The sequence below is a fragment of the Solanum stenotomum genome, chromosome 2 (genome assembly GCF_019186545.1).
Source record: "Solanum stenotomum isolate F172 chromosome 2, ASM1918654v1, whole genome shotgun sequence".
Taxonomy (NCBI): domain Eukaryota; kingdom Viridiplantae; phylum Streptophyta; class Magnoliopsida; order Solanales; family Solanaceae; genus Solanum; species Solanum stenotomum.
Window position 1 is genome coordinate 71,642,774 of NC_064283.1, and position 71,784 is coordinate 71,714,557.

Below are 71,784 nucleotides of genomic sequence, written 5' to 3' on the forward strand. Positions count from 1 at the left end.
AAACTTGAAAAAAAAGCCTAAGAGGTCTATTTTTGAATTTGTATAATGTAAACATATCACTATTATTTATTTTTCAACATTATTATACGTTTAGTGCTCCACTTCATTATATGAAATTTGACCCTAGGCCATATAGCCACCTACTCCTACTACATTTTTCACCATCTTTTCTACATCATTATTGCGACCATTGTGCATCATAAAAGTTTATGATCCTAAAATTACACCTCAATTTCAAATAAGTTAAAAAGTCGATTATATAAATAATTTTCTTGTAACATATTTTTTTTTTATCTAAGGTATTTTATGAATATGAATGAGAATTTACTTTTACTAACAAATATACTCGTTTGGTTGGCGAACAAGTTGTCTCGGAATTAATTATTCTTGGATTAGTTATTTTAGAATTATTATTCACCCTCAATGTAGAATAAAAATAGCACTCCAATCTTGATAAGATATTTAATTCTGAAATAAGTTATTCAACAATTTAATCTTAAGATTAGTTGTTCCTTATCTCTCGTGATCCCAAGCAAGCTCGGAGTTTTTATTTATTTATAAAAAAAAAAAGTCATTTTCTGGCTATAGAGAAATTTATTGTAATGGAAAAAGATGTTGAGAAAAGCTTTCAACTATAATAAAGTGAGTGAATAATAATAGAGCAATGATAACATAATAGGAAATGCTAGAATTAGTAGTCATTAAAAGTTGCCAACAGAAAGAAGACAAAACTAGACTATTGTATTGGCGTTTCAACATTATGGCAAAAAGTTTAATTTATGGGTAAAGTTAACATATCAAAAATGATTTTTTCAATAATAGAAAAGTGAAAATGTTGAATATTCAAAATTCAAATGAATGCATTTTAATTGGCAAAATTTTTAGTGAAAGAGGGAGATATTACACAAAGAGTTCCTCAAATTTTTATACAATTAAAGATGATCAATTTCATAAAAAGATAAAATTAGTAAAAATAATAATCCGTTAAAATTTTATCTTTACGAGATCGTCAATATTATAACAAGGCCATCTTTAGAGTAGTCTATTCTTGTCCTATGCAGGGACGGAGTTATGGTGGTGTCAAGAGGTCCAGTTGGACATCCTTCATCAAAAAATTAAAATCTACATAAGTTAAATCTTACTTTTATTAATGCATATATTGTTTTGAACACCCTTAGAACTAATGGAGATCCTTAGCACAGTGATAATAGTTTGCACGAAACTTACATGGAACCCCAAATATGAATCTGTGCATATGCATTTTATTGTATGGCCTGTTTTAAAATCTATAATATATTAATAAATAAAAACACATAACTTTGATGTGAAGTGAGCAGCAGCTCGATCAATGACAATTAGGTGTGGTCTACTTAAAATTTGTAAAATATTTTAAAAAAATATAATTTGGATGTGAAGTGAGCAGTAGCTCGATGACAATTGAGTGACTATAAATATACAACAGAACATGTCAGGTCGAATTTCTGGCTGTGCCACTAATCTCATGTGCTATATTTTGTGAAAACTATAAAATGAGTCACCTCACATTTCTAATTTTTCTTCTAGTAATTGTTTATAAAGAAAAATATATATCAATGATTAGATAATCAAGAGCCAAATCTTAGAAAAAAAAATACAAAAATCATATCCAAATTAAAGAATGAAAAAAAGAAAAAAAAGTGCAAAATCCAAAATTTAACCAAAGTGTCTAGAGATAAGTAGACACATAGCGGCGCATGAGGCCTCGAGGCCCTCCATTTCTATAAATTCCGCCGTTTCAAGCACCTGTCCACTCCTATAATTCCCACAAAATCTTTGAACTCCGTAACATGGTCTGATCTAGTCTAACTCGTAATTTATTAAAATTATGCTAAGTTTTAAAAGATTTTGTTAGAACAAAAAGCAATTTGATCCGAATAAGTTCATTGATCCATGAGACTTGAGCAAGGCTGAATTGAAACGGCTTGTGGCCAAATAATAAGAAAAGTTCAAACTCAAAGTCGACTATTTTATTGTGAGATTGAAATAAAGTTAGGCCTATATTTCCGGTTAGCTAGTTGTATTGTATTAATTGATTAGTGCTTTTTGTTAATATATTTATCTGATCTAAATGATATCGATTATTAATTATATGTTAATGATGTCAAAAGTCATTATATTTTGTAGAACTTTATGTCTAACAAAAATATTTTCTTCTAGGTTGTACACAAGATATTTTTTATAGAACGATAGAGATTCAGATTGAAACTATCAATCAAATTTCTACTTGAAGTAAAACTTGAATTAAAAAACATCAAATTTGTATTAAGAAGACATCATATACAACTTAAATTGTATTAAAACCACCAAACATTTCATATGTAATGGGCATCACTAGTGATCTAAAAGTTTTGGAGAATTAGTACTTAAGTAATATTAGGATTATTTTATTTGTGAATTTGAGACTTGATTAGCAAGTAGCAACACTATGTAATATTATTTTGTAAATATTTTTATATTAGATTTTAAATTTTAAAAACAAGAAAAAAATATTATTTTTCAAAAAGTGGATTGACCCAACCCGCAACCCATGTTGAGTTGGATTGGGCTGCCTATTTTAGGCCCATCATATAAGTTTTGCTTTACTAGGTTCATCTGAACTCAATACTTTCGATGCAAAACACAAATTTATATGTAAAGTTCGGTTAAATAGCTATAAATAGTAGACATGAACCCATAACTTTAAAGTATAATGAGTTCAACGCTAAGAACAATAGAGATTGAACTCATAAAGAGTTTAAATCATAGATATGCCTCTAATTTCAGTTTGGCTCATTAATCTACTGAGAGAATAGGTTATAGAAAGGAACAGACATTTTTGGTACAACTCTTCCTTTTGTCTCCATTGTGTTGTTTCTTATAAAGGTATGCATTGTGCTCCCGGTCCACGCTCCGGTTAACTCTGGGTTTGACAAGGGTGTTATTAGTAGGTTAGAGTCCCACATTGGTTGGGGAATGGACTGTCGGTCTGCTTATAATTTGAGCATAAGAGAAATAATGGCAAATGACATAAAAATGTCTTGAAGAGAATGATAACAACAGTCCACAAACATAAAAAAAAAGCCAGGATGAAACCTATCATCCCATTTTCTGTGAGAATACAAAATTAGGCATTACACAATGTAAAGAAGAAAGAATTAACAGGAGAGACATACACAAGATGTTCGTAACGATATTCTTGAGTTACTGAGTGATGCTTAATGGTATGTACACAAGTCTCACACATTCAACCATCGCGACTTTTAAAAGCTTCGTGACATATTAAGTTCATCTGATTCATAACAATGTGCCTTCAGGACCTGCCCTCTTATCGGCTGCTTTTTTAAGTTAGTCCTAGCTCTTCGAGGTGTATTCCGAGCTTGTTTCTCATACCTGAATACAGAACTAAAACACGCGATAACAGAGCTCTCAAACAACAAATGGACAATGACTAAATCATTTGTGGACTAATATAACACCAAGAAAGAGACTTGTACTTACAGCCTAGCCTTCTTTTTTTCTTTCTGCATTGCTAATAGATTCTCTTTACTGTCCATCTGTGAGTTACATGAAACCTCCTGATCGTTGGCAGCAGGTGAATCCACGTACTCGTTACCACTGCTTTCACTGCTCAGCCTTGATGCTGAGAAGGACAAGGAGGAAAAGTTTGTTCTTATAGGCGGAGGACAGTCCTTGATCGTGGGAATGTGCTCACCGTAGCCTTGGCCAAAGTGAGTTGAATGTCCTGCACGGACCGATGAAGCTGTTGATATGTCCTGTCATCAGTAAAAGAAACTTCTAATAACATGACTAAGTAAAACATATGTTGTAAGTAAGGCAAAACTATGAAGACCTCAACCTTCTTAACATAGCTGTAATCTGATCTATCGATCGATGAATCATTCTCCATAGATGAGCATGTCATATCCTCCTCGAGAAGAGTGACGTTCAGATCCTGTTCCTCACCGAAGAGTTCTTCAAAGTTTTGGAAGGTCAAATCAACATCAGGCATATTGGAATTATCGAAACATTCTAGTTCAGCATAAGCTCCTAGATCTTGCAGATTTTGAGGCCAAAGCTGCAGAATTCATATAATGATCAAGCTCATACTTCATAAATCAACGCGGAAAATGCCAGTACAACAGTATTCCTTACATCTATTCGGTCAAATTGCCAACATTATCTAAACAGACGGAAAAATATAAAGAAGCGCGAGAGGATTAACTACAGACAGGGAGATCATGCAGCAAAAACTTTGCTGGCAACTATATACCAGGTAGGACTTTAACAATCAAGGAAACAACAGAAATGATATCTTCAGCTTGATAACGAAAGAAGATGAATTATAGTCTAGTTACATGATCAGAAGGGTGAAAACACGTTACGTATGTGGGAATCAACTATACCTTACTTTCAGATTTGCATGTGCATTTCATGTTCCTGTCAACTTTGACAACCTAAGGCTACAATCTTCCCGTAGACAAAATACTATCTTTTGTATAGGTTCAATCCTAGGGAAGCATGGGATCTGGGGAGGTGTACGCCGGCCTTACCTCTACCTCGTAGAGATAGAGAGGTTGTTTCTGATAGACCCTCCTCGGCTTAAATAAAGCATTCCAAACAGTTTGAAAAAGGGGAAACAGATATAGGAGCAATAACAACAACGAAATAATGTGAAATGGAGAGCATAACAGAATAGACAGAAGAAAGAACAGTAACAACAACCACGAAATTATGCAATAACCGGGACACAAAAAACACAGGTGATTGCCGAAATTGAAGAACAAGTTATATGGCAATGCTTTCTTGGGAAGAAACTTTTAAATATTCGTGTTACTGCTCCAATTTGAGCCATGAATGTTTCATGGAGTATGCAAATGAAACGTTAAACGTGTGAAGTAGGATAACAGAGAGAATGACAGAGAGTAGCAGCAGACCTGACTACTCTGAACCGGACTTTTACATTCCCAGAACGAATCACCATCTGGCAACGGTAATGGAAACGATTCAGCAACTGGACTTTCATGAGTACTGCCCCAATCCTGAAGTTCAGTGCCAAGATCAAGTGAACTCTGCAAGCAATCAAATTTGTTATGCATATTCCATGATGTACAATTTTTCAATGAAGAAACATTATTTCGACTTTCTCCACTTGTTAAATTGTTACTGCCCTCAGTAAGCTGAAGTCTTTCCAAGTCAAGAATCTGCTGTAGAATAAGAGAAGTATTCTCCCTCCGTTTACGCAAGCTTAACACCTAAACCAATGAAGCAAGTAACCGTAGAGGTAAGTATATCATACATGACTTGGAAAGAACATAATAAAGAACCTGAGACAGTAAGTTATACGGTAAGTTCACTTGTTGTTACAATCTACAGTATATACAAGGATTTATCCCTCAGGAGAGCCTACATCGCGTAGCCATTACTAATAAGATTAATTAACTGCGTTAAAATCATCCGTTCTATCATCAAACTACGGTAACATAGACGTCCTTATTAATCAAACTCAAATCCATCTCAACAGTATCTGCATGACTGATACAAGATATACTAGTATTCAGAATCATTCCGGGAAGCACTTCATCCGAAATCATCAACTTTTTATGAGATATTACAGAAAAAAAGATCAAGAACGATGAATTCTGCAACATGTCAAGTCAGGATCTCAGGAAAAAGCTATATAACAATAGGCATTTGGTTACTACTATCAAACCTTAGTGTAGTAACTAGTTGATCCCACTTCTGATTCTGGAGAAACAACAAGACCTGTGAAGTCAAGTTCAGAAGCTAAGGAAGACCCCCCCGGTGACGAGTGAGACCGTTTAAATTTTTTTGGAGTGACCTTAGCTCCATTCGCTTTACCATTCGATGTTGAGATGAACTGATCTGGTGGAGTGACATTTTCCAAATCTTTCAAGCCAAATCCCCATAATGCTGCCAAATCCTTAGCAGAAGGAGACCCCATGTAACTAGTGATCACTTTTCTCTGGTGCTGAGAAGAGAGATCATGATGGCATCGGTCACAGTCACGACACATGAACGATTGATGATCAGAACATCGAATATAAGCAGGGTTGTGTCCACAGCACTCACAGACAAGAGTACGAGGATGCCGATTAGAGAGGGCATTAGCTGAATGAACCTTAGCATCACAAGATAAACAAAGGTGTGCTGCATCAGCTTCACAATACACCACTGGCTTCAATAACATGCAAAATTCACATGCTTTCTCCATTTCCATCTTTACAAATTCGAACAACCCTCGAAACAGTTCTGCACATCTAAGCCATAATGTAGTTATAGGAAGTAAAATGAATAAATTTCAGTTCATAGTAAGGCTAAATCGGCTACAAGTTCATTTGAACTCATAACTTTTGACACGGTGTACAGATAACAACAACAGCAACAACAAACCCAGTCTAATCACACAAGTGGAGTCTGGGGAGGATAGGATGTACGCAAACCTTACCTCCACCTTCTAGAGTGTAGAGAGGTTGTTTCCGAAAGACCCTTGACTGAACAAACAGTGAAAAAGAGGCAATAACACCAAACAAACACCACAACAAGATAATCAAATATAACAAGAAGTAGTGATAGAAATCTAAAAACAAGGGAAAGAAACTAATAATACTAAACTCTAAGAAAAGGGAAAACCTACAAAAATATCAAGAAATATAAGATTTGACCCATAATTTAAATCCTGGATCCACCTCTGTACTAGATCTTTATCACAAAATTTCTCAGAATCACTAAACTCAAACAACAATTGAAATAGTTTTCTATTCTTACCAACTAAAATTTTCAGTGATAAATGTAAATCCCTAATAGCTACTTGTACCAAACTTCTAGGGATTTGTGCCTAATTCACTTGACCATAATCTAGTAGTGGAACACACATTATACCTAAATTAAGCAATTCACTTTTTCACAAAGCATAATCAAACTATTCACTCTCTAGTTATGTTGGTCTGACTCTCCAAATATGTTGTTTCACCCGTTAATCGAGGAGCCGATATTCAAACAAGGGGATTCAACAATTTAAATATATATACAAAAAAAAAAAAGAATTACTCTATTTCCATAGTATAATATTTCAACTAAGATGGTTCAATTGGACCCCTTTGCACCCCCTCTGCCTCCCCCGTATCGAATTCTCTAAAAATGCACTACTTTTAGAGGATCCAACAATATTTCAAAGAGTCCGAGCAAGATTAGCTCTCCAATAGTAAAACTATCCTACTACACATTTCAAAAAATTCAAAAACTCCTCAAATGAAATAACAAGAAACAAAATTCCATTATATGTTAACAAAACCAATACTTAGTAGCTATATTACTCAGACCCCGTGTCAGATCCTCCAAAAATAAATTACTTTTAAAGGATCCAACACGCACTCAGTCATATTTTTGAACAGTCCGAACAACATATAGCTTAGTAGTAACATCAATTTACTTGACAACAATTGTTGTCTAGACATCTAAAATTCTACTATAATCACATAACTAGTAAAAACAAAAGTACAGAAATTAATTTAAATTAAAGTAATGAACCTGTGATTAATGTCTTCCAAGAAGTCAACTTTCTTGAATCAACAAAAAAAAAATTAGAAAATTTCTTGAGAAAAAAAAAAGTGATTTTTTGAGAGTCACAAGAATATATATCCTATCATATTATAAACACTTCTCTTGATGTACTTTTCATGAAGTTCTTCTTGTTATCTACTTTTCTAAAAAGACAAAAAATAATAAAATAGAAAGTGGCTAATGGCAATGAACTTTTTGGTATGACGTGGCATTTTATGTATGGGTTTAGCTGACGTGGAGGTGACACGTCAGCTAAAAGTGGGACCCAAAAGCGTTATCTAACTAGTTTGCATGTGAAGTGGAGTGATCCAATTGCTGGCAGATTAGAGCCAATACAAATTCGCCACGTTAGGTGTAACAGATTAGATATGACTGATATATTTTGGAATACGAGACGGATCCAGAATTTTAATCTGTACGAGTTCAATTTTTATTATTGAACTCGTCGTATTCTTTTGAGTTATAAGTTTCAAATTGATAATTTATTATAGTTTTAATGAGTTTACTATGCATAAATTTATTAGTTTAAAAATATTGAATTCAGATAAATTTAGCATCGCCTTTATCAAGATTCCAGAATCATCCAATTAGGAAGGAAGTGACAAAAGAAAGTTCCTGGAAAAAGAGGATTTTTTAAAATACTAAATAGATATTCGAAATTTCTTCATTTTAGGATCTTTTAATGTATGTAAATTATTTTCAAAATTCCTTTGAACAATCTTTATGAATTTTGTTATTTAGATTATTTGTACTATGATAATTGAATTTCGATAAAGCTTGAATACTTTTATAGGAATCTAATTTTATTCGAAAGGGTTGTATCATTGATCGAATGTATACAAGTTTTATTTTAATAATGATCTTATTAAAATCGTAATGTTATTGAATGACACGATTCATATTTCATACAATATTATATAGTGATAATGTAGGTATAAAGGTTTGTTTGAATTGTTATATATCACTATCGTCTATTAATAATAATAAAAAAAAAATGTCCAGAAAAATAAAAAAGATGAGTCATAGTTGATGAAGACAAGTTGCAATTTAATAAATAAAAGTGCTCTAATCCCCTATTTTATACTCTCTTTATCCCAGTTCCTATGAATTATTTTTTTTAGTTGGTTAAAAAAAGAATGACACATTTCTAAATTAAGTAACAACTCAACATTAAAAATGTTCATTTTATTCTTGATAAAGTGATTTATAGTTACACAAATATCTATTATTTATTTTAAATTACAAATTTCAAAAAAAAAAAATTCTTAAATTTCGTGTCAAATCAAAGTAACTCCTATAAAATGAGACGTCAATAGTAGTAAATAAAGTAATTTACATAAGTATAAACAAGTACGTAGTCAAGAGAGAGCTGTCTTAGATGGAATGGACCAAATCTTCAATAGAAAGCCCATATCTGCTACCAATAGTTGGCCCATCGAAAATTTCTGGTTAATTTTTATTTTTGTAAAAATTACACAAATCTCATAGTCAATTAGTGTTAAGAACTAATTACATTTTATTCCTACTCTTTTTCAAATTACAAAAATCCCCTAAAATTTAAGGTTTTTTTTTTTTGATGACAAGGGAAACCCGCAACCGCTACCCTTTGGGTGCGCAGAGGATAAAACCCCCGCTCCTATGCAATAGCTCGCAAACCACATAGGAGAGGTAATCCGCACTAGGCAAGCCCGGTGCGATGAGCTCGACCCAGAAGGCAAACCCCTTGCTTTCACTGGCAAGGGGTTTCGAACTTGAGACCTCCAACATCGAAGTCCCAAGCCCAAACCACTGGGCCACCCCGAAGGGTCCCTTAAAATTTAAGGGTTTTGGATCCATCACTCAACGTTCCAATACATCGCGTCCCGATACATTATCTTTGTTGATACAAGGCACACATAGCCCGATACATCGTTCAGTGTTCCGATAATCAAATAGAAAGGCGATTCAAAGTCTATCGATAGCGTTTTTCAATACTTATCTCAACTTTAAAATGCAAATTAAAGTTTTCATCTGTTCTTGAACATCCAAAAGGCAAAAACCAATCCACCTAAGAATACCTGTGCCAATTAAAGAGTTCTAATATTTAACTATCAAATGAAATTAGTTCAACTCCTCCAAGTAATAATATTTATTATTTTATACATGACCAAAAAGTTATTCCAACGATTATTCTATTATTATCTAACATAATGTTGAGTGGTTGCAGTTAAACACCAGTAACTCAAAGTTATACATGTATTAATAGTGCATATATTAATTATAACGAAATTTTATATATTATTTTATGAAGAGTTTAGATTCATATATTAGTTATTTCAACTTCTATCATACATAATTAATATCAGTATAACTCTAGTCAACTATCGAATGACCCTTTAGCAAGGTAGATAACTGGTTGGAGTTATGCAGGTATTAATAATGCATGAATTAGTTATGAGAAAATCTATATATTGATTACACAGAATTTAATTGTTCCACATTTTGTTTGGCATAAAATAATACATATATTTCCTCATAATTTATTATACATGTAATAATTATGTGGTTTTTCTAAATTGCAAATCATATTCCATATTAATTTTATACAAGTATATAATGTACCTCCTAATCAACAACAAATATGATAGTACTTACACATAATTTATCATTAATAAGGAAAAGGCATATAATTCATCTCAAACTTGTTTCGAAAAATTGAATACACATTTAAACTATTTTAGCGACTTATTATACACCTAACCTTGTTCAAAGTGATTTTAATATCTTCTTCCCAAGACAATCCTCTTTTTCACAAAACTCACTTCCAAATTAAATTAGCAACCAAACTACCCCTAATTATGAAATGTTAAAACACAAGTTGACTCTTTTATTCAATCTTGATAACTTATAAACACATGTTATGCATCTATTATCATATTATTGATATAATTGTGAATAAAAAATTATCTAAAATGTCCCCCCCCCCCCCCCCCCCCCCAAATCATATAAACACATATTATGCATCTATTACTATAATATTGATTTCAACGTCAATAAATCATGCTAATAAATATTATTCCAAACGTCTCCCCCAAATAAAAAAAAAGTAAATAAATGGTGTATATGCTGGATAGCAACTGGAAATTGGACAGACTAGAAACACAGAATCTGAATCTGGCCATTGGAAGTCCCATTTAGTTTACAATCTAACATACATTTCCATTTCAGACTAATATACTATATGTTCAAAATTAGTGGATCTCCACTCTCCCTTGAGATGGTCGGTGAAACGAATAAGATTTTTTTATTCTTATTCAAATGTTTCGAATTAGCAGAAAATATTTTTCTTTTAAATGAATATTATGCCCACGAATTTAGATTAATTGTGATCAGTAGCAAAGTCAGGAATTTCACACATGGTGTCCAAAAATAGCACAACAAAAACTTTTTTCAAAAAGTAGAACTACTGAGATTTGAACGCAAGCACTACCTCATTCCAAGCATCTGAAACCACTGGACTATAATAACTTGTTGTGTTAAGAATATCCAAAATATGTTATTTAATAATTTTATGTATCATTTTATTTATATATATTTTTTTTCCGATAAAGGGTGTTCAATTAGATATCCTGACAACTATGTAGCTACACCACTGATTGTGACCTTAAAACAAGTACCAAATATCGAATGAAGGAAAAAAATAAATCTTGGAATAAGAAAGCAAATAATTTTCCTTAAAAGGCTGATATTACATGATAAAATGTTTCCTAAAAGAGAGTTGAGTCCCCCTAGAAATGGTGAATTTATGTTCCCTAAAGTATAGAGTAAAATAATACTTTGTACATTCCATTTATGGACTATATTATCTTCCTCGTATTAACAAAAATCTTACTTTGTTACTTGGTATCCGGACAAGATGACTTATTTTACTGAAAAATGTTTTTTTTTAATTGAAGAGTAAAATAATTCTTGAACAAATACTTACAAAAAATTGCTAATAACATTATTAAGTAGGAAAGTATCATCTTGAAATAATGTGTTAAGCGTTGGTTAACACACACACATAAACACACAAAGGAGAATGGACGGGCGTAGGTTTAATAGTGAATGCAGATAGCAGAATAAGTTTATGGGCATAAACCGACTATAATCAAAGTTGGGGTTACCGCAATTGCAAAAAGGACGACCCCCTATTCAAATTAAAAGAAATACCTCATCTCACTTACGAAGAAGTTGTTGGAGCTTGGACTCCATAGAAAATTAAAGAAAAGGGACAAGAAGGGTTTGAACAAAAATTATATTATATACACAAGATTAAATTATTATATTTTGTATATATAGTATATATTGAAATTCTTTAACTTCTTTGTGTATTTCTTTTTATTATATTCTTAAACTCTTTAAACAAAAATTCTGAATTCATATCACTAATTAACATTATTTTCAAAAAAATCTTGTTGCTTCTCCCCTCTATTATGAGACCAAAGTAGAACATCCCACTACATGATTTATTTATCCCTACGTGGGATAGTGTTAGTTGGTCAACCACAAACATCATCAAATTTGTAGAAACAAACATGAACATCCTCTTGTTGCTTTCATTTGATAATATTAATATTAGTTGACAAACTTGTATGGGTTCACATGCATGCCCTCCCCCATAGCCAATCACATCTTTCACCAAAAAAAAAAAAAAAACTTTTCTTTATCCTATTATATTTAGACCAAAACATAATTAGGAAATTTGATTAATTAGGTGAGGAGTAAGTCCAAATTGTGCTTCAAAATAAATAATTATATTAAATTAGGATGATAATACGTTCATGTGTCGTTTACTTAGCCAACGTTTGGCCAATGACCATAAATTTAGTTGAAACTTGAAAAAAAAAAAAAATTGAAGATTGTTGAAATATACTTTTGAAATTTGAAATGTATTTGGACATGCAAAAAAAATTTAAAGACATATCTTTAAAAACTAATCAAATTTCATGAACAAACAATGTTTTATTTTTTCTTTTTAAAAATGTAACCCCAAAATCTATAGTCAAACAAGAGGTTACTAATAGATTCCGACCAATCTTTTTTGTCAAGAATACCATATTTGAAGATATATACATTATCTTTTGTGACCACTTACAATTTTGGATTGCAAAAAAAAAAAAAGATATTATTTTCATCTCTAGTATTATATTCAAATCTCTCATAGGTAAAAATAATGATTTCTAAAACAAATTTGTAAAGAAATACGACCCTGCAGAGTTGAAAAAGAAATAATATAAATCCACCTTATCCTTACGGTCTACAAAAATAATGAAAAAGTGAAACATAAATAATATAATTTGAATAGTTGATTAAGGCCTACCCTTTAATTAGTCACCTATTTCTCCCATAATATTCGAGGAGCCAAACACAAAATTGCAAAAACATACAAAGCAAAATATGTCCATATCTATGTCTACATTCCCTAGTTGTCACAAAGAAAATGATTGTTTTTATCAAATAAAGGAATTTTTTTATGAGTTAATGAATCGATAGTTGAATATTGATTTACGTCTAGCTCATTTTTAGATTTCATTGTCTAAGAAATTCTCCGTATTTTATATGATTTTAAACTTTCTTGGAGAAATGATACTTGTAAGGGTGACTGAGTTGATTGAGCATGTGATTTCTCAAATGAGGATCTCAAGTTTAAAGCACCCTCACATGTTTTCTTGGTCGAGTTCATCATACAAGATTTGCTTAGTATAATTTACCTCTTCTATGTGATTTCTTTAAAAGAATTGTGTGTTGATATTAGTTTGTCCAATATTTTGGTGCCTAATTTTAGTTAATTAATACTCTATTGGATATCAAATAAACTAGTTATTTTTTACGAATTGAATTTGATACTTTTGTAACTATAACAAGTCATTTCTTACTTCTTCTTTTTTGTGTATATACATATATATATTGCTTCAATTAGTTATAACTAGAGTGTTAATAATGTGAGTTATTTTTAAAAAATGATAAATAATAATTTATCAGACAAACACTTTTATAAACAAAAAAAACAAATAATATGGATAGAAAATCAAATCATCAATATAATGAATACACAATAACATGTTTTCACACGATATCTCAACCCTCTCGGATTAATTCGCCTTAATTTTATCTAATGTTTGAAACTAAACCGACTAGCGGCACTTTCAGAATGTTATCTTGAAATATCAAAAAAATATATCTTCAGTTCTTTGAAAAAAAATTCCACTCAAAAATCCCTTTAAGAGAAATTTAGCCTACCCTTCAAGTCCTACAATAAGAATACAAAAGTTAATCATTTTCTTAAAGTAATAAAGCCCTAAAAAAACTTGAAATCGAAATTTAAAAAGAGTATTGATGAGAGTTATAAATCCACATAATTTTTTTTTCGAAATTATTTCCCAATGACTTTTCAAAATATCCAAAAGCCAATGTTCATGTTTATCTCTTTTGGAATAAAATATGAGTGATACATGGTAGTTAGACAAACACATAATTAGAAAATAGGTAATGCTCGTTATTATGGGTCCACTACAAAAATTACACACTCTTCACCAAATTCCTGACTCCGTCACGTTTTTAATTTTGTAAGAAAAGTGTGTATTTTCTTAATTGTGTTAAGTTTATGCAAAATAAAATATACTCATAATAGCTAACATTTAACCCTTGTATGTCATATAATTTCTAGCGAAGAGCGTGTATCGGAGCACCCTCTTCACCGAAGGTGGCTCCGCCCATGGTTTGAGCCTTATTGGATAAGAAATCCATATATAGTGTTAGACTTTCTTATGCAAATTCAAATTTAGTTGAATTTTAATACATATACTGAATACAATATACCTATGAGGAAACCAATATAAAGCTCAAATCTCGATCAACCAATTAATATTTGTGATGGAATGATAAATAATCTTTCGTTCTTAATCAAATTTTTTTATTTTAATTCTGTTGAATATGGAGTCTACACTTTGTTAGAAAATATTTATTCCTAATATGAGACGTTGTTACGTGAATTCAACTTTGATTGAGTTTTAATATGAATGCTCGGACAAATACAAGAAAACCAAAAATAAAAAATCTACTCTCAATTAATACGATGATAATCATGATTATTTTATTCTAATTGGATGAGTTTCAAATTCCTTATCCTCCTTTATATGCATGTTTCACCAGATTACACAAACTTAACTTTTCAACGAAATTAATTATAGATTTCAATTTAAATCAAATACAAAATTTTGTATGCTTCTTTAAATTATTAAGAGTGATGAGTGATGCATCATGTAATTATCGTAAACATAATGACTATTTTGCTTTACAATAAATTGATAATCAAAGTTTATTCGATTTCAACTTATATATATANTATATATATATATATATATAATAATAGAGAATTATGATTTTAAAAACGTCTCAATTATTTCATATTACACATTACATATAGAGAAATATTCAAAAGAAAGTGCAAGCATACAATTCCTTTCGTTAATCAATCAACATAAAAGATAATTCAATCATGATAGGACAGACATGGGCCTTTTATATACATGTAATTATATATTTACTCTGTTTCAATTTGTTTAACCTACTTTTCTTTTTAGTCCGTTTACAAAAGAATTATTCTGTTAGTGTGACATTTTAATATTCTAAAATATATTAAATTTTGCAATATTCTGCATGGTCACACAGACATTGGTTTTCTGGCCGTTGGTTGACTTATCACATTTCATATGTTACAAAATGTTGGATGCATGTAATGACAATCATAATTGCTGCATTACTATCTTATATTACTCCAAATTGGAGTTAGTGCCATATGCACATCAGTTTTGCAAAATGCCGTTGATGGTATTAGCCGTTGATGGCATTGGTGGGCACTTGATTGTCACTCTTAATTCCTCCAATATCCTTGTAACCTATGTAACTCCTAAGGCCATTTATCTTCTTATTCATTGATAGGAAGACTTCTTCTAGTATAAATAGTGGTGGTCTTCATTTGATTTGGAACACACAATACACAAGAAAATATAGAGTGCATAAGGTTTGTCAAAAAGAGAGTTCTTATTAGTTAAAGGGAGGTGTTTCTTTTGTGGAGCTTTGGACTCAACTCTTGTCCAGAGTTGTTGAGTTATACTTTGTGAAGGCTGTTGTATCCTGGAGGGGACAAGTCAAGAGGACTACTGCTGGACCGGTGAAAACATTTGCTGCAGTGGGCTTGAATCTCCTTAAAGAAAGCGAGATATCCGCGCCTCAGCCTGAAGAGATTTATTTCTTCATTTTTATTTTCAATTGTAATCTTATATTTTTGTTATCTTGTAAGTTTTTCTTTAATTTCAAAGTTTCCAAATGACATGTTTAAGACATGATATTACAAAGGATATTTTGGAACATTTGATATATCTTTAAATTTATATTAAAAACTTCTTAAGTCTTATTTACTTTCTTAAACTTATTATCAAATCAAAATAAATCAAATAAATTAAAACAAAAAAAAAACACTTTATTATGACATTCGATATTTCTATATTTTTCTTATAAAATCTCAAAGAATATACCAAGTACTAAATTCTACAATATATACTAAATACAATATCATATACTATAATATCATTCGATATTTACCATATCATACCAACGCTTCAAATCAATATCCCCATGTGAGCAACCCCACTACCCCTATTTTCAGGTGAATTTTTGAAAGGTGATGATAATAAATGAGATCAGTACATTCTACTATCCCCCTATCCAGCTGTCAACACATGTCACCCCACCCCTCCACCTCACCAAAAAAACAACCAAAAGAAAGAAGAAAACCAAATCCAAGTCATATACTATATTTTTTTGGTTCGGTATTATTAGAGTTCGATTAAATTTAGATTTATGTCGAAAAATCTCATATTGAAAGATGAAGCGCTTTCTAACAAAGGTAATTTCATATTCAGATGAACTCAAATTCGAGATATCTGATTAATGATGAAGGAGTATTTAGTACTTACCACTCTACCACAACCTTTATTGGCTACATATTATCATTTTTTGGTTGCACTATTCCATTGACATCTTTTATATGACTTTCTTCCCCTCAATTAGAGATCTCGAATTTGAATTTTGGGTATAGAAAAACTCTTAATAAGGAATGCTATCCTTTGAATGAAGCTTTATTCGATGCAAATTTAAAATAGTCGAACTCCTATGTAGATACAGAACACCAATGGATTTAATTGTTTTTAAAATATTTTAAGTCATACAAATATTTGTGGCTTATTCTAGCTTGTAAATCTCAAAAAAAAAAAATTATTTTAAAATTTTGTATTCAGTCAAATACTATCACATCAGTGAAATGGAAAATGAGAAGAGAGTATCTATTTTGAAATTGAATTATTTATCGAGATATTTGTGGGGAAAAATCATTTTTGAAGGTGAAATACTCATTATTAAAGGAAATTTTATATTTTTATAATTTAAATTTCTTTAATTAAGGATAAAAAATATTTATCATCTTTAATAATGGTAATTTATCAAAAAAGTTTTTTATTAATTGTTCAATACCGGAGGACCAGCACTTGGATTTCCACTAATACCTTTTTTTTAGGACAAATCATGTGTTATAAGTTGAGCTGGACAGAGTACAACTTTGGAATATAATTTATGACTAATAAATTAAAATTCTTAAGTTAAAAATTACAATTTACGATTTTTTAATTTAAAAATAAATATTTTAATATATTTTTATAAATTAATTTAAAAATACATAAAACAAGAAAATTTAATCAGACTTCGTAATTCGACAAATACGTTTGGTTTGCTGTATAATCTAAAGTAGTCATGATATAAAAACTTTCACATTATTGTATGGGTAAATTTGATGGAAGGTCACTAAGTATAATAAAGAAATATTATGTAAAAGTCACTTAATTATATTCATATCAACTTAAAAGTTATCTTTTTTTTTAGGCTTAATTATATATAAAGTTAGCCTTTTAAATTTGTTAGGAGGCTTAATTTAGATGCTCCAATAAATTAATTATGTTTTAATTAAATACCTCAATTTTTAATAAAGTATTCTAATAAGATATTTTTAATTCATTTTTTTTAGGGGTGTGTTTTCATTTGTGTAGTATTAAATAATGAATGGAACTACATAAAATATGTCATCTCATTCAATTATACACATATTTAAGTAGAAAATATCTAAGATTTTACGATTTTATTTAAATGAATATTATAGTTAAGAGAAACAACATATTTTATGTGGTTAACTTAATTGTCTATAAACAAATAAGAACAGATGCAAGTTTTTTTTTTTTACTTCCAAATTTAGAACAAAAGGTTAATTGAAGCATTTTTTAAAAATAAAATAAAATTTGAGATGTTCAATTTAAATATGACTTGATTTAAGAATATGCATAAAATATCCTAAGTTCTCAAAAATAATTATGTATCAAAACTTCTTTTTTCAGTACATAAAAATCACTTAACTAAATTCATATTTATTTAGAAATTAATTTAACATAAAAATGCACAAATCACTTAACATGCAAGTGTGTTATTTGAGGGATCCCCTCAGCATGCATGATTTATACAAATTAACAAAACAATTACTCCCTCTGTCCCATTTTATGTGTTATTTTTCATTTTTTGAGAGCCAAACGGTTTAAGTTTGATCAGAAATTTGCGCATGAAATTTTCAATTTTTTTGAAATGAAATTTACATAGTTGTAAACTACGTAAAAAGTACTATAAGTCACAATAATTGATAATTCAAAATGTTTAAAAAATCTATGAAAAACTTATGGTCAAAAATAGACTTGTTTGAATTTCAAAATCTGAAAAGTGTCACACAAAATGATACGGAAGAAATAATTTTTTAAATATATTATTAATTTCATTAGTATATTTTTTATTTTTAACCGCATGGTTGAACAAGTAAATTCCCTTCCTTTCTAATCGAAATACGATCAATTAATGAAATTTGTTAGAATTTTGCTCTTTCATTGGTATGTGCATTCACTAAAGCAAAATAAATACCAAGGAAAGAACAATAGATTAGAACAATTTATAAAAATAAACAAATCCTCTAGACATTTGAAAATTTGTGGAACTCTATAAAATGTGTTCAATTCGAGTTGAGACTCCACAAGGTGTTGTACAATTGGTACTAAAATTCTCTCGAAAATTCCACCACAAATTCATGAAATATTCATAAAGAGATCAAATTCAAATCATCCTAATTACCCTCTCAAATCATGGATAAAGTAGAATCAAGGAGAAACAGATATTTTCAAGTCACTTAAAAATTTATTGCAAACAATTCCCTTATAATATTAAATACATTATTTTTGGTCAAAATGTATACCAAAATTCTGCCTAGTTGGTAGAATATTTTATTTGATATATTTGATAGACTTATCTTGAGGACAACATATGCTTTTAGCTTCAAGAAAATAATATTTTTGCATAATTGAGATCAAAATTTTGACGCTCTTTTGGATTTTGATTTGATATTACCCCCAACTAGGGTGGGTATAAGTATCGGAAAATCGAAGCGAATTATTAATTTTATTCTTCGATTTTTGATTCATGTTGGTGTTATTTTCTTAAAAGTATGTTTCGGTATTCGGTGTAAGAGTTTCAGAACTTCGATGCATCGAAGCATTGAACTTTTATTAATTTAATTTAAAAAATAATATATATATATATATATATATATATATATATATATATATATATATATATGAGTATTCACTTAACTAAAAATAAAAATTAACTAACAAATAAATCAATAATGAACAAATCAAAGTAACAATAAATGTACAATTCAATAGTTGACTTCAAATATTAATTTCTAAGAGGAACAAAAACATATTTTTATCAATGTACCGTTATGTAAAGGAACCCGTCTTCGTCCTTGTTTGTCTTGAGAAGTAGTTGGAGGCGCAATAATATTTACAAAGATAAATATGATCTTTCAGTTAACATAATAAGTATTCCATTTCCTCATTTTATTTTTCATTCGCACCGAAAAATTGATTTAAAAACACTGAACTAAACCGAACTGAATTAATTTGATTTAATATACAATGCACACTTTTTTAAAATCGAAAATCGAATCAAAATTTGATAAAATCAAACCGAAGAATCGAGCCCCCACATGACCCTAACTTATCTTAATAACAAGTTATGATAATGGTGCGTAATAACCTATTAGAAGCAATCTTTTTTCTTACGAGAACCTTTATTTGCTAATTTATCTATTAAAATTTATTTATCTTATTTTAATTTAACATAAAAAAATTAAAAATTACTTTTGAATCATGCCATCATAAAGTAAAATATTTAAATATATCAAAATATTTTTTAATCTTATAATCTAATATATCATATAAAAAAAACTAAAATAAAAAAACAGCTGGAAAACTATAAGACATTCTTCTCCGGCAAAGCATCCTTCAACTTTTTCAGATTCACATGGAACCTCCACTTCTACCCATTTCCACCACCGTCACCACGGCGGCGTCGGTGGCCGTAACTATGTCACAACCACCACCACCGACGGCGTCACATATCAACTACTCCAACTCAGTTGATTCCTCCCCAAAGTCACGGAAAACCAATTCCTGGGATGACCAGCAACAACAACCCCCAAACGCCGGCGGCGGTGGAGGAAGTAACGGGAAGATTCGTCTTATGTGTAGCTACGGCGGACATATCATCCCTCGACCTCATGATAAATCCCTCTGTTATATCGGTGGGGATACCCGAATCTTCGTTACCGACCGAAATACTTCTCTTTTTGACCTTTCATCACGGCTTTCGAAAACCCTTTTGGCTGGAGGGCCGTTTTGGTTGAAATATCAGCTTCCAAATGAAGACCTCGATTCGCTTATTTCTGTTACCACCGATGAAGACCTTGAGAATATGATCGAGGAATACGATCGTGTTACGAAAACTTCACGGATTCGTGTGTTTCTATTCACTAGTGAATTTGATTCGGTTTCTTCTTCTTCAATTGGGTCAATTTTACAAAGTTCTACCAAATCGGAGGATTGGTTTGTTCATGCTTTGAATGGGGCAACTTCTACTTCTACAACGAAGGTGTTTTCTGAGTCTTCGTCGGTGAATTGTCTTCTGGGTCTTGATGATGATGTTGGGAATTGTAATGTAAAGAGTGTGGATGGACAATTGGAGGGATCATTTGGTGCGAAGAATGTGAAAATTAGTGCTCATGATGTTCAGTCGGTGCCGGATTCTCCGATGGTAGAAACGACGTCGTCGTTTGGGTCGACTTCTTCCACACCGTCATTCACGAGTTTACCGCCGATTAAGGTTAATGTGGAGGAGAATCAAAGGCTTGAGATTGAGGAACAATTTTCACAGTTAGGGGTTGGAGGTAAAGTGGAGCAGAAGCAGGAAGAAGGGGGATTTATGGGTTTGACTTCACCACCTGCCCCAGCTGCTCCGGTGGTCGGAACTGTGTTTTCCGGTGTGCCGGTAGTTGTTGGTGGGGATTATGGTAATCAAATTTTTTCAGATGATGAGAGATCAGAACAAGGGGTTACTGTTGGTTATAGAAAGCCTGTTCAAACACAGCCCCAGCAACAGCAACAGCAGCCTCCACAATTGCAGCCAAAACTTGTTCTTCCTTCTGATTTGCCTTCCCCCAATTCAGTTTCAAGGTAAAAATATATAGCTAAAAAAGTTTTAGCTTTGTCAATTTTCAAATATATGCTCAAATTGGTCATTTTGTTTGATGTAGTGAGAGCAGTGTGATGTCTGGGCAAAGGCATTTCTTTTATCAAGAACCAGCAGGTCAAATTCATTCCGGGAACAATAGGGTTTCCGCTAATTCAGTTGATATGAAGCAGGGTGATCCGAATAATCGGGCTCAGGTACAACAACAGCAAGTCCAGGATGCTGGATATGCAATGCCAGTTCAGTATGATCAGCATCAACAAATGTATCAGCCCCAACAATATGTACATGCTAGTAAATATATCCATCATACGCCTTCCGGGCCTGTGCCAATGACATCTTATTATCCTATATACCCGTCGCAGCAGCAAACACATCCTCCGCACCCTGCTCTTGAGCACCAGTACCCTGTTTACCTTGTTCATTCTAGACAACCTTCGCAAGCTTACAATTTGCCTGTCCAGCAAGCAAATTATAGTGAGTCTGCTCAAACAAATGTTCCTTCTAACCAACCCCAAACACCTCCTGCTCCTAGCATGGCAGCTCCTGCTGCAGTTTATAACCATCCTGGAAATCCTCTTGCCTCCAAACCTGAAATGACTGCTGGTGCATATAGAACAGCAGCTGCGGGAACTCCACAATTGGTTCAGATCACTTCAGGCCAGAATCAGCAGCAATATGTTGGCTACTCTCAAATTCACCATCCCTCTCAGCCAATTGCTCCTACATCACGTGCTACCGCCAATTATGCATATGAATTTTCTGATCCTACACATGCACAAATATACTATTCTCAGGCTCATGCTCCCCAGTTTGCTACTCAATACCAAACCATGACATCATCCCCGACTGTTGGTTTACATAGTACTTCTTCGCAGCTTCCGACAGAAAAAAATCAACCAACAAATTAGAACTTCACCAGCCATGAAAGGTGAGTTGCACATGAAGAAACAATTTTGTGGACATAGGTTTGGTTTATGTTTAAAGTTTATGTTATAAATGCTTGAATTTTGCCATTGTTATTGGTTTGTCAAATGTATTTGTTATAGGTATAAGACAATTGGGTGTTTTTTTTCTTTTCTTGTGCAATCCATAAATTGATAGCGGTCTTGGATCATACTGTAAACGCTCAAACTCATATGATATTGTTCCCTGTTATATATATGAATTACAGAATAAATGTAATATAGTGATTGAGGCTTTTACTTCAGTTGTCTTTATATATTTCCCCCCCTTATTTGTTGTTTTATTGAGCTTTGTGGCAATGTATCTGTGAGAAATATAGGAAAAGAATATTATTGAATTGTGTTATTGTCTACATTATTACATTGAGACCCTATTTATAGACCCTAGATTACAATCCTTTACTAAGTAGGATACTATTTAGTATTCCTATTTCTATTTCTATTCCTATTCCTATTCTAATAGGATTGTATAAACCTATTCCTATTCTTATAGGATTGTATAAACCTATTCCTATTCGAATAGGATTGTATAAACCTATTCATATTCTAACTATCTGTACCACCATGACATATTAATTGAGAACATACATGGAAACAAGCATACGTGATCTTTGACTTGTTGAATAGTGCTCATGCCTTTTGATGCTAGGATAGTTTTAAATTCAGAATATTGTATGGATCAACCCAAAATTTATGTGTTACTTGGTGTATTAAGAAATGGTTTGGTTAAATCAAGTTGCTTCTTAGATTCAGAAAAAACTCCATTCCTAATCTTACGGTTATTTCTGGGACATTTTTAGATGTTTCGTGTCACTAACTAGCAATTTTACCAGTCCTTAATTTAAAGCTAGAGGCAGTCATATATGGGGGATAACGGTTTGGTTAGATCCTGTTGCTTCTTATATCCAGAAAGAACTTCATTCCTAATTTTACAATTATTTCTGGGATTTTTTCTATTTTTTTGCATCTCTAACTAGCAATTTCACTGATCCTTTAAAATAAAGTTAGAGAAAGTCATATATGAGGGGGGATAACTCTTTCCTTTATAAGGAATTAGGGGATAACTTTTAATTTTTTTTAAGGAACGAGGGGACAACCCCGTTGTTCTTTATGGCATATATTTCTTCTTTTTGGCAATTAGCAGACAGTTGTATTAATCACCAGTATGAATACTTACATAGCCAGAGCCAATCAAGCCTGAGTATTCATCTAACAGTAGCCAAAAATTCCTACATGCACTATCAACACTAACTAAGCTTGAAGGTCATAATATGAGTAAACAGGTTCACATTTCTCCTAATTCGTATACATAAGGTTGTCTTCAAATCATGTGTCAATGCTTCCTTACTTCTGTTCTTCATGTTGAAGATTCTGGACTTTCTTTCTCCCATGCCCCCCCATAATCCATGTACCCACAACTGCAAAACTTGCCTTGAGCAAAGCCCCTCACGGTGTTCTTGATCTGCAAGTTTGTTGGATTCAGTGGCATTCCTGTTCCCACATCAATATGGTCCTTTGCCAGTGTAACCAGTGTAGCATGTCTTTCCAAAGTTCATTGGTGTAAACAACAATCGTTTCTGGAGCCAATTCATGGAATAGTTTTATCAGTACAGCCGTAGTCCTTATTAAATGAAAAGAATTTTGTACAAACATTCTTAAGTTACAGAACTATAAACCATGCCTACTAATAATCTGTTTAGCTGGTACAGTTATCATTCTTTTTGAGTTTGAATTTGTGAACCATGCTAAGGATCCTGGCAAAGTGGTAGTACTAAATTCCTTCTCATTTTCTATTAGTGAGTTTTTATCAAACTTCTATTTATAAAGATTTAGTTCATGGATGTTATGTTTTTCTGTGTTAGAATGATAATGAGAACCTGATATTTTCATCTAGTTACACGTTTTCAGGTGTTTGTTGCGGTCAAGTGTCTATCTCTCCGTCCCTCTCTTTCTATGTATATGTTAACAGAATCCTTGCTGGTGATCCACACAATATTCCTCATTAATTGTTGGTTTCTTTATGCACACTTATTTTTCTTTACTTCGGTTGGCAGAAGAGATGATATGCTTTACACTTACTCTATTTGGTACCATGTTAACTTGTTGGCCTAGTTTGTGTTACAAGTACATGTTTGCTTTACTCCACAACTCTAATCAGCGTTCGTACTAAGGTGATGACGAACTATTGGGTGCTATGTTATGAAGTTTGCTGTAACACCTAGTACTATTTTACTTCGGTTGGAATAGAAATCGATCAAAGACAATATATAACTTCTGTTTTGGGGCCAATTAAGGTATAAATAGAAATGTAGACACACCATGTAATAAAGAGCTTCTGTGAAACTGCAGTTACAGTTACAGTAAGTGCATTTTAATTAGAACCTTCATTCTCTCTGGGATTGATGTGTGAAATGGGTCATGCATATGTTTATTTAACCATAATTTGGCTGCATTTCTTGTGTTCCTTTAGACTTTTCTAATTGCTATTATCACATTATGTTAATGCATTTCCAGTAAAGCTTATAAATACGTGCTAGATTCTCATCGGAGGTTTGGAGATAGACTCTAGAGTTTAAAGGTTCAGGTTAGGCAGAACTAAGATAAAATATTTAGAGTGCAGGTTTCAGATGTGGAAGTGAGTATTGAAACACGAGTCATCTATTGAGGATGAGAAAGGTTAATACGTATGTGACATGGCACCATCACGTGATTAGTTAACTGATTATTGTTAAGGCTGTTAGTTAATAGTTTGTTAGAAAGATATTAGCTAGCTTAGTTAGTTACAAGTTAAAACGTGTATATAAGTGTGTAGATGATCAAATTTTCAGTATTGGTTTTAATCAGAGAAAATTTCCCAATTCTGTATTCTCCCAGAATTCTGTCTCTGTTCATTCAAGCTTAATAGCAGTTTCAGATTTCCTCCATTAATGGAAGTCACTGCAATGTTTCTGAATTCTAACATCATCCCCAAGAATCTGGGGTCACTAATCCAAGAAAATGGGGAGATTGACAATGATGGGGCGGAGTGTTGGCCGCCAAAAACTTGATGTCCAGAATATGAGTGTAGGATGTTGAGATGGATATGGGGGCATACGAGCGATAAGATTAGAAACAAAGCTACTTGGGACAAGGTGTGAGTAATCTCTGTGGTGGACAAGATGAGGAAGGAGAGATTGAGATGATTCCAACATGTACAGAGAAGACACACAAATGCCCTAGTAAGAAGGAATGAGAGGTTGACTATAGTGAACGTAAGTAGAGGTATCTGTAGATTGAAAAGTCGTGGGAAAAAGGTGATTAGATAGGATACAATGCGCTTGCAACTTACCAAGGACATGACTCTAAATAAGAAGATATGGAGGTCGAGGAGTAGGGTAAAAGGTTGGTAGGTCAAGCGTCGTCTAGTTTCATTTTTGGTATTGTTATCATTACTTTCTTACTATCTTCAATTTTTAGTATTAAATGTTATTTCATTTGCTTCCGTTAACATACTTTTTTGGCACTGTTTCTAGTCTCCTGTTCATTATTTTCGATATGATTTCTTCGGTATTATATTAGCATACTTGTTTTTAAATGTTTTACTTGATTCAATGGTCTATTGAAAACAACCTCTTTACCTTCATAAAATAGTGGGTCACAAGATAGTGGTAAAGTTGTTGCTTTCTCAGACTATATTTATAAAATTACATTGAGTATGTTGTTATTGTTGTTTGTTCTCGCCCTGCTGTTATTTTTTTTCTTGTTCTTTTCTCATGTTATTATCTTGATTGACACTCAATTTTGACTGTATGTTAAAATTGTAGTTAGCTTATGTAAATTAGTTGAGGTTGGAAACAATTAGGTGAGTTAGATAATTAATTTGCCAAGTCATATTGTCTTCTTGTTACAGCAAGCAGAATATTCTGTTGTTACTTCAAATTATCATACTCTATTAAAAAAAAGTACTAGTTGATTCCTTATTGTTTTAATGTCTTATTAAACTCCTGCAATTATTGTAAATAAATCTGGCTCTTAAAACATAATTAAAATGGCTAATTATGAAGTGTCATATGTTAATCCATCATCATTGTCTTGCAGATGAAGGTGGACTTACCGATCATCATGTATTATGGTCCACGTGAACCTTAGTAGTTTTTGCTCAAACAAGATGTACTCATATATATATATAAACTTAATATTGTATATTAATTAATCGATTTGAAGGTGAAATTTCTCCAAAATTTTGATGTGGACAAGTTTTTGAAGAAAAATTCTCAAAAGTTGATGCAAACTATATGGCTAAGTGCTCCTAAGTTATTTGTATGGAAGAAAGGATCATAGTTGCCCCTTTATTATTGAAAAATGTATGATGTTACCCTTTGTTGTTCTATCAATCTGTATATTAGTTATTTAAGGATTAGTTAATGCGCTGGAATAAAAGAAAGTGAAATAATAAAGACTCAATGTATTGATTTTTGTCATCGATTGAATGAATACCCCTGATGCTAGATTATCGGTCTTAATATATAAGTAAAGTCATGAAAAGGAAAAATATATTAGTACATATTGTTACTTTTAAAAGTCATAAAGTGTTGTGATAATTTACTATATATTGCAAAAATTAAATCTATTATATTATATATCACAAAAATCAAAATTAAATTTACATTATATTCCAAAAATAAAAGTAAAAGCTAAAGAAAAAAAAAAAAAGCATGGCATTACGTGTTCCTTTTATCTCAACATCCCATTTTGCCAAACTGTTCCAACTCAAAATCAAATTATTAAAATAATAAAAAAAAGTTTACGTCTCAAACCTTCAAAAGTCAAAAGAGTAAAAGATTTATCAAACCAATTTTCTTTATCCAAATTGTCACGAATCCCACAAAATATGGTTTATCCAATTCAATCCGATATTCGATCGGCGATTCAAATCGCTGCCGTCTTCCGCCACCACAACCATTACCACCACCTCACAAATCACCGCCGGCGACTTCCTCCCGCCGTCATTTCATACCGGAACTCCCCGAACTGCTGCTTCACGGTGAACTCCGCCTTTAAACTCAGAGCTTTCACCACCAATGATGGCGATACTACAGCCCAGAAGGTTTGTAATAAGCCATCGTTATGCACTGCCGATGAACTCCACTACGTATCTGTTAATAATTCCGATTGGAAACTTGCTCTCTGGCGCTACATTCCTCCTCCTCAGGTTCAATTTTTTAATGTTTTTTAATTTGAACTGTTACTCTTAACTGTATGACAATTTGAAAAAAATAATATATTTGACACTTTCATTTCTATATAAGTTCAAATTTTAAATTTTGTGATCAATTAAATGTGGTCATATAGAATACAACCCGTAATCTCATAGGTGAGGTCCGGGGAGGGTGGAGCAAATGCAACCTTATTCGTACCTTGTGAAGGTAGATAGACTGTTTGTGATAGATACTCGGCTTAAAGTAAATGTGGTCATATAGAATTGGTCCCAATATATAAGACATGAAGGCATTAAGAATATTTGACGCCATTTTATCTAATTCAACTATTGAATATTTTAAATTTTGTGTTCTATCAAATACTGTTATATAAAATGAAACACAGGGAGTGATACTAGGAAAGGTTTAACAGTTCTGTTACATGATTTTTTTGTTCAAGGATTTGAGCTTTGCATTAAGGGTGTGTGATTTTTGATGATGATAGGCTCCAAAGAGAAATCATCCCCTGCTTCTGTTGTCTGGCGTGGGGACTAATGCTATTGGATATGATCTTGCTCCTGGGGTATGATACTCGTCTGCCTTCTCTCCGTTCTTTGTCCATTCTTCTGTTTTGTTGTATGTGCAGTGTTGTGTGAAAGAGTAGTCGGGGACACTCTAATTTGCAAATTCATGCCTGTATAGGTGAACAGAACTAGGGGATCTTCATGGATCGTTCATTGATAGCCACATTTAATAGATCATAATGACAGATGTCAAATGTGTATATTATCAGTGCTTAGTGGATATGTAAGGTTCCATTAAAGTTTCACTCTTTATTTCGTGGAGTGGTTCTTGTTTCTGAATCTGGTAGAATTCTATGGCATGCTCAAATTTTTTAGAGTTAACCCTGGTTTTGATGTTGTACTTACTACTTTTTTTTTTTTGGATCAAAAGGATACTTATATTATATTATATAATTAGGGATCAAGAGCATTAGTAGTTTCCCCACCTGTGTCAACGGGTGGGTCATTGTAAGTAGTTTGGGTCACATCCCGACCCTGGATAATACAAAATGGATTGTTTACGGTCCTAGGGTAATTAGTTCCTAGTGCATCTGCATCTACTTCCTTCTGCACACATGTTGGTGCGGTGATCAAAATGGTGGGTCGGTTAAAAACTTCGTCCTTTTCTCATACTTTATGCATTTCAAGCGTATAAAAGTTTACTTGTGTGATTTTTTTATTACTGGCTTGTTATCTATTTCATCTTCCTTTTTTTTATATGGCTTTATGGCTGCATGCCTGCATCAATCAGGTGTTGATGGTAGTCATGTGGCTAGCACTCTCTGTGATTGTACATTTCTGAAATATGAATTGTGATGATGATTTTTTGCTTAGTTGCTAGTGATGATTTCTATCCTTTTTTTTTTTAGTGAGATAAATCTAAATGTCTGCTGGTTAATGCAATAACTAGTGTCAAATTGATTTCACTTGGATTATTTCTTGTCTATTTTTTGTTTAAAGTTCTGTTGATGCATCTTCTTATCCGTTTAAGTTCATTTTTATCACTTGAGGCAAGTATGTGCACCCTACTCTTCAGTGGAGGTTTAGAATTCTTTATCACTTCAGGCAACCATGTCCATCCTGCTTATCAAAGAAATCTTACATAGTATGGTTGGTTTTTTTAAATTCTTTCTAAAAGTTATTTAATCACGGTTTTTACTTTTAAAATAATTATGCAGTCATCTTTCGCCCGGTACATGTCTGGTGAAGGATTTGACACTTGGGTTCTTGAACTTCGTGGAGCTGGGTTGAGTGTGCAGGAGTCAGATTCCACAAACATTGAGAAGACTGCAATTGCAGTCTCAGAACAGATGGAAGCTGCCGCTGATAATGCTACTGACAAAGTTCTTTCTGCAGCACAGCAGTCAACAGATGCCCAGAGTACCTTAGAAGAGTCTGACACAGCTGTGGTCAAAGAAGAATCCACAGCTATTGCAACAATGTGGGATGAGTCAAGAGTAGTAAACGAGCTTACGGAAACATTTATGCGCTTGTCAGAAAGAGTCTCTGGCTTCCTCAATGAAAGCCAATCAAGGATTATGTCTGCTAAACTATTTGATCAAATATCAAAATTATTAGAGGATTCCTTTCTTTATGAACGCTTTAACGAGACAAGGGGGAAGTTGTTAAGTCTGCTGGAGACAGGGCAAAACTCTGCCGTTGTTGACCAAGTAAAGGATCTTAGCCAAAAGCTAGTTAATATCATTGAAGAAGGCCAACGTTCTGTTTCTCCGTTAGTTGATCTGCATGAACGTCTAACCACTACCATAGAAGATTTCCAGAAACAGCTTGACTTGATTGTCAAGTATGATTGGGACTTTGATCATTACCTGGAAGAGGATGTTCCTGCTGCGGTGAGGTGACAGATTCCCATGTTGTAGAATATAAAGATATTATTGTCCTTGAGATTACACAACCAAATGAAATTCAGAATTTGTTGATTTTTCACTCTTATTTATTATTCTGACTAGTCTAATTATTTTATTTTCATTCTAGATGGAATACATTAAGGCCCAAACTGCACCAAAAGATGGTAAACTTCTTGCCATTGGACATTCTATGGGAGGAATATTACTGTATGCTTGGCTATCACAGTGTGGTAAGATTCATTTGTTGTTTATATGGAATTAACGTTGTTACACTTACGTGATCTGGCAGGTCTACTTATGAGCCACTTAAGATACTAGTAAATTAATCTGCAAGAGTTTTGAAAAAGTAACAAAGAATCCTTTCTGTAGTTGCAGTTGATAAGAATACAGTAATATTTAAACATTTTATTTAAATAAAGAAGGCAGTATAATTCCAGAAATTTATTCCATGAACCTGCTGGAGTATCATACGATTTAGTCTTGGGATTAAATTCCAAAGGCTACCACTTTACTTGGTGCAACTTTGAGTTAACCTGGTCTCCTCTTGACTTAATGTTCTTTTAATTCCTAATATTCATGGAGCAAAATCTTCAGACTCAACTTCAACAAGCTTTTTGCTGAAAAATAAGAAAGATGCTATAGTTCACAACAACTTTGGGAGTATAGTTGTAATAGCCACCAAGTGCAGTATTCCTATTAACTTAAAAATTTCATGATAGGGTGCACCAAGGTAAACAGGATCTGGTTAACAGTGTGACTTACTGCTTACTAGCGTCTTTCATACAGAGCTGAAAATGAGCCATCTTTTGACTTTATTGAGATGATAGGGAGCTAGGCAAGATTTTATACTTTATCCATACGTTTTAACAGTGTGTAAGGGACAGTTTGATTTGGAAGGAATTTGACCTGGTTTTAGATGTAAAAAGGTTTCGCAACTAACAGATAAGTCACTTGGAGCATTGTCTGATTCCTTGTTAATGTGCAGTGGGCACAGTCTCAAAAAAATATTTTCAGACTGACTACATCCGGGAATCATACAGATATGAGATAATTTTAATATGTTTCTGGTTTTATCTTGGAAAGGATTGCAAGGAAGAGAGCCTGGATTAACTGCTATTGTAACTTTGGCTTCATCACTGGATTACACATCTTCGAAGTCTGCACTCAGACTGCTCCTACCCCTTGTAAGCTAAAAATAAATGTCTTTCAACTCTCGTTGTGCAGCAAAAAGCCCTTTCAGCATATTCTTATATTTATTTACCTTGGCTGCAGGCTGATCCTGCCCAAGCTCTCAATGTACCTGTTGTCCCTTTAGGAGCATTACTCGCAGCAGCTTATCCTCTTTCTTCTCGCCCTCCTTATGTGTTGTCTTGGCTTAATGATTTAATATCAGCTGCAGACATGATGCATCCAGAGTTGCTGAAAAAGCTCGTATTAAATAACTTCTGTAAGTGCTTAAATGGGCAATAAGCAGTATTTTCTTAGTATTAATTGATTGTGAACTGTAAAAATTTATGGTCCTCTTGTTTTATAATTTATTTATATGGAGAGCAGGCAGGTTTCAAGTTGTATAGGTATAGATATTTAGTATGAGTTTTAGAGATAACAGTATGAGAAACTTACATGTTCTGAAGAATGATTCAATGACCATCTGGCTATGCCCCACATTCCTGTCTACAGTGTTTTTGCACCAATACATTCTTTTTCCCTCCACTTTCTGTCTGGATGATATGTTGAGTCTGAGTTGAACTAATAATCTACGTTTCAGATACATCCTCATGGGTATCAGTTAGGAAGGCAAATGTTCTTATTAATTATGATTATTAGTATATCTCATCTTTCACAGTAGTCATGCAGCGTTATACAAGGAAGAACAGCCAAAGTTTGAAGTATGTCCTTTGGCAAGCCAAATTGAATTTTGATTTGTACTTGCTTATAACCAACCTATGAAGTATGAACAATGGTCTGTCTCATCTAGTTGGTCTCCTTCTTGGCCTCAAGAGGAGTCGGTACTAAAAACTAAAAAGGCCTTTCCTTATAGGCTTCTTAGCAATAAGGTAATCAGTGGAAACAAACTATGTGAGAGACTGAGAGTTGATTCTTAATTCTTATTTGTTCGCATAAAGAATGAGCGATGAAGAACTATTAACATCCTCAGATAGAAAAAGAAAATTATATCAAGTAAACATCCGCTGTATATTTATTTGCCAGCTAGATATTTTCTCTTCTGACAAAGAGCTGCATATACCAATATATTTATTTGACTCTTTGTTTGATGAACTATTGACTCTTTGCTCCCACAAGTTTCACTCCTGTGTTGTTTTCTTGACACTGTGGAACGGTGTTGATAGATGATCTTCAATGGAAGAGTGTTTCCATCAAAGTAAGGATAGTTTATCATAACTGATTTATAAGGGCTGTAGTCTGACGGTGATCCAGAAAGTTCACTTTCTTTTGTTAAAAAATTCCTTAGGGGATCACGCCCTTTCTATGTTCTCTTGAGATTTCACATGTACCTTTTACTTAGATTTTCTAATAGATCTTCTGGCAGGTACTATTCCTGCTAAACTTATTTTGCAGTTGACTACAGCTTTTCGAGAAGGGGGACTCCGTGACAGAAGTGGTAAAATATTCTACAAGGATAATCTTCACAAAACCAATGTACCCGTGTTGGCTGTTGCTGGAGATAAAGACATAATCTGCCCACCAGAAGCAGTGTGTGGTATGTGTCATAGTACTTTCGCTCATTTTTCTGTCAGAGGATGATAAGTTTTCTAACAATTTTTTTCTTGCAACACATTGGTTCAAGCAGAAACGGCAAAGCTTATCCCCGAGCACTTGGTCACCTACAAAGTATTGGGGGATGATAATGGTCAGCATTATGCTCATTATGACTTGGTGGGAGGACGCATGGTATGTAAACTTTAACAATTTCTAGCTTCTTTTGGAATACATGAAGGAGAACAGAATACAATGGAAACAAAGGAGCTATATGAGTGACATTAACTGATTGGATTTAGACTAGTTATTCATTTGGGAATAAATGTGAATTTTAAAGGAATTTTAATTTGCTTGCTTTGAAAGACATTATTTAGTATTAGAACGAGATTAACCTGAATTGTCCGGACTGGATTTGGAGAATTCATAAAACCAAACCCTACCGATATAGGATTGAGGATTTGAGGTCTAGTTGATTGATTGATTGATTAGCAGAGAGAGTATAGAAAAGGATGATAAAGAATAGAAAGATGCTGGAAGTGGAGAGGTGCCTAGTCACATTGGAATTGCCTTTCAATGTTTTTTTTGTTTCCTAATGTAAACCTGAGAGTTAAATATACCTAGATTAGGAAATATGATACGTTATTTACTTTCACAACTCCGTGAATCCGTGAAATAGGCATCTTTTGCATGTGCATTGTTATTATTTTTCCGTTTCTATTATTGCATAACAACTTATACTCTTCCTGGTGCCTGCAGGCAGCAGAACATGTATATCCTTGCATAATCCAATTTTTAAGCCATTATGATGATACTAGCTAGGGCCTGTACTCTAGTTTTGACCATTCTTTGGGTAGTGAGCTCCATATTCTTGGCGCCAAATACGCTTGTGATGGTCTCATTCATCACTCGTATCCATAGATGCTAGTTAACAAGTGAGACCAAACTTATCTGAAATTGTGTTCTTTGCTCTGTTTTCTACCCTTAATTGTAATCAAGTACCTTGTTTATATTGTAGGGAGTGCGTATACGAGTCCCCTGAACCCGAGGAAGGTTCATGTCAAGGAATGAATTTGGCAGATTCTTTAACCATACCTCATATGTAATGTGTATTTAGTTTCTCATTATGTAACCTATTTTATGGTTTGTTTCTTTCTCTTTTGCCTACTGCCCATATATTGTCCAGTTATTATTTGGTCCTTTGTGTTTCCTGTCTAAATGTAAGAAAAGCAGGAAATTAAAGTACATGTTGCAGTTAGTCACACTGGAAATAGTACAGTATTATTATATCACATGAAGCTGAAGCACTCAATGAGATACCATAATAGTTACAAATTACAATAAACTAAAGATCAATGTAGAGCTTTGATTGAATAGTAAAACTTATAACTTGTCTAGAAACGATTATTTCTTCTTCTGTAATTCCTTTGACCTTGTTGCTTCTTTCTCATTTGCATGATAAATTTGTGTTCCAGTTTTTTGATGATTCTTGCTAGCCATCTTGGATTTCCCGTGGAGATCATGAAATATATTATGGACATTCCGATACATAGTCCACTGCCATAGCCCATCAGAGCAGCTTTCCAAAAGTCATTGAGAAATTCAGAGTTGCTTTCTTGATCTTCTAGAGAAGATACGGTGTAATTTGTTTCAGATACACGATCATTGCCACAACCATCTGAAATTGGGAATCCATGTAATCCAACATTACCTTCATATGAGTTGTTCTGGAATGTAGAGAATTGTGGTCCTTGAGGGATGCATCCTTGGAGATAATTATAGGAGAGATTTAAGAATTCAAGAGACGTAAGAGAAGCAAGTTGTTGCGGTAGCTCTCCTGAAAGATGGTTAAACAAAAGGTCCAATGATTCAAGTACATATAAATTTCCAAAAGTGATGGTGGTATATGACCTTGCAGTTTATTATGAGACAAATTCAACACCCGAAGTGCAATGAGTTCTCCCATAATACTTGGAATATTCCCTACAAATCTGTTACTTGAAAGATCAATGGCGGTGTAAGTTGTCAAAATTCTAACAAGTGCAAGCTCTCGTCCCTTGGTTGCAACTGTCATAGAATCATGGCAATAACTGTACACTCCAAGATATATTGGTGCCTTCATTGTTTGATCAACTCTCATCATGGCTTTTAGTTGTTGAAACATACTCGTAGGTAAGTTTCCCGAGAAGGCATTATAAGATAGATCTATGATTCGAAGCTCGGGAAACATGTTCTCAATCCTTGACGTTCTAATGAGTCCATGAAATTTGTTTGATCTCAAGCTTAAAACTTTCAGCTCTGACAGATTTCCCAACCACACTGGGAATATGTCGTTGAAGTGATTATCTCCTAAATCAACGACTTGCAACCTTTGACAATTGGCCAAAAATCGAGGAATTCTGCCCTCGAGTTCATTGCCATGAAAGTTGATGCTTCTAAGTGAACATCCAATCCCAAAAGTAGTTGGAAGAGCCCCAACAAACTTGTTGTGGTGCATATCCAAAACCTCAAGATGGTCACTCATGTTGCCAAAACATTGAAGAATTTCTCCCTTAAAATTGTTTTCCCCCAAATCTAAAGTTCGTAATGATGTTAAATTGCAAATAGATGAAGGAATATCCCCACTGAGATTATTATATGAAATCATTAATACCTGGAGTTTAGTCATATGATCCAAACATTGTGGAATTGCTCCCCTCAAGTTGTTTCTTGATAAATCTAGATACAACAAGTTTTGCAAGTTTCCAATCTGATAAGGAATGGAACCAGTAAGGTAATTGTTTTGAAGCTGCAAAGCTATCAACTCAGTCCAATTGGTAATGAGATCTGATGAGACCTCACCAGAAAGAAAATTATCGGACAACGCCAACTGAGATAACTTGATCAAAGAGGACAAAGATATAGGCAATGTTCCTTGCAGAGCATTCTCTGCTAGAGCCAAATGAGTGAGGTTTGTACAAAGGCCTAACTCAGAAGGAATGGTTGAGTTCAAACGATTCTTTCGAAGATCAAGTGTTTGAAGATTTCTAAGTTTGCCTATTGAAGATGGAATCTTCCCTTGAAATGAATTGTTGAAAAGTACAACAACTTCAAGACTAGAGGCATTGCCAATATTCGATGGTATCGATCCACTAAAGTTGTTGCCATTGAGAATGAAACTCGTGAGACTCGGAAATGAAGTGAAGTTAAGGTGATCAAGAGAGCCTGAGAGTGTTGCATTAGAAAGATTGATCTCTGAAATTGTTCCATCAGCATTGCAGGCAATGAATGTCCAATTACACAAGTTTTCGAGATTGGAAATGGACCATGAATCCAATAAGGAAGTAGAAGATAAGTTACTACTCTTCCATTTGATAAGGGCTTCAGCTTCAGTTCTTGCTGATGATGTGATTATTCTTAATGGAAGTGAAAAAAGAAGTAGAAGAATGTAAATGAATGTACTATGAGAAGTTGTCATGTCTAATGTAGTATTTGGTTTCAATAACAATACAATTTTTATGAGCTTTTAAATGAAAGAGGGATAAAAAATCATTCATATCTAAGTTGTATATATAAAGAACAAAAAAGGAAGGGTTGTGTTAAGTGGTAAGTACTCCTTCATCCTTAACTAGAGGTTTTGGCTTCGATACGGAATCGCCTTTGTTAGGGAACACTTCACCTCTCAATATAAAGAATTATAAAAAAGGTTGGGGTGGAGTAGTAAGTATTCCTTAATCCTTAACCAAAGTCTAGGCTTCGATACAGAATTACCTTTGTTAGGGAGCGTTTTACCTCACAATATAAAGAATAGAAAAGAAAGGGTTATGGTGAACAAAAAAAGAAAGGGTTGTGGTGGAGTAGTAAGTACTCATTAATCCTTAACCAAAGGTCTCGGCTTCGATACGGAATCACCTTCGTTAGGGAGCGCTTTACCACCCAATATAAAGAGCAGAAAAGAAAGGGTTGTGGTGATCAAAAAAAGAAATGGTTGTGGTGGAGTGGTAAGTATTCCTTTATCCTTAACCAAAGGTCTCGACTTCAATACGAAATCGCCTTTGTTAGGGAACACTTTACTTCCCAATATAAAGAACACAAAAGAAAGGGTTGTGGTGGAGTGGTAAGTAATTCTTCGGGAGCGGAGCTACCCTAGGACAAGGGGTGTCAAGCGACACCCCCTTCGTCGGAAAATTACATTGTATGTATAAGTCAAAATTTGATTTAATGAATATATATACAAGTATTGACACATCTTGACATAAATTGAAGGTTTAGTGTAGTGGTTAAGGGGTTTCAAAAGTTGTTTGAGGTTGTGTGTTCTATTCTTGATAGCCTTAATAAAAATTCTGATTCCGCCACTGTACTCCTTCATCTTTTAACCAAAAGTCTCGATTTCGATACGTGCTAGTTCAACAACAATTTTTGGATTCACGGAATGGAAATTTTGTTGTTTGTATTGACTAGTCTTGCCATAAAATTTCAAAAGAAAGCTACAAAACACATGGTGCTAGTATACCATTTAAGTCTTTTCATGAGGACCACAGAGTGACGATAGAATAAAAGAGGGATTGATTTTTTTAAAATAAAATATAATATTGTACATAATTTATCATTAAAGACCAAAGAGAAATTGAGGAAATAAGATCTATGGACAATTTGAATAGAAGAAAATGACATTTTTTATCTCTTCTATGTAAATCGAAGGTCTCTTATATTAAACAATTTTTTTATTAATAAAACATGTATTCGATAAAAATTAATAAATGAAGATCTCTTATATTAAACATTTTTTTATTAATAAAACATCGATTCGATAAAAAAAATAAAAATTTCTCGTAAAAGTGTCATAATTTTTTTTAAAGGACTAGAAAATTATTTTTCCCGAAAAAACGTCTTTTTTTGTGATTATTATCTCATCCACCGCACACCATCAACCCACCATCGCTGCATCATTGCCATTAATCTTATTACAATCGAAGTAATTTTTAATTTTTTTTAGATCTGAAAATCACCACAACCATCATCATCTCCTCATTTTGTTTCTTTAGATCCGACAATTAAATTTCAGCGCCACAAAATAATTACTTTATTTCTTGTTCACGTATTTGAATTTTCTGCACATACGAGAAATGCAAAAAAAAATAATTCTTCCATTGTTAGTTATAATTGATGCTTTTAGAAGTAAAGAAGAGAAAAAATCGTGCTATTGTAAATTACTATTTCCAATGTAATTAAATTCTTTTGAAAGTGTTTCTTGAAAAGACGATAGAAGTGGAAAAAGGGTTGAGGTTGGGGTGGGGGAGGGGGGGATAAAGAGGACGATCTAGTGGGGCGGAGAAGATGCCTGGGTTGGGTGGGGTGAAGAAGTCGAGGGTGAGTTTCTTGAAAATTAGAAGTGGTGAATTTCTTTTTAAAAAATAATTATTATTTGAGTTTAAAATGCCACATATCATCAAGTCAATGGTCATTTTTCTTTCTACTTAAAAGTCATTAGTTGAGAATTATTTTTTAAAATATATGACATGTGTCTTTGTTTAATTCATCACTTTGACACGTTATCGGCGAGTGTATTATACACACTTTGAATTTTGGGATGATTGTTAAAAAGTGTCAAAATAACACAGTGAAACCCTACATAAGGTGTCTAAAATAAACAAAACTCAGTTAAAATGTCTAAATAAAATTTGATGCCAACTTTAAAGGGTCATCGATGAGTTAGACCTTTTTTTTAAATTATTTTTATTCATGTGTTCCACATCTATATATTTTGTTTTTTGTAAAGGGTTAGAACATCATTTCTCCAAAGAAACATGTTTGCTCAAATTATTAATTGCAAATTCGATTAAACCCTTTCATTCACACCTAAACTATTTCTAATTTGTCTGTTCATATTTTATCAGAGAAAATTGTCATTCTCAAGTTAAATTTAGGTTGTTATGTTTTTTCTTGTTTCTCTTCTTATTTTATCCATGTGTTACACATTTACATTTTCTTTTTTAAGTAAACAAACTATCATAAAATCCTTGAAAAAGAAAATAAACTTAAAATGACATAGATAAATGATACTCTAATAATTCAGGAACGAAATTAATATTTGCGTCAAGATTACTTCTCTCATTATAAAATGACAAACCGCATATCATAGTTGATATGCTGAATTTTTTATACAAAGAAACTAGAAAGTTACCACATATGATATTTACCTACACTAATTTAATGCATGAATAACTCTCTTAACCAGAAGCCAATTAACACCTAATTTTTTTTAAAAAAAATTTTTACAAATTTTATTTGAATGTAATAAATTAAAAGTTGTCAATGGTTGAGAATTTTGGGAGAAGCTCCTTCATAAAATATTCAGAAATTTGGTAATAAGCTGATTCAGTTGGATGAATACTATCAAAGAAAACATATTGTGAAGTATGTGAACACATTTGAGATTTTTTTGTACACAAGGGTCCTGTTTCTAATAATCCACTTCCACAACAACCTCTTTTTGTTTCTTCAAATCCTGTCATAATTATGTAAAAATAAAGATAAATATAAAAATAAAAAGAAATTTAATTTAGATTAATAAGAAGAAAAAAAAGAAGTAATTTTAGGGAGGCTTGTAAAGTACTTTACCATTCATTTTGATAAAAAAAATATTTTCAATTTTACTCGTTTCATTTTTGTTTCACTCTATATATTAACTATTTATCCCAAATTATATTTCAAGGATATTTTGAAATGGTAATAGTCATGAGTATGATTTTGATAAAGAATGTTCAACTAACCACGGTTCATGACTTTGTGTGGCCACTCTACTAATGAGTAAAATTACCTAATATATATATTAATAAAACAATAAATACTCAATGAAACAGATAAACTATGTGTAAATTGATCTGAACATTATTTTCATTGAAATGAGCCTTGGTTGAAATTGTAATATGATAGTTCCCACATTTGTCAAAAAGGATTGTTTGTTTGGCATTTAAGACAAAACTATGTATTTAAAAATAATCATTGTATCATACTTTTTTTTAAAAAAAAAACATTATTAACTAGATTGATAACATAAATCAAAGATAGTATAAACTAGATTGATGATGTACTCACACAAGGATTTTCTAATTAATACAAGAATCAAGTCAAGCATAATATGAAAAATGCACAGAAGTCGCTTTTACTCTCCACAAATAATATTATATTTGTACCAAATTTTCTAAAGAAAATATAATTTATAAGGAAATTGATACATATTCAGTAATATTTTTGAAGAACTCGAACAACATAATTGAAAGCTTACCATATTCATGTGGATTATTGATGAGATGTGATAAAGGAGTGTATATATCAGAATAAAGTATTTTGCTTCCTCTAAGTTGTGCTTGTAAATGTGGCAATAATTCTTCAAGTTTTTTATTATAAGATTGAGAATCTGAATTCTCTTTTTCAATGCAAGTTCTATGCAGTGGAGATTTTGCTGTCATTTGAATTGGAAGACAACCAATTGGAGGTAGCCCACTCACTATAATATTACGACATCCAAGTTCATAAAGTTCCTAATAAAATAAGATACAAAAAATATACAAGTTTCATGTACTAAAAATAAATAAAAATAACACAATTATATCAATTATAAGGTAATTATGGGGACACACACATATATATTTAAACATCAACCATAGAGAGTGATTTTAACACTATTAGATCGTATATAAGATTTGACTATCATAAAAAAAGTAAGATATATAGTCTAGAAAATCAGATAAGTTATCTGCTATAATACATATATAAATGTGATGTAATGGTGTAAATTATTCACAAAAAATGTTTAGAAAGAAGTGATAAGAAGATAGAGATGTCAATGCTATTCAAGTGATTTCTTTTCGTCGGCTAAAAATTTAAGTTTTTCAAAATAAAGTTATTATGACATTTGTATTGGTGGCAAGAAATAAGTATATGATGAAATAATCAAAATATGTACTAGTACAGTAACACCCTAGAAAAATTAAACACGAAAAAGATATTGAATATATAAAGTGTGCAAGCCTTAGACACCAATGACATCTTTTAAAGTCGTGAAATCTTGGTCTGAAGTGAATAATATTACTAACGGTATTACATGCTATAACAATCTAACTCGAATAACATAGTTATAAAATATTGTAGCTTGATGTACAAAACTTTTCACATTTACACAGGATCCGACTAAAAGTCTCACCCTAAGAACATGTAATATATGCAGCCTGTAATGATACAAGTATCGATGATTGATTTCATGACTCGATTTGTTATTAATTTATTATATGGAGATAACTTGACAATTATTTCGAGACTGCCCACCTAAAACATTTTAAAAAGAAATATAGATGTGATAGAGAATTAACCTTGACAAACCATTGCACTTTGTCTAGAAGAAACTCTTGATACTCCTCCATACTAAACTCAAGCCTTCTTGTTGGAACATCATAGAAATTAAAAATAAAATCATTACTCCCTGAACTAACCATAACCAAAGCACCTTTCACAATTCTTTTTTTTTCTTTTTCTCCAAAATAATCTTTCAATTTCTTCAAATACTCTTTAAAATATTCTAATTGTTTTCTCATTGAAATTACCCCTGAAATTAAACTTGTTAAATCATCATATCCTGATCCAGCTGATCCAAAAGAAACTCCACTTCTATAATCATTTTCCAATAAATTTGGATTTAAATATGGTGGCACACCATATTTTTTTAATTTTAATAAATTTGCCAATATGTCTGGTACAATTTTTCCATTTGAAAATCTACCTGTTGATACATGGTTAAAATAGTCTTTTCCATAAGGTATATGATTGCCTTTGAATAAAGTAAATATATAATTGTTATTTCCAGTGTCAACTGTTGAATCACCAAAAACAAGAATTGATGTAAATTTGGGCATGGACTGAGTTTTAATTGTGTTGAACAAAAAAAGGGCAAAAAATAAGAAGAAGAACAAGAGGGGAAAAACTTTAGGTTCCATGGCTTAAAATTAAGAATTGAACCAAAAAAATTGTAGTTTTTATGTTCACTCCAAGAAGAAAAATTAATATTCATGAGCTTTTGATGGTTTAAAGATATGTTGTTATGTACACAATTATTACATATTTATAGGAGATTGTTTTCTTGATGAAATTATAGTAGCAATTTTCTAAGGAAAGGAACAAATTTTGTAATGACTTTATGAAAATGATATATATTTTTGGTAAACTTAATAATATAAAAGGTTCGGTCAAACTTATTTACCAATATGATCAAAATATACACTGACTATTTATATTATCGGTATAGGTATGCATATTATATGTATATTATACTTGAATATATAAAATTTATACAATAGTTGAATACGTATTTTATAAACTAGATCACTCAAAGACATTGGACTGTGATTATTCATTTTTTTATCTTTAATTTTCTTATTCATTTTTTTTAACAAGCCAAACAAGAACACACAATTTTTCTTCTTTACCTTAATCCCTTTACAAGTTATTATTATAAACAATGGGAAGAGTGGAAAAGCATGTTGTATATTTGAATGCTTCTTTGATGGAGAATTTAAAAGTATTGTTTTAATTACCTTCTAACACAAGTATTTTTTTTTCTTTATATGATTATGAAATTGGTTCAGAATTAAGCTGCTTTAGAATATGGAAACATTCATGTGTCAAATTTTCACATAATATAGTAATCTTAAAGGATTTTGGATTACCATTGTGTTTACTTGCTTTTAAAGGCAAACTTTTTAGAAGTGACCCTCTTAATCTATATAACCAAAATGTTTCACATTATACTCCCTCCGTTCACAATTGTTTGGCAGATATACTAAAAATAGATGTCCAAGATTAATTGTCAATTTAAACAATCAAGAAATAATTAATCACTTTTTTCCAATTCTGCCCTTAATGATTGTGTAGTTCAATTGAAAAGTTATGTGGACTTTTGGTATTTTTGATATAATAGGATTATATTAGTCAAATTACACCTTGTATTAAATTTTCCTTAAGGGATGTGCATGACCTTACCCTGACAAACAATTGTGGACGGAGGGAGTACATTATATGATTATTCGATATGATTCTTCGAGTGTGTATCCAAATCCGAGAAACCCCTAAATACTCCCCTGGTTGGAGCAGAGAATCATGGTCTTGTTATTATTAGTTACTTTTTAGACCGTCCTAAAATATCGTAGCCGAAATGTATATGCTATGTATATCAAGTATAAATATACATATAATATACTTATTGCATACATAAATAATCAATGTATATTGATTTGCAGGACCATTTTGATAACAAGAAGATACATGCAAGAAATTTCATTAAGAACGTTCAACATATATACATGAATACGTAATATTTAATCTATATACACAATATGATTTTTCGAAAAAGGATACTTGAATCTATGTAGCTCAAATCGCTGCATGCCTATTTATACTAAGACACTTGATTTGCACATTTCTCTAATACTATTCTAAACCTTATAACTGAAAATGACAAATGAATTTCGAACAACATACTGTAGATTTCCTTTTCAACTAATCGCGTTTTTCTGGTGGAGCAACGGATGCAGAGCCTCGCGTAAATGCTTCCATTATAGGCACGGGATGCAGTAAGTTATTGGCGTCGGAGAGGGGTAAAAATGGAAATTGACCTCCTGTTGACAACATTGGGGAAAAATTGGAGCAACACATATTGCTATAAGTAAAAGATTTTCCAAAACCAAAAAAATAGCCAATTGCTCCAATCCTTGGCATTATAGGCATGTAAGGATTAAAATACAGAGTACTCTGCATTATTTGGTTTCTCTCTGCAGCTACTAGGGTCGATGCACGGATTCTATCCATTGACATCACCTAGCAAGCAAGTAGCAGAGTCAGAAATTTTAACAAGAGGAGGATTTAGAAGATGCAAAAAAAAAACTAAATTATAATAAGAGGCCTTAATTACGGATATTCAACTGAATCTTTTTCTGGACTACTAGTAACGAGGAGGCCGGGAGTTACCTGGACTTGGTGTTGTAAGGCCTGAATGTGTTGTATGGCTTGATCAAGTACTGAGGCTCTATTTGACTGTCAAAAGAGCAAATATTTAGTCCAAATTTCTATTTCAAATCAAATGAAAGTGAGGTTGTCATGAAGGAATTGGAACAAACTAATTAAACGCGTATAATATTATGAAATAAAGTGGTAGCTTCCTGTCATTTCGAGACAAGTGCTGATTCTAGTTCACATATTATTCCGATTTAACTAACAATCTTCGTTCCTTCACCTTAATTATTTCAATAGGTGAAAAACAACAACGTATTTAGGAGCAATTATCGAATGTACTATAGAAAAAACATAATAATTAAGATGAATTAGGGAAAACCTTGTTACAATTAGGGATTAATTCCTCCAGTACCTTCATCTTTTTAGCAATCCTGTATCTACGTCTCTGCACGATGAGGAAATTGAGACGTTCAAAATTAAATAGCTTGTAAATTCTAATCGTTATTTTTTCAAACAGACTAAAATGAAATGTGTGTTATGTAATTTGAAATAGAGGGTGCACCTTGCTTAAATTGGTTATGAGGAACTTTTATAACTCTACAACTTAGATAAAGTGATTAATTAAGAGAACAAATTAAACAAGGTAATTAATTTCTAAGAATACTAACCCTCTCATTCATTTTATGCATTTCTATACAACTTGTTTTTGAATATCGGTGGAAACCATCTTCATTTCTTCTTGATGTAATCCCACTTCCATTATTAGTCTGATAATAAATAAGATTAGTACTATAATCACAAATCAAATCATAATAAAGTTAAAACTAATTAAACCACAAGCACAATGCATTTAGATATGTTTTAAGTTACTTATATCCTGTCTGATCAAGCTTCTAAAATATTAAAAGTAAATATTTTATTTATAAAAAAATGCTTATTTCAGAAAATTGAGGTGTTTGACTAATTAGTGTTTTTGAATTGTAATTCTTCGGAAGCTAAAAAGACTTCAACAGAGTGAGGTAATCAAGCCAGTGTGTGTCTACAAACACTTATTTAAACCTTAAATAACTCAAAAAATCGATGTACACTTAAAGATAGTTTTTTCTCCAAACGCCCTTTTGAAATATTGATCAAGCATATAGAACTATTGTAATATTGACAAAAAAAAAACTTTTATTTTAATTAAATAACCAAACACAAATTGCTATCCACATAATTTTTCAAACAAGAAACAAATTTTAAAAGCTTGATCAAACAGACTATAAAATAACTGACACACCATAAGAGGGAGTTTAAAAACTCACATCAAATTCATACACTAAATCTTCACCATATTTTCTCTTTTTCCCTCTTGACTCTATATGTAGATTTTTTTCAAGAGAGGGATTTGATGAGTAATTAGTCCCAAATTTAGACACATGATTTTCCACCCCAGGGACACCTAAGGTTAGTAGAGTTTGTGGTGATATTGGATGGTCCCAAATCTTTTTTTGATGGACATCATCACTAACTAATTCACATGATGAAGAATCAAAACTTAATTTCCACTTAGACATTTGGTGGTCAATAAACTTTAGAGAGATAAAATAGATGAAAAAAAAAACTTGGTTGGAATAAATGAAACAAGAGATATGGCCAAGTGAAGATAAATATATAGGCAAATGGTGGGGAGGGTGGGGTGGTGATGGTGGGGGGTACCAACCCTCTTAGGAAGTAATTTGACATGTGTAAGGTGTATGATATTACGAAAAAGGTTAAAAATGTCTTTTAACGTATTGAAAGTACTCAAAAATATTCTTTCACCGATTGAATTAAAACTGTCAGTCAATCTACCTATTGTGAACCGACAAACGCTAATATGATATAAATTATTTTTTAATTAAATCATAGTATAATTTTTATTGATTCGTATGTAATTAAATCTGAATTCATTCACAATCATATTCATTAACTTAAATCTAATTCTAAAAGACCTAACACTCCTTCATTTTATTCCTTAAATTGATTTCTTTAAAATTGAAATGGATCATCTTATATCTATTATGTAGTTCTTTTTTTTTTTTTTATGTTTCAAAATTAGTGGATTTCCAGTATTTTCCTTCATACTTTTTCCTTTCAACGATTATTATAAAAATAATAATAAAATAACTAGATTTACAAAGAAATAGTAGAAGAACAAATTTTTAGAAGAAAAAAAATTAAGGCAGGGAGAATAATCGAGAAACTAGGGTAAGATTATTTGAATTTAGGAGTATGCATAAATATGAGGGTTGGATCTTTTTTAAAAATAGATCTGGATTAACATTGTAAATAAATTTGGATTTATTATATGTGGATCAAGAAAAATAATATCATATATTTAATTAAAAAATCATTTGTCATAAGCTTTTGTTAAAAGAAAAGATAATTTTACGCTTAAATTTAACATTCAGGGCATTTTTTATCCAATAAGTGTAAAAGGGCATTTTAGACACTTTCATTATAAATCTCGTTTGATTTGATTTTATGCTTTGAAAATATTAGCTGTTGTTGTATCACATTTAGGGGTGTGCAAAAACTGATTTAACCAATAAATCGAACCGAAAAAAACACTATTGGTTTAATGATATTGGGTTATTGGGCTAACGGTTTTTAAATGGTTTTGCAAAATTTTTTATTGGGTTATTGGTTCGGTTTCCAGTTTTATAATTTTTGTTAATGGTTAAACCGATAACCCAATAAGACTATACTAAATTTACTAGTCTTATTGTTAATGGTTAAACGATTGTTACTTTCACACTTTTTCCTTGAATGTGTCTAGTGTCTAAACTTGCAAGAAAAATGATTGTTACTTTTATGATTATTACTTTCATGCCAAATGCTGGAAAAATCATATGGTTTATTTGAAAATTTTTTTATTGTGTATATAATATATATGAGTATTTTCTTATTGGTTAAATCGAAAACCGAACCGTTAAGTACCATAAACCGATTAACCAAAAACCGATAAGAAATATGTTATTGGTTTGGTTATCGGTTTGACGTATTTATAAACCGAAAACCAATAAACCGAACCAATAACACCTAAAACCGAACCGAACCGACCGATGCGCATCCNTAACATTCAGGACATTTTTGGTTTAAATAGGTGAATTAAAGGGCATTTTTTATCCAATAAATGTAAAAGGGCATTTTAGACACTTTTTCATTATAAATCTCTTTTGATTTAATTTTATGCTTTAAAAATATTAGATGTTGTTGTATCATATTAATTCAATATGATTTGATATTTTTAAGTTTGATCAATAAAGTGTGGTATGAATTATTACTTCCACATTTTAAGAAAGGTCTAATCCATATCATATTAACACCCAACTCATACTCAAATATTCAATAAAAACAAAATAATTCCTTTAATTAATTAATTTTCATAGAGTCACTTCATTAATCTTTGCTTTAATTGCATTTATTTCGAGTATTCTATCCGAAACAATTTGTAAATATGACTATTCTGATAAAATATTTATATTAATTATTATTTCTTAAAAAACGTGTAAAGTCCAAAATAAATAAATAAAAGTGAACACTTAAAAATATTATGGTGAAAAAAACTAAAATCATGGTAAAGTAAAAACTTAAAAAATTCATGGTGAAAAAACCTAAAATCATGGTTACATCAAAACTTAAAAATATTATGGTGGAAAAAAAACCAAAAAAATCATGGCTACACAAAACCTTAAAATATTATGTGAAAAAAAACCCTAAAATCATGGTTACGTAAAAACTTAAAAATATTATGGTGAAAAAACAAAATATCATGACTATGTAAATACATAAAAATACTATGGTGAAAAAACTAGTTAAGAATATTAAAACTTTAAAGCATAATTACTTATTACAAGTCATGCAAAACTATAACGTTTGGTTTGTTTTTTTCATGAAAAAAAGTCTTGCGGCATTTAATTAACGGTCATGAAAAAAACTATTCTAATGAAATTATATAGGTAGAATCTAGTACTACAACATAATAAAACTTTGTAAACATAACAAAAAAATCAATTCCAAGCATAAATATTTCAAAATAATTAAAATTAAACCTCAATTTCCGCAACGTAACATCCTCCAAATCTTGCAAGCAAGTACACTTCTCCTTTCAACATCTACAATACCAAAATCAAGAAAAAATTATCGCAACGTTATGAATTCTGAATAATTGTACTCTAAATTCAATAATATATATATATAAATATATATATGAAAAACATTTTGATATAAATATTCTATTTAACTTAACGTTATTGAATTCAATCAAAGATTTATAATCGATCTTCTAGCGCCGACCCAAAATACAAACGACCTTTGGGGATTCAAAAAGACTTCATTTATCTTGACGACTAACTCTACCCTTTTTAGCATTTTTGTCTATGACTAAAAAAGGATGTGGTAAACATCATAGTTTTATGTGCCTCAAGACACAACATAATTGTGGACAAAATATTTATAGCCAAAAGTAATATTTTTTTCTTCTTTATATATAATAATGGGAAGTTTGAGATTTGTGTCAATATCTTTTTAAAATAAAAAAGAAGCCAAAATATCCTGACACATGTTAGCTTTATCCTTTTATGTTTATTTGAAATCTAGCAAGTTCTTTAATCTGCCATTTTCTAGCTTTTTCTATAAATAAATAAATTCTGGTATTTGGTCCTAATATCTATTTTGGCATTATTGGATTTTTAAAAAGATATGAATAAAAAATAATTTTTTTTTATCAAATTGATTCATTTTAATGTTCAATTTTGACTATGAAAATATACTTAATTTCAGCTTTTAATATTCAAATCTCTAAATCACGATTTTTTTCCCATAAGAATAATTGTTTTTATTTATTAAATAACTCTATACTTTAAAATAATTAAATAATTCTCTTTGATTGCTTTTTCTGCTCGCTCTTTCACCGACCTTTTTATCTTCTCCCTTTGTTGTTCGGTGATGATTTATATATACGTATATTTTGATATTATATATATGTATTTATGTATTGATATATTGATAAATGTAACAATATATATTTTTGACATTAGCTACATATAATTTTAATATCAGATACATATATTTATACATGAATATTTGATACCAAATATACTGATAAAATTGATATTATATATACGACATCAAACATACTAAATAAATTAATTTTGATACATAACTACATAAAATTGATTATTTGTGAAACCGAGACAAATTTTATACTTAATACATAGGCAAAGAGTCAAGTTTAAGAGTCAGTGTATCCTAAATATATCAATTACGTTTGAATATGATATTTAGAATAAAGTACACCTAATTTAACTGCTATAAATATAGATTATTATAACTATTAGTCTATTACTTCCTCTGTTTTAATTAGTCTCATTTATTTTGACTTGACACAAAATTTAAGAAAATAATTTTGAATCTTATAATCTTAAATCAAAGATATGTCAAATTGGATAATTGATTGGGTCTTGTATTTTAATTTTGGATATGAAAAAAATTATGATAGGAAGATTGAGTCTTACGAGATACAAATTCAAGAGTTGAGAGTTTAATGGATCGTGAACATCAAGTGAAAAATAAAAGAAAATATATATATAAATATTTACTTTTAAGTTGAAACATTGCAAGCAAACAACAAATAAAACTACACAAAAAATTATAAAATTTGAATGAGCACTTTATATGAGTTTCTTTTAAATTAAATGAAATTATGAAATGTAAATATGAAAATTATAAAAATAATGGATCAAGTTAGATTATGAACATGGTATAATTACCAATCTTTGAATCAAATTAAACAACTCATTTATACTTGAGTATATTTTGATCCGTTCAAATTAACTTGTTATGTGATAGATCTTCATTTTTTTTAATGTAGTTATGAAATACTACATATTTAGAAGTTTTATAACAAAATCTTTTGATTTATTTTAATTTATTTGTCATATTTTGTTTGTAATTTGTTTCAATAAAATAATATTTTTTATTGTAATTTTGTAATTTTTATTTTTTTGCTTAGATATGTTGAGCATTATAATTACAATACCGAAGAATATCTTAATACATTCTACATATATTTATTTAAAATCATAAAAAAATTACTTTCTTAAATTTTATATCACATTAAGATAGAACGAACAAATTAAAATAAAGTGAATAGTAATTAATAAATATAAACATATACTTTAAATTAAATAATTTTTCTGTTAAAATAAGTCAAAAACTATAATCTGAATGGTCCAATTCCAACTGCAGATTAATATTACGGCACCGTATTTTTGTAAAAAAATATTAAAATATAGTGTTTTGATAATAATTAAAACATGAAAGCGTGAAGGGGTGTGGGTAACACGTGCTAGTTAGCACTTTATTCCTTGTCATACCCATGCTTGCCCTCATGGATTCACGTGTTCCTTACGGAGGCTCGATTAATTCATATTCATTTCGGAAATTTAATTTTGAACGTAAAATATTCTTTGAAATAAAAAAAAATCGTATTCGTTAAAGTTTGAACGAGCTTCAAAATCTTTGATACGTACCATCTGGTCGTAAGTTTTACGGAAACATACGCAATTGTTTCTAGATCAAAGACGAAGTTAGAATTTTTATTTTATGAATTTTAAATTTCATAATGACGATTTTAAGTGATACTTTCTTTGTCCCTAATTATTTGTTCATTTTTTAATTGACACACCTATGAAGAAAACAATAATTGACATAGTGAGTTCACCATTTTACCACTATTAATTATGAAGTAGATGAATTAAAAATTTAATATTTTCAAAAAGTTTTATTTTTTTCAAAGTAATTAATTGAGGGTATAATAGGTAAACAAAATTGTCCTTTCTTGATTTGTTAAAATGGACAAGTAATTAGGAACAACTAAAAAAGGAAAAATGAACAAGTAATTAGGGACAGCGAGAGTAATAGTTAAGTTCTAAATTTAATATANCACCATTTTACCCCTATTAATTATGAAGTGGATGAATTAAAATTTAATATTTTCAAAAAGTTTTATTTTTTTCAAAGTAATTAATTGAGGGTATAATAGGTAAACAAAATTGTCCTTTCTTGATTTGTTAAAATGGACAAGTAATTAGGAACAACTAAAAAAGGAAAAATGAACAAGTAATTAGGGACAGCGAGAGTAATAGTTAAGTTCTAAATTTAATATATATACATATTTTTAACATAAATATATTATTTAAATAAAATTTACTGAATTTAATCGAACTCACATACAAATTATTAGCTCCGTCCCTATATTTACGATAATCTATTTTGCATGAATAGACCAAATGTATCTGGACAATATAATGTCGGCACTCGAAACGGCAAAGACCCTATTAGGAAACATATACTCCCTTTTCTTGAAATTTATTATTCCCTCCCGTCCATTTTTAATTGTCATAATTTTCTTTTGTAGAGTTAAATTATAAAATATTTAATGAAAATCTTATGATGTGTTTTTTCATCATATTGACATGCAAGAAATTGCAATTTATAGTACTTTTCGTATAGTTTTTGAATATTTAAATTTTTTGTTTAAAATATTAAATTAATGTAATCAAATTTAACTGACTTTCGAAAAACGCAATATGACAAATAAAAGTGGGTCAATATAATACTATAAATGAAATATCAATTAGGTAAAAAAAAATGCTTTTTGTTATATATTATAAATTACGGAATTTCATAAAATAGATAAGGTTTTGGTGTAGTGATAAAAGAGATTGCAAAAAATAATTTAGGTCACATGTTCGAATTCTAGATATATAATAATTTATAATATTTTGTTAATTTCTTTTGGTCGATCTAAAAATCTAAGTTTTCCTAAATAAAGTTATTATGACATTTGTATTGGTGGCAAAAAATAAGTGTATGATGAAATAATAGAAATATGTACAAGTACAATAACACCCTAGAAAAATTAAAAACGGAAAAAGATATTGAATGTATTAGTGACATCTCTTAAAGTCATGAAATCTTGGTTTGAAGTAAATAATACCACTAATGGTATTACATGCTATAACAATCTAACTCGAATAACATAGTTATAAAATATTGTAGCCTGATGCACAAAAATTTTCACATATACACAGAATTCGACTAAAAATCTCACCCTAAGAACATGTAATGTAGGCAGTCTGACATGATGCAAGTATCGATGATTGATTTCATGACCCGACTTTTACATGGAGACAACTTTACAATTATTTTGAGACTGCCCATCTAAAACATTTTTTAAAAAAAGAAATATAGATGTGATAGAGAATTTACCGACAAAACATTGCACCTTGTCTAGAAGAAAATCTTGATACTCCTCCAAACTAAACTCATGCCTTCTTGTTGGAACATCATAGAAATTAAAAATAAAATCATTACTTCCTGAACTAACCATAACCAAAGCCCCTTTCACAATTCTTTTTTTTTCTTTTTCTTCAAATACTCTTCAAAATATTTTAATTGTTTTCTCATTGAAATTACACAGGAAGTTAAACTTGTTAAATCATCATATCCTGACCCAAAAGAACTCCACTTCTATAATCATTTTCCAATAAATTTGGATTTAAATATGGTGGCACACCATATTTTTTGAATTTTAATAAATTTGCCAATATGTTGTTAGGATATACTATGAACCATGCGTTTTGATATAGTATTATTATTGAATAATTGTTTATTCATTTATTCAATTCAATAAAGTGTTTTTATTCAATTCAATAAAGTGTTACATTATATAGATCAATTTGTCATGTATGTGTCCTTAACTTATATAGTAGATGATTTGGTGTATAAAGTTTAAGCTTATACACAGAAGATTAAATCATCGGTTCTTATAAGTTAAAGTTATAGTTCACAATCGTAGATGGAATTTTGGACAAAACCATCAGAAAGATTGTAGCACGAGATTAAATGTAATTTATCTTGATTATGAGAATGGTATAGTTCTAACTTCTCGTGCTAGTGCATTTTGTATGTATTGAACGTGACCGAGCAGAGATAGATGTTTTAGACTGACTGATAAAAACATATTCTCTAAACTGTTAAATGTACTTATATTCTTAATCTTGATATAACGATTATGATCTATATATATTATTATCATTTTGATTTATTAAAAGGTAAGATTCTGAGATGGGTCAGTATGTCTGGTAGATTGGATGATGATAATATATATTGGTGAAATAATTAGTTAGTTGATGGAATCCATGTCTCAATATAGAGATTGATGATACACCTTTTTATGAGAAACTTATAAGTTTTCATGTGTAAACCCGGCCGGAAGATTTATGAATCTGGCACATGAAATAAGTTAAGTATAGCGCTCTAAAGGAAAATAATCATTGAATTAAATTCATCAGTAATTTAATTTATTGATTAGTATCTGTAATCTTAACATGGAGAATTACATAAGTGTTTAATGATGAATTTCGAAATATAAATAGAGGAGTGCAATTTCAAATTTTTAGTGGAATGATTTGTAATTTATTATGGTAAGAATAATTTCAAATTAATTATTTGGAATTATTTTCATAATAGGAAGCCTGAGTAATAAATTATGTGGTCCCTCCAGTGCCCAATTTAACTAGAACTCAGAATCCTATTTTCTAGTAGAAGAAGGAAAAGTAACGTGCATTTTTTCTTCAAGGAAAGAAACGTATGCTTTGGGTTTTCTTGAAGAAAAAGGATTTACACTTTCTTCTCCTCTTTGGACTAGAAAGACATCTCTATAAGTAGGGATTCTTCTAACCTAGAAAGACAAGCCAGTATTCTATAAAATACTTGCCCACCCAAGTATTGAGAGAGTTCAATTGTTAATTGGGATCACTGTAGAAGACCGTAGAGCTGAAGTCAAATTTACTTCGCTTCAAGAGGTAATCCTGAGTTAATTTTCAGCATACTTTGTATGTGATATGTGTTTATGATTGTTATCTATATTCGTGCAAGATGTATGATTCTGGAATGCTTCCGCTGTGTATGCTATTATCTAACATATGTCTGGTACAATTTTTCCATTTGAAAATCTACCTGTTGATACATGGTTAAAATAGTCTTTTCCATAAGGTATATGATTGCCTTTGAATAAAGTAAATATATAATTGTTATTTCCAGTGTCAACTGTTGAATCACCAAAAACAAGAATTGATGTAAATTTGAACATGGATTGACTTTTAATTGTGTTAAACAAAAAAGGGCAAAAAATAAGAAAGAAGAAGAAGAAGAACAAGAGGGAAAAAACTTTAGGTGTCATGGCTTAAAATTAAGAATTGAACCAAAAAAATTGTAGTTTTTATGTTCACTCCAAGAAGAAAAATTAATATTCATGGGCTTTTGATGGTTTGACTTCGACATTTCAAGAAAAGTGTAAACTCTCTCATATTAACACCTTGCTCATACACAAATATTCAATAAAAACAAAACAATTCCTTTCATTAATTAATTTTCATAGTCATTTCATGAATCTTGCTTTAATTGCATTTATTTTGAGTATTCTATCCGAAACATTCCATTTGTAAATATGACTATTATGATAAAATATTTATATTAATTATTGTTTCTTTAAAACATGCAAAGACCAAAATAAATGAAAATATAATGGTGAAAAAACCTAAAATAATGGTTACACAAATCCTTAAAATATTATGTTCAAAATACCTAAAATCATGGTTACATCAAAACTTAAAAATATTATGGTGAAAAAAAAAACAAAAAATCATGGCTACACAAAACCTTAAAATATTATGTGAAAATTAAACCTAATCATGATTACGTGAAAAATACTATGGTGAAAAAACAAAATCATGATTACGTAAAAATAAATTATGGTGAAAAAACAAAATCATGATTACATAAAAAATATTATGGTGAAAAAACCAAATCATGATTACGCAACGTAACATACTCCAACATAATAATAAAACTTTGTAAACATTACAAAAAATCAATTCCAAGCATAAATATTTCAAAATAATTAAAATTAAACCTCAATTTCCGCAACGTAACATACTCCAAATCTTGCAAGGAACTATACTTCTCATTTCAACATCTACAATACCAAAATCAAGAAAAAATTGATCAAAATTTCAACATTATGAATTCTGAATAATTGTACTATAAATTCAATATTCATATATATTTGAAAAAACGTTTTGATATAAATATTCTATTTAACTTAACGTTACTGAATTCAATCAAAAACTCATACTCGACCTTCTAACTCCGACCCAAATACAAACGACCTTTGGGGAAGACTTCATTCATCTCGACGACTAGCATTTTTGTCTCTATGACTAACATCATGGTTTTATGTGCCTCAAGACAAGCCTTTTTCTAGAGGATAAATAAATTCTGGTATTTGGTCTTAATTTCTATTTTGACATTATTGGATTTTAAAAAGATATGAATAAAAAATAAAATAATTTTTTTATCAAATAGATTCATCTTAATGTTCAATTTTGACCTATGAAAATATACATAATTTCAGCTTTTAATATTCAATCTAAATAAAGATTTTTGCATAAAAATAACTATTTTATTTATTAAATCCCTTTATATTTTAAAAATTAAATAAATAATATCTCTTTGATTCCTTTTTCTGATTGTTCTTTCCCCGATCTTTTTATCTCCTCCCTCTGTTGTTCGATAATGATTTATATACGTGTATATTTTGATATTAGATATATGTATTTATGTATTAATATATTGAGGGCAATATGATCAACAAACATGTCAGCTTAGGGTGTTTAAAAATAATTTTGAGGGCAATATGGTCATTCTTTGTTACTTTTTGTGCATTGTTTTGCTTGGGAAGGGGCTTCTTTGTTTTTTTGGAGCTTGAAATGACAAAACTATCCCGAACTTCTACTCAATGTCACATAACTCCCACCTTTTGCAATATGATCCCTAAAAGGCATTTTGGTAAATTTGCTAAAAATATTGTTGGCCAAAAACTGATCTCATCGTACTTTCTCTATAATCATTTTGCACAGTTGGACCAATTTGCCCATATCATTATGTATTCTAACCATTTCCAACTGAAAAAAATACTTAACAATGTTAGCTTAACTGTTTCAATTTATACTACTCATTTTTCTTTTTAGTCGGTCTTTATAAGATTGTTATATTTCTATATTTGGTAATAATTTGATTTTAAAATGCCCATTTTCTTCATAATGAAATGATTTATAGTCACATAAATATTTATAACTTATTTTAGACTATAAATTTCATAAATTTTTATTTTTGTTTAAACTTCATATCAAATCAAACTACATTACATAAATTGGGGTTAGAAGCAGACACCCCTTCTCGACATATCTGCTTCTAGCTGAGCGTTTTTATGAAACTTACGTGCTTTCTTCATTTTAATTTGTATGCTTTTTCTTTTCTTTTTAGTTTGCTATATATTTGAAAATTACGTAAAAAAATACAATAATTAACAACTTAAAATATTTTAAAGATATATTAAAAAAAAAGATTGACTCTCAAAATTCTTTTGATACAACATAAATTGGAATGGAGGAAATAACATATATAGTATTTTAAGATATTGTAAAAAGTATCTTCCAAAATGGGAGATGGCATTGGTGCTACAAACCGGAGGAGATCTGAGTTTGAGCTATGATCTGAGTGTTTTTTCGTTTTTCAACTGTGAAGCTCAATAAATTTGGCAATGCAGATGTAATAAAGGGACCTACACATCTACTATTGGCATCTGTTCCATTTGTGATGGACAAACCAACCATACTTCAATTGGAGTTCCAAGGGCTTAAACACAATGAACTCGAAGCTGCAAAGTAACAGAAAACAAAATCATTTTCCCCTATTCCCTTCCCTTCCCTTGCCAACAACTAACTACCACAAATTAAAATATGGCCTTCTCAGTTACAGTTGAGAAGCAGTAGTAAATATGGCATTCAACACAAATAAAAATATGGCATTCAACACAAAATCTCCACTAGTAAAGCAGCATCTTCCGCATACTTATGTTATAAATTACAATAATAATGCGCAATATTTAACAAAGATCAAGTAATATATACTTCACATCAATTTATTTGACGAAAATACAAAATTTTAAATGAGAACAATAAGGAGGACCATCCGACCATGTATGGATGGTCATTCAAACTTGCAAGTAAGTTATCAGAGTACAAGACTTCCAAAACTCTGCATAATTGACCATTATAGTACAATGCATAGACAAGTGTCTTTGGAGGGGTTAAAAGACTCAACATTTATTTCCAGTGATAGCATAAGTGAAACACAAATATTAAAAATCTAACAGAGTGAGCTCAATTCACAAAGCAAATTGTAAAGTACGCAAATTACCTTTCATCGACAACGTTCTCTTTCAATCAAAGGTACTCACTGATGCTCTATTCAGGCACTTTTGGGGTCTTAAGATTTTGTGGCAGGTACTCCCACATCTTTCAAATCAAAGGTACTCACTAATGCTCTATTCAGGCAGTTTTGAGGTCTTTGGTAGATTAGTTGAATTCAGCATAAAGGAATTTTCGAACCGGGGATGATTTGTTGCAGCGGCTTTATTTGCTAGTTGTCGAGCTAAAGAAGCTTATTTTTTATCAGGTGCCATTATCATGTATAACTCTTGGCCCCTAGCTTTTTTATTGGCGATTGTGAGCTCGTTTATCATGGTTCTCTGACATTGAAGATTTGGTATTATAATAAATTGTATGCAGTTTATTTACTATGGATGTATAATAGTTGAGTTTTTTTCAATTTCCTTCACAGTTTGTGAAGGAAGCAACACATTTCATGTACAAACAGTGACAGTTTATATCGTGTAGGCAAACAAAACATGGTGTAAAGTGTTTATCAAAAGTAAATAATGAACAATTATAAAGCAAGAAAAATGTATAAGCTAAGTGTGAACAATTATCAAGCAAGTAGTCGCAATTAATAAGCATGAGAAAAACTGTCATAAATGAAAGAGAAACTCACAGAAGTGTAAGAACACGAAAGCAAAAGAACTTGATAGTAGAAGTCACAACACGACGGGTAAAACAAAGAACTTAAAATCAGCAGTTTAGTATCGATAATTATAAAGATTTTAAGAATTAAAAGCTAAAGAATATTTGGTATCAAATGCTTGATTAGTGTAAAAAATTAATGTTTATGTTCACTGAAGAGAGACCCCTGAATCTCACATACTCTGCTGATCTTCCAGGTAAACTTACAGAGACACAAAAAAAAAAGGCATAGTCTTGAACCATTTAAAATGACTCTTGTTTGACTATTTTTTCTTTTCAGTCCTTTCACTTCGTTCGAGCTCGAAGAATGCATGTATGATCCACAAACCCCTCATCCTCATTGAGAAAATGGTAGTTAATTCCCATGTCACTTCTCATTTTAGCTGGTCGATCTTTTGTATAAAGTTTCACATAAGCTGCTAGCCGTAGGATAANAGAAGTCACAACAACACGGGTAAAACAAAGAACTTAAAATCAGCAGTTTATTATCGATAATTATAAAAGATTTTAAGAATTAAAAGCTAAAGAATATTTGGTATTACTTTAAGCAGATGCTTGATTATGTAAAAAATTAATGTTTATGTTCACTGAAGAGAGACCCCTGAATCTCACATACTCTGCTGATCTTCCAGGTAAACTTACACAGACACAAAAAAAAAAGGCATAGTCTTGAACCATTTAAAATGACTCTTGTTTGACTATTTTTTCTTTTCAGTCCTTTCACTTCATTCGAGCTTGAAGAATGTATGTATGATCCACAAACCCCTCATCCTCATTGAGAAAATGGTAGTTAATTCCCATGTCACTTCTCATTTTAGCTGGTCGATCTTTTGTATAAAGTTTCACATAAGCTGCTAGCCGTAGGATAAAGATCTACTTTAATAATCCAAGACTTATGGTGGAAAAAGTGGTTAACTATCTCGGAAAAATCCATAGCCAACTCCTCCTCTCCTGTTTTAACTCAGTGACATTTTTCAACAAATTATCAGATAATTAAAAAAATTAAGAAGCTACATTAGAAAATTGAAATCGAAAGAGACTGCTTCTTTGGAGAACTTTCACAAACATCTATAGAGCAAAAGCTGAGAAATATTCAAAAGCAGCATGCTTGTTTTCCCTTACTTTTACCGAGAGTATAACGAAAATTATGAATCTAATAAATAACCTCTAATTTCTTTTCCCCTAAATCACACAGAACTCCAAAAAATCAATTTGCAAATATAAGTAAAACTGAAACCCTATGATTTCGTTTCTCGCACATAGAAAATCAACAAAATTGAAGGACGATAAGTATACTTTTCTCTTTAAACGCAGAAAGTATCACCTGACATTCAACTCAATAGAGTTATAAGTGAACACATAAAAGAGAACTTCAACCCAAACAATCAGACCCAAAAGCACAACAATCACTAAGTAGAACACACAATCAAAAAGTGAAGGAGATGCATATCGAGAAACTATAAGCAGAGTTGAGAAGATGTGATGATAACAACGTAAAGTGTTCTACCCGTGCATAGCAGCCTACACAAATCTCTAGAGCCATAGAATCATAAACACATAAAACTTGAACATAGAAATTATTATTAACTGAGAGATTAGATGAAACCAGAGAAAATTATCACAATATATATAAACCAANCCTAACAAAACCCAATTCTTGTCTAAAGAGATCTTTTATCACACACAAAGGTGGGCAAAACAAATTTAAGCTTCAAGTAGTATCACACATAAGCTTTATTAAACATAGTTTCACGGGCAGTGATATTCGATTAGCTCATCAAATAGAATAAATGATCTTGCAGATTGGTTATTGGACTCTCTTGTAAGCCCTCTTCATATCCCTGAAAAATATAACGATAGCCACCTGATCTCGAACTTTAGGAAATGAGTGGAAGAAACAAGCAAATTCCTCCCTAATAATAATAATAAATTGTTGGACAATATAGTTATCAATGACTTGCTTCAGCGTGTGTCAAAAGACGAAAATTCCCTTGACAAATTAAAAAATGACAATAACAAACATGTTGATACCATACTGTTACCCATGCTTCTAATATAGTAGAAAGACGAACATTTAGTTAAACAACCAAGAACTTTTCAAAAAAAATTATAAATCAAAAAGAAACTAAACAATTGTCAAAGTACACTAAATACTCATATAATATTGGACAGTAATTACTGTTACAACTTACGAGAGAAAATATGTTAGGGAGTGTAACTCCCAATGGACCCTGCAGTGCGCGATTCGAATTTAGTTAGAGCGCGCCAATATGAGCTCCGGACACCGGCGTGAAAACCCCCAAAAAAGGGGGTGCTCTACGGGCAAAATACAATTCTCACAATCAAAGAATAAATGGAACAGATATATTGGAGAACTTCCTACTATTGCTACTCTGACTTTCAGCAATTTCCTTCAAACTAGTCCAAGACTTCTTCTTTCTCTTACTGGATGTTGAGACAGTCTTCTCAGCATCTGTCATGGATGAACCATCCTGAGGTTCAGCTTTCTTTTTGGACCCTGTTCTATTTCTTTTCCTCTTCTTCGAATCCAACAGAGAAGTAACCGTAACTGTTGACAATGGAGTTGCAGGACCAGCCATAGGATCATCTCCAACTAGTTCAGATGCAACTATTACATCTGTGGTACTGCCCCCTAAAGCATCGAACTGTTCAGACTTTTGGGTTGCTGATTTAGTAGTGTCAACTCTTGTCTTATCGATACTAGCCACTGACGTATCCAAATGTTCAGACTTTTGCATTGCTGTTTCAGTAGGATCAACTCTTGCCTTATCAGTACTAGCCACTGACGTATCCAAATGTTCAGACTTATGCATTGCTGATTCAGTAGGATCAACTTTTGCCTTAGCGATACTAGCCACTTGCGTGCCCAAATGTTCAGATCTTTGCATTGCTGATTCAGTAGGATCAACTTTTGCCTTTCGGGTTGCTGATTTAGCAGGGTCAACTGTTAAAGTTTTTGTTTTAGCTGGATATAGGCTTTTCATATAGCCTCTTGGGGTTCCTCTCTTTAGATTCCGATGTGAGCAGAAATGACACTCATATACAACTGAGTTCTTCGGGGGAATACCGGATGTCTTGCATTTCTTTCGTGCCTTTCTTTTGTTCTTCTCAATCCGTGCTGTACAATTGTAGCCAGCCTGAAGGATAGATTCACACCTGTGAAATATCAATTATAAGTTAGTAAGCAAGCCTAGAAAAAGGATGAAAAGTCGACAATGACTCATTCAACATGAAGGTGGCCAAAATTCAAAGTGATTAGTATAAACTTTTAAGAAGAATAAATCAACTCCACACATACATTGTGATTTTTAAAATAGGAGAAATCAGAAGAAGGAAAAACAACTTATTGAGCGCTCAGGAGTTAGCTATGTAACACATAAATGTGATGTACTAAAAAAACACGTGAGTGCTCTTCCAGAATCCGAGTCCTGAGATATAAAAAATACCAACTAGGTATAAATAAGATGTGACCAAGTTATTTTTTTGGTTTTCTGTAGTTTTATTTAGTTATTCGTACAACCTCTAGAAATCCATGCAGATTTAGCTAAGCTTAGAACATGGTGAAAGAAAAAACCCTTATGAGTGATACCAACTAGTTGGCTATAGCTTTCCCCTAGGCCTTTGATCTAGTTATAAGAGTGTAGCTCATGATTTGTGGGTTTGACACACATCACAAATTTGAACCCTGCTACAGAAAAAAGCATGCTATTAAAAAAGGAGAGGAGTAGATAACACTCCCATTATTCAATGAGTTTCGGAACGTGCATCGCTGGACTTGGAGGATTTCCCAAATATCGAAAAAAGAAGTTGGTTATGGATTTGATGTTCTGGTTACACTTAGGCGAGAGATTTGATGGAGCACTCACTGACAATTTCACGAGGATTATTGAAACTTCTATTAGAGCACTTGCAGGAGTTGAAGACCCTGATATTGCTACAAAGCAGAAGAAGATATCCCTTTCTTACCGATCAGATGTCACAGGACCTCAAAATTATTCAAGTAGTCGAGCCAACTGGTTCAGGACGATTCACGGGAGTGACATTTCCTGAAGGGAAAGTATCCTGGATAAGAGATAAATTGAACAGTATCATCAGTCCTTTCTCTGGAGCCTAGTCTTGTTCCTGTTTTCCTAACCTCCATGGTGTTCATGTATATTCCTCGTCTAAAGGATGGCCTAGAAATTAAAGTTGTCAACATGCTTAGCGCCGGAGAGATCCTGAGGTGTGTGATCCGGTGCAATTCATCATTGAACGTCGTTTCTACACTGGTTCGTACAATATAAAAAAGTGAGGTCTAGGAGGGTAGAGTGCCGGCAAACCTTGTCCTGACCCCTATATTAGGATACAAAGGTTGTTTCCAATAGACTTGAGAAAACAGTGCAGAGCAGTCCAGAATGAGAATAAACTAAAGTGAAAGCATAACAAAGCATTCTGAACAGTACAACAAAATAATACGATAATCAATGTACAAGAAACAAAAGATAGTAACAGAAATTACAACTACTTGTATGGACGGATAGCAATACAACACATAACTACCTAGTAATGTCCTATAACCTCCTACACTAATTTGTATCCTCCACAAGCTCCAATCTAAGGTCATGCTCTCAATAAGCTAAAAACTATGTCATATCCGGTCTAATCACCTCTCCTAAAACCAATCATAGTCAACCTCTCACACCTTCACACATTTGTGCATCTACATCTCCATGCCTGAACCATCTCAGTCTAGCTTCCCGCATCTTGTCCTCCACCAAAACCATTCCTACCTTATCCCGAATATACTAATCTCTAATCTTATCTCTCTTACTATACCCCTACATCCATTAATGAACAAATATCCATTTTTCAACCCATCACAAAATTAACAAAGTATGTATTCATAAATGCAAGACAAATCAAATAAAATTTTTTATAAAAAGCTCAAACCTTTGACAAGTAAATAATGAAGGGTCAGGTGGAACACCCAAAGACTCAGCTGATACAGCTAATCTCTGCCCAAAAAACGCACCAAGTGAAGGTATGGAACCTTCGCCACTAGCCCAAGTAGCAATATCTTTTATATGCTCCAATTTCAGCATCGATTTCGCATTAACATGAGTTTGTTTCTTCTTCACACCTGATTCTTCTCTTAATGTAATTGAACCAGGTGCTTTACCAACTCCATTCTTCCTCGATGATTTCTTACCCATTATTGCTGTCGCTGGAGTCGGTAAAGGGAACCGCCGCCGACTTCCTTTGGGTACGTGAAGCTGATATAAGCTATATTGGGTTGGCTTTACTTAAACCCCATATTCAAAACCCATGTTAGTTTACGGAAAGAAAAGCAGAAATTAAATTCGAAGGAGAAGTAATATCGAACAAAGAGGCAAAAAGAGAACTCACAAATTGTAAATCAGATCGGTCGACTGAAACAGGAAGCTCCAACAGCAAGCCACACGGAAAAGGGAAAATCTCAGATTGGAAGAAGGAAATCAAGAATTTAGTTCCGATAGCTGAAATAGCTCAAGAGGCTACAACAAGCTGCTAATGTGCACAAGTTTAACCTAAAATTAACAAGAATGACGAATATACATACCCTTGATGACAGGCAGGTCTGATTGAATTTTAAGAAAAATGAGTAGTATAAATTGAAACAGTTAAGCTAACATTGTTGAGTATTTTTTTCAGTTGGAAATGGTTAGAATACATAATGATATGGGCAAATTGGTCCAAGTGTGCAAAAAGATTATAGAGAAAGTACGATGAGATCAGTTTTTGGCCAACAATATTTTTAGCAAATTTACCAAAATGCCTTTTAGGGATCATATTGCAAAAGGTGGGAGTTATGTGACATTGAGTAGAAGTTCAGGATAGTTTTGTCATTTCAAGATCCAAAAAAACAAAGAAGCCCCTTCCCAAGCAAAACAATGAACAAAAAGTAACAAAGAATGACCATATTGCCCTCAAAATTATTTTTAAACACCCTAAGCTGACATGTTGAACAGAGCATTTAAATCTTATTAAATCATATATTTCAAAGTTTAATAATCACCTGTCAAAATACTATTTCTCAAATAAGTGTAAAACCTTTTCAATACCAGTAATCATATCTTGTAAGAATGCAATCATCTCAAATAATCTTTTCAGTATCATATCAAGTAAAAGACTTGTCCCACATGCAAGTTCAAAACATTCAATAACACATTTACTTTATAAACCATGTAAAAATCATGAAATTTGTGAAATACAAATTGTGGTAAGATTACTACTCACAGTACTAGTGCTGAAATACCAAGCTCGTAACTCGACTAATCCGTATGAATCCCTTTGGTCAATCTATAATCACATTCTTACCAATTTCCAGTTAGATTCTATGTTTAAGCTAATTCTATAACTATGTAAAATATTCAACCCTCAAGTTTCAGGTTTGATTCTCAATATGTTAAAGTATCTTATTCTGTAACGATATATTCCTTCAATTTCAGCAGCAACAAGTTAAAAGCTCTAAGTATTCATATCTTGCGGTTGCTCAAACAATTTTCTTGGCTATTACTACAATTAACAACAACTCAAGCCCAGCATTACAATGTAATTCCAACTAATGCTACTGGGAGCATATCTGGCAGTAGGAGTAGTATAAAATATACTTCTATCTATAGGTATTCTCATGCCCAAATCCATTGATCAATCATGTATCTTGATACTCATAAAATAGATAGAAATATATATATATGATTTATCGTTTGTACAACCCTTGCTGCCCAATTATTAGCCTTTAGTAATTAGATTTCAACACCTACTTTGAATGACCTAACTAATAATCTTGGAGGGGCTGTAGGAGAAGAAAAGCAACAATGATTTACCTCGAACCTGGAAGCGAAACCTTCGAATAAGTCTTTTTCTCCTTCTTCTCCCTCACCCTTCCGTTCTTTCTTCTCTTTCGTGGTCCTTCGCTGGAAACAAAAATGCAGCAACTAGCGTTTGTTTCTCCTGTTTTTTTTCTTCGCTGAAAACTACAGCTGTTGCTGCTGCCTAGGGCTTTTAGCCCAATCTCTTTCTTCTTTTTCTTTTAAAAAAATAACTAATGACTTATTTGCCCTTAACTTAAATTATAGGGTATTACAGGCCCAACAATGGAAGTCCACATATTCTTCATTTGTTTGTCTCAAACGACGAAATTAAATAACATATATTCAGATATTCTAATAGATGAATGGCTTAATTTGTGTTTTTATTCCCCGAATTGGCTAAAAAAGTTGCCATCCTTGTAACACAAAAAATGGTAAAAAAATTACAAATCAACAAGAATTCACATGGACAAAATAAAGCTCTCTAAATAGCGAGATGACTTTGGTGCTAGAAAGGTCTAGTGCACATATAACTTGATAATAAAAGTATCTGAAAATTTTAAAAAGAATATATCCACGCCTATTTATACAAAAGAGGAACACAATATTGTAATAGTTGTGAAGAAACAAGCGGAACGCCATACGTTTTTTCACTTTCCACAAAAATAACCAATTTTTTCAACTAACGAAAAACACCACAATGTGTCCCTCCTGCCATCAAAAACTTCAATTTATAAAATTTCCTGAAAACATCCCTCTTATAATCTAGAACATCTGATTAAATTTCTCTGACACATGTAATCCATATTTTTTTGTTAAAAACAACTCATTTGTGTCACCATCTTTGAAGTGAAGTAGCAAGCACAACCTACAAATAAAATAAACAAAGAATAGCATCACTCAAAAAATAGAAACTAATTTGTCACACAATATATTTATCATGACTTAACCTTTGAAAGGAATAGAGAGGACCCAAAAGACAAAAGAAACAAAAGCAATCACAATTATGAAAACAAGTGCATATAAAACTACAGAGTATGTAATCAGATGAGACAATAGTACAACGATTTTGAGACTTATGAACCACCTAGATATTGTTACCAATATCCACTAAGCAACAAAATAAAGCACTCGAAAAATCCTCTTCCAAGAAACCAAAAAATGTTAAATTTCATATGCATAGAAGAATTATTGTATGTTCTAGCAGCGAGAAGGAGAATTTTTTTTTTTTTTTGAAATTGGTAACTTAGCAGCGAGAAGGAGAATTATATTTACAACTACAACATTCTATGTTTTTCCTTCCTGAAATATAAGAATGTCTAAGCAAGTCTACATAAAACCATAGAAAAATGGATAATTCTTATAGATACAATACCCGTGTAAAATAAAATATCTAATTTTTTTTCTTCTTAATATCTATATGTTTGTCATAGAATAACTGAAGGTTGACAGAAAAATAGAATTAAAAAAAAAGGGAGACATAACAGCATATGCAAAGTTGAAATTTGGAAAGAGAAAAGAAGTAGAAAAAGAGAGACCAAAGAAAAATGTTGTGTTTAGAGGCCAAAAGTACAAAAATGAGATTTACAATTACCAGGTGGATAGGATGGATCTGAAAATGTCGGGGTATGTGATGCAACCTTTTGTTCCGGCTAGAGCAACCATTACTATATATAATAGCTATTGTTTTACAGAGAGAGAGAGAGAAGTTCACATTTTGCTGCAAGCCAGGGAATCATGGATGACCAAATATGTTATAATATGCAATCATATTTAAGATAAGATGATTAATGTATAGCTTACTTTGAAATGAGTATTTTGAGACATCCTATACATGTGATGAAGACCTCTGAGGAGGAAGTAGTTGATTTTTTTCTCCTGACAAAGTAACCTGCAAATAGAAGACTGCAAGCAACAAAGAATATAACATTAGCTTGGGGGAAAAGAAAATTTAAGAATAATCAAATTGGAAAGCAAATCAGAATCAAATTTGAGCTTACAAATAGAAGATCCACGGCAACGACGACACTGTGACAAGAAATAATTACAATGATGTTCAATAATTTTTATGTATCCAATGAAATCTACAAATAAATCGAGCTTAAGATCAATATAAACACTTATACAACCTCTATAACGACATCGTGAATCATATCAATTTCACCTCTCATACAGATCTTACTGGTTCAATTATAATAGTTAGTGAGCTCAATAATGATGTAGTAATTGAAATTAGAGAAAAAAGAGTGTGTGAATAAGACTTCACACTACAATTTGCGATAAAAATTATATCTGTCAACTGTAACAAAAGATTATAATGCATGTATTTGATTTGTGATATCCTCCCTTCATATTAGCAAGACTTAAATGCCATAAAGTTATTTCAACCCAAGATATAAACATACGAGCGAATTAACGGTTTACATATATAAATTTTGTATCAATCTATTCTATCAGCAAATGCATTTGCTATTGCTATTGCTATTGCTATTGCTGTTTTCAATGTAGGTGATCAACTATTTATTTTTAAACAGAAAACTATCAAGTATATTTCCGCTTTGTTGTATTGTTGATGGAGATAATATGATAGCAGTACTGAAACAACGAAGGTGAAACAAAACAAAGCAAAAAATATTGAGAAGATTACATAAGTCGTTTCAGAAAAACAGGATCATATAGCTTTGATAAATACATCAAGAGAAGCTAATCTGAAAATATACCATCACCTAAGAAGATTAAGGAAAACAAAAGAAAATTAAAGATAAAAGATTGAATAAAAACTGAAGAAGTCGTGGAGTTTCTACAACTACATGGTGGCTTTCTACAACTACCTGATGGATTTTCAGAGCCACGGTAATGAAAAACCACCCAAAGGCTTAAGCTTATAGACACATGAGAGAACTTGTATGTTAATAGATGAAATATTTAAAAATGACAATATAGTCAGAATGCTAATTTAATCCTTTGCTAATCTTCCATATCGTACAACCAGTTCTTCGAGACATGGAACATAATTGTTCTCCTGCAGAGATACATATTATCCCTCCGAATCAAACCAGAGATACTAATTGTTCTTCTTTATAAAAAAATCCCCAATTCTGTTTCACTGTCACAGAAAAAACCTTAATTCAACTATGTTTGCTCATTGTCACATTTAAGGAGATTTTTCTTGTCAGGTGGCAATAGTCTATATAATCCGCATTTTCTAGCCCTTTTATTAGCATGTTTTTTTCCAATCTTAATCATTTATGATTCCTACAAGACATCTATGCAACTTTTCTATTTTTTGTACTAGATATTTCTAAGGAGTAAGGAATAAGGCATGAAAAGAATACGAAAGTTTGAATTGAGTGCAAAATTGATTAATGTGTATATATGTTTATATGTAGTCACTTGTCACAAACAAAAAGTTAGGTAAAACTACAATATGTACACATAAGTAATTTATAAGAAAAAACCGTAGAAGAGCAAAACTTACCACACCCTGAAAACTATACAAATGTAGAAATATACAAACCACAACAGAGAGCAAAAGACAGGATAGTCAGATCAGAAGTAACAACCTGCTGCAGAGAAAGCAAAAGAACTGAACTATAAAGAAACTAAAAAAGAATAGATCAAGGAGAAACAAAAGCCCACACTGGATTCAAGTTCAGCCAAAAAGATGGGAAGTTGTACTAAATAAGGCTTTAACGATCATCAACATTTTTTACGCCTTTTCAGAACAACAAGAACCAAAAGAGGTGTGAAATGGAACGAATGTATTATATTACCTGTAAGGCTTCTTCAAGAAATGGTTGGTATTTCGAATTCTAAGCAACCCCACAAACAAAATCAGTACAACTCATGCCTAATACTGCTGCAAACAACATTAGCAGCTACGACACTTTCACATTGTCATCGCCATTGCCATCTTTCAATGCCTTTCAAGAAAATCAAAAACCGGAACAATATTAAGAAACAATCCAAATAGTGGTTGGAATATGTTATTTTTTTCGAAGCAACCCTACAAACAAAAGCATCGCCTACTACCTCTAACAATGTAAGCAACTTCAGTTCTTCCTACTTGGAGAAATTGTATAATCAGAATTCATTGACATTGTTTTCAAATAGTGGCCTAAAATCAATTTCTAATATGAATAACTATAATCAAATTCGAGTAATGGAACCAACTAACCATTACAATCCATTTTTACAAGACACATCAACAGAACAGCCCGCAACGCCAAAATGGGTACTTACACAGCTGCAAACATGTTCTTATCAACACATGATTTGTCTGGATTTCAAGCAACAACAATATTTAGTGGTCAGAATTCTACCTTAGTATTGCAGAGCAGAGTGATATGAATTTTGATCCATTTGGGACGTTTCTGAGTAACGATCAGACTTTATTAAGGGGTAACAAATCAGAAGAATTTTTTGGATGAACAATAGTTATGAAGTTAGGCATATGTGCGTAGAGATTTTCTTGGATCAGTCTTAACCCCTCGACATGGAGGGACCATAAGGATCAAAAGTTCTCTGTCAAACAGAGTATACTACTCTTGAATCCACAAACTGTATAGCCATAAAATCACAATCTAACAAACCTCAAGCTTTGAAAGAAGACTCAAGAAGTTTGATCGAAAAGTAATTTCTTTCAAGAAATTCACCACACACTTGTGGCTCAAATAGTTTTTTACCTAAATACCTAACAAAACCCAATTCTTGTCTAAAGAGATCTTTTATCACACACAAAGGTGGGGCAAAACAAATTTAAGCTTCAAGTAGTATCACACATATGCTTTATTAAACATAGTTTCACGGGCAGTGATATTCTGATAAGAAGAGTCAAAAAAATAAAGAGGTAAGAAGACCAAATGAAAAGGAAACAAAACTAAAATTTAAATGTAAGTTTAAACTAATTATAAGTCCTAATATGGATAGCAATGTGTATAGAGCGTGAAATATGGATAATAGAAAGATTGTGGCCTTAAAGAAAGCAACACATTTCATGTACAAACAGTGACCAGTTTTACATCGTGTAGGCAAACAAAAGATGGTGTAAAGTGTTTATCAAAAGTAAATAATGAACAATTATAAAGCAAGAAAATGTAGAAGCCAAGTGTGAACAATTATCTAGCAAGTAGTCGCAATTGATAAGCATGAGAAAAACTGTCAGAAATGAAAGAGAAACTCACAGAAGTGTAAGAACACGAAAGCAAAAGAACTTGATAGTAGAAGTCACAACAACACGGGTAAAAGGTTGTTACAAAGAACTTAAAATCAGCAGTTTAGTATCGATAATTATAAAAGATTTTAAGAATTAAAAGCTAAAGAATATTTGGTATTACTTTAAGCAGATGCTTGATTAGTGTAAAAAATTAATGTTTATGTTCACTGAAGAGAGACCCCTGAATCTCACATACTGTGCTGATCTTCCAGGTAAACTTGCACAGACACAAAAAAAAAAAAAAGGCATAGTCTTGAACCATTTAAAATGACTCTTGTTTGGCTATTTTTTCTTTTCAGTCCTTTCACTTCGTTCGAGCTCGAAGAATGTATGTATGATCCACAAACCCCTCATCCTCATTGAGAAAATGGTAGTTAATTCCCATGTCACTTCTCATTTTAGCTGGTCTATCTTTTGTATTAAGTTTCACATAAGCTGCTAGCCGTAGGATAAAGATCTACTTTAATAATCCAAGACTTATGGTGGAAAAAGTGGTTAACTATCTCGGAAAAATCCATAGCCAACTCCTCCTCCCCTGTTTTAACTCAGTGACATTTTACAACAAATTATCAGATAATTAAAAAAATTAAGAAGCTACATTAGAAAATTGAAATCGAAAGAGGCTGCTTCTTAGGAGAACTTTTACAAACATCTATAGAGCAAAAGCTGAGAAATATTCAAAAGCAGCATGCTTGTTTTCCCTTACTTTTACCGAGAGTATAATGAAAATTATGAATCTAATAAATAACCTCTAATTTCTTTTCCCCTAAATCACACAGAACTCCAAAAAATCAATTTGCAAATATAAGTAAAACTGAAACCCTATGATTTCGTTTCTCGCACATAGAAAATCAACAAAATTGAAGGACGATAAGTATACTTTTCTCTTTAAACGCAGAAAGTATCACCTGACATTCAACTCAATAGAGTTATAAGTGAACACATAAAAGAGAACTTCAACCCAAACAATCAGACCCAAAAGCACAACAATCACTAAGTAGAACACACAATCAAAAAGTGAAGGAGATACATATCGAGAAACTATAAGCAGAGTTGAGAAGATGTGATGATAACAACGCAAAGTGTTCTACCCGTGCATAGCAGCCTACACAAATCTCTAGAGCCATAGAATCATAAACACATAAAACTTGAACATAGAAATTATTATTAACTGAGAGATTAGATGAAACCAGAGAAAATTATCACAATATATATAAACCAACCCATATATTTAAAACTAAATTAAAAAAATATCTGATGAAAAATTAAAACCAAAAGACAATTGAGGTGAAAGCATGCGAAGAACTAAGAAATTAAAGCCAAAAATTGAAAAGAGATGTGTCAAATTACCTAAAAATTGAAGTTGCACTCAGAGAATATGGCAGAAGCTTTTATCTTCCTCTTGATCAGTGGATAGATGAGACTCATGAGAGCACTGAGATGGAGCTGGTGGAAGCAGGCATGAATGCCACGCCCAGTAAAGCCATGACTACATTACCACGTGGAGTAAAGATGGAAGCAAGGATATGATTGAAATGACGAAAATTCCCTTGACAAATTAAAAAATGACAATAAACAGACATGTTGATACCATGTTGTTACCCATGCTTCTAATATAGTAGAAAGACAAACATTTAGTTAAACAACCAAGAACTTTCCAAAAAAAATTATAAATCAAAAAGAAACTAAACAATTATCAAAGTACACTAAATACTCATATAATATTGGACAGTAACTACTGTTACAACTTACGAGAGAAAATATGTTAGGGAGTGTCACTCCCAATAGACCCTGCAGTGCGTGATTCGAATTTAGTTAGAGCGCGCCAATATGAGCTCCGGACACCGGCGTGAAAACCCCCAAAAAAGGGGGTGCTCTACGGGCAAAATACAATTCTCACAATCAAAGAATAAATGGAACAGATATATTGGAGAACTTCCTACTATTGCTACTCTGACTTTCAGCAATTTCCTTCAAACTAGTCCAAGACTTCTTCTTTCTCTTACTGGATGTTGAGACAGTCTTCTCAGCATCTGTCATGGATGAACCATCCTGAGGTTCAGCTTTCTTTTTGGACCCTGTTCTATTTCTTTTCCTCTTCTTCGAATCCAACAGAGAAGTAACCGTAACTGTTG

The 71,784-nt window shown here is 31.7% G+C and overlaps 6 protein-coding genes, 1 long non-coding RNA gene and 2 pseudogenes across 17 annotated transcripts in view; 2 read left to right on the top strand and 7 right to left on the bottom strand.

Annotated features, from left to right (window-relative positions):
- Window positions 1-3,032: 3,032 nt before the first annotated feature.
- LOC125856674 (putative zinc finger protein At1g68190) lies at window positions 3,033-7,710 on the bottom strand. 5 transcript variants are annotated; one of them, XM_049536270.1, is made up of 7 exons: window positions 7,567-7,710; window positions 5,729-6,296; window positions 4,953-5,270; window positions 3,875-4,093; window positions 3,566-3,791; window positions 3,517-3,535; window positions 3,033-3,408 (listed from the first exon to the last, which is right to left on the bottom strand). In XM_049536270.1, exons 2-7 carry the CDS (start codon window positions 6,254-6,256, stop codon window positions 3,279-3,281), a joined length of 1,440 nt encoding a protein of 479 aa, XP_049392227.1. In that variant the 5' UTR covers window positions 6,257-6,296; window positions 7,567-7,710; the 3' UTR covers window positions 3,033-3,278. The 5 variants fall into 5 exon arrangements, with proteins under 5 accessions (XP_049392227.1, XP_049392226.1, XP_049392224.1 ...); XM_049536269.1 differs by having other exon boundaries at window positions 3,033-3,420; XM_049536267.1 differs by having other exon boundaries at window positions 3,517-3,791.
- Window positions 7,711-20,009: 12,299 nt separating this feature from the next.
- Window positions 20,010-22,499, top strand: LOC125856673 (uncharacterized). The gene is made up of 2 exons (XM_049536264.1): window positions 20,010-21,278; window positions 21,359-22,499. The coding sequence occupies exons 1-2, from the start codon at window positions 20,071-20,073 to the stop codon at window positions 22,203-22,205; spliced, it is 2,055 nt and encodes a 684-aa protein (XP_049392221.1). The 5' UTR covers window positions 20,010-20,070; the 3' UTR covers window positions 22,206-22,499.
- Window positions 22,500-27,052: 4,553 nt separating this feature from the next.
- LOC125855452 (uncharacterized) lies at window positions 27,053-33,840 on the top strand. Of its 2 annotated transcripts, none has more exons than XM_049535173.1 (10): window positions 27,053-27,450; window positions 27,942-28,019; window positions 29,178-29,852; window positions 29,995-30,097; window positions 30,951-31,051; window positions 31,140-31,314; window positions 32,419-32,589; window positions 32,680-32,780; window positions 33,345-33,520; window positions 33,604-33,840. In XM_049535173.1, exons 1-9 carry the CDS (start codon window positions 27,130-27,132, stop codon window positions 33,405-33,407), a joined length of 1,788 nt encoding a protein of 595 aa, XP_049391130.1. In that variant the 5' UTR covers window positions 27,053-27,129; the 3' UTR covers window positions 33,408-33,520; window positions 33,604-33,840. The 2 variants fall into 2 exon arrangements, with proteins under 2 accessions (XP_049391130.1, XP_049391129.1); XM_049535172.1 differs by having other exon boundaries at window positions 27,054-27,450; window positions 32,419-32,586; window positions 32,677-32,780; window positions 33,604-33,839.
- Window positions 33,841-33,979: 139 nt separating this feature from the next.
- Window positions 33,980-36,042, bottom strand: LOC125856269 (receptor-like protein 9DC3; annotated as a pseudogene).
- Window positions 36,043-38,866: 2,824 nt separating this feature from the next.
- LOC125855612 (GDSL esterase/lipase At1g58430-like) lies at window positions 38,867-41,557 on the bottom strand. Its single transcript, XM_049535351.1, has 3 exons — window positions 40,937-41,557; window positions 39,853-40,108; window positions 38,867-39,072 (listed from the first exon to the last, which is right to left on the bottom strand). Exons 1-3 carry the CDS (start codon window positions 41,555-41,557, stop codon window positions 38,867-38,869), a joined length of 1,083 nt encoding a protein of 360 aa, XP_049391308.1.
- A 1,422-nt stretch (window positions 41,558-42,979) lies between these two features.
- Window positions 42,980-47,773, bottom strand: LOC125856459 (transcription factor PHYTOCHROME INTERACTING FACTOR-LIKE 15-like). The gene is made up of 5 exons (XM_049536013.1): window positions 47,645-47,773; window positions 44,237-44,335; window positions 43,948-44,013; window positions 43,584-43,649; window positions 42,980-43,433 (listed from the first exon to the last, which is right to left on the bottom strand). The coding sequence occupies exons 1-5, from the start codon at window positions 47,705-47,707 to the stop codon at window positions 43,116-43,118; spliced, it is 612 nt and encodes a 203-aa protein (XP_049391970.1). The 5' UTR covers window positions 47,708-47,773; the 3' UTR covers window positions 42,980-43,115.
- A 4,004-nt stretch (window positions 47,774-51,777) lies between these two features.
- Window positions 51,778-53,841, bottom strand: LOC125856271 (GDSL esterase/lipase At2g24560-like; annotated as a pseudogene).
- Window positions 53,842-59,699: 5,858 nt separating this feature from the next.
- LOC125855139 (uncharacterized) overlaps window positions 59,700-71,784 on the bottom strand; it is a 13,085-nt gene continuing 1,000 nt past the window's right edge. Inside the window, exons 2-3 of one of the 2 annotated variants that reach the window (XM_049534822.1) lie at window positions 62,534-62,723; window positions 59,700-60,760 (exon numbers count right to left, since the gene is read on the bottom strand). In XM_049534822.1, coding sequence (XP_049390779.1) covers window positions 59,926-60,760; window positions 62,534-62,723 — 1,025 coding nt within the window. In that variant the 3' untranslated portion in view covers window positions 59,700-59,925. The remainder of the gene's footprint in view (window positions 60,761-62,533; window positions 62,724-71,784) is intronic. The other variant, XM_049534821.1, reaches the window with a different exon arrangement.
- Window positions 64,992-71,741, bottom strand: LOC125855140 (uncharacterized). Of its 5 annotated transcripts, XR_007445460.1 has the most exons (7): window positions 71,402-71,741; window positions 71,000-71,198; window positions 68,208-68,357; window positions 66,435-66,518; window positions 66,238-66,339; window positions 66,029-66,154; window positions 64,992-65,302 (listed from the first exon to the last, which is right to left on the bottom strand). It is a non-coding gene; the product is annotated as an uncharacterized LOC125855140 (long non-coding RNA). The 5 variants fall into 5 exon arrangements; XR_007445457.1 differs by lacking the exon at window positions 66,435-66,518; XR_007445459.1 differs by lacking the exon at window positions 64,992-65,302 and adding an exon at window positions 65,320-65,634 and having other exon boundaries at window positions 65,681-66,154; window positions 66,435-68,357.

What these genes read in the sequence shown, in the direction of transcription:
- LOC125856674 (XM_049536266.1), bottom strand. Translation starts at nt 6,256, where the DNA reads ATGGAAATGGAGAAAGCATGTGAATTTTGCATGTTATTGAAGCCAGTG. An exon ending in CAACTAGTTACTACACTAAG is followed by an intron (nt 5,271 to 5,728) that starts GTTTGATAGTAG and finishes TCATTGGTTTAG; the next exon opens with GTGTTAAGCTTGCGTAAACG. An exon ending in GTCCGGTTCAGAGTAGTCAG is followed by an intron (nt 4,094 to 4,952) that starts GTCTGCTGCTAC and finishes TGAATTCTGCAG; the next exon opens with CTTTGGCCTCAAAATCTGCA.
- LOC125856673 (XM_049536264.1), top strand. Translation starts at nt 20,071, where the DNA reads ATGGAACCTCCACTTCTACCCATTTCCACCACCGTCACCACGGCGGCG. An exon ending in TCCCCCAATTCAGTTTCAAG is followed by an intron (nt 21,279 to 21,358) that starts GTAAAAATATAT and finishes TGTTTGATGTAG; the next exon opens with TGAGAGCAGTGTGATGTCTG.
- LOC125855452 (XM_049535173.1), top strand. Translation starts at nt 27,130, where the DNA reads ATGGTTTATCCAATTCAATCCGATATTCGATCGGCGATTCAAATCGCT. An exon ending in TGCTTGGCTATCACAGTGTG is followed by an intron (nt 30,098 to 30,950) that starts GTAAGATTCATT and finishes TATCTTGGAAAG; the next exon opens with GATTGCAAGGAAGAGAGCCT. An exon ending in ACTTGGTGGGAGGACGCATG is followed by an intron (nt 32,781 to 33,344) that starts GTATGTAAACTT and finishes TGGTGCCTGCAG; the next exon opens with GCAGCAGAACATGTATATCC.
- LOC125855612 (XM_049535351.1), bottom strand. Translation starts at nt 41,557, where the DNA reads ATGGAACCTAAAGTTTTTCCCCTCTTGTTCTTCTTCTTATTTTTTGCC. An exon ending in AAGTGCAATGGTTTGTCAAG is followed by an intron (nt 40,109 to 40,936) that starts GTTAATTCTCTA and finishes TTATTTTATTAG; the next exon opens with GAACTTTATGAACTTGGATG. An exon ending in CAATAATCCACATGAATATG is followed by an intron (nt 39,073 to 39,852) that starts GTAAGCTTTCAA and finishes TAATTATGACAG; the next exon opens with GATTTGAAGAAACAAAAAGA.
- LOC125856459 (XM_049536013.1), bottom strand. Translation starts at nt 47,707, where the DNA reads ATGTTGAAAGGAGAAGTGTACTTGCTTGCAAGATTTGGAGGATGTTAC. An exon ending in GTTACGTTGCGGAAATTGAG is followed by an intron (nt 44,336 to 47,644) that starts GTTTAATTTTAA and finishes ATTTATTATCAG; the next exon opens with ACTAATAATGGAAGTGGGAT. An exon ending in CCTTACAACACCAAGTCCAG is followed by an intron (nt 43,434 to 43,583) that starts GTAACTCCCGGC and finishes CTTGCTTGCTAG; the next exon opens with GTGATGTCAATGGATAGAAT.